This window comes from Lonchura striata, chromosome 5 (assembly GCF_050655825.1).
Source record: "Lonchura striata isolate lonStrDom1 chromosome 5, ASM5065582v1, whole genome shotgun sequence".
NCBI lineage: Eukaryota > Metazoa > Chordata > Aves > Passeriformes > Estrildidae > Lonchura > Lonchura striata.
In genome coordinates, this window is record NC_140707.1 from 5,993,860 (window position 1) to 6,064,493 (window position 70,634).

Sequence of the window (70,634 nt, forward strand, 5' to 3'; positions counted from 1 at the left end):
GATGGTGCTGCACTCAGCTGGTGTCCAGTCCCTGGTGCTGTCCCCAGGGATCTGTGTTGGGCCCAGCCCTGTTTAACATCTTCACCGATGATCTGGGGGAGGGGATCGAGCCCACCATCCCCAGATTTGCAGGTGACACCAAACTGGGTGTGAGTGTGGATCTGCTGGAGGGCAGGACAAGAAGACACAGCCTCCAGCTGCACCAGGGGAGGTTTAGGCTGGACAAGAGGAAGAAGTTCTTCACAGAAAGGGTGAGTGGACATTGGAATGGGCAGGCCAGGGGGGAGGTGGCAGAGTCACTGTCCCTCTCCAGTGGCACTCAGTGGTATGGTCTGAGTGACAAGGCGGTATTAGGACATTGCCTGGACTTGATGATCCCAAAGGTATTTTCCAGCCTGTTTGATTCTGTCATTCTATGATAATTGGGACACTCTGGGGCCATTGTGACAGTGCAGGGCCTCGTGGATCTAAGAGGACCATGGTGACACTGTGCAGCCCCATAGAACCAGGGCTCCATTGTGGTGCTCAGGGGCCAAATGGAACCAGGGAGTCCCCGTGACACTGGGTCCTGGTGGAACCACAGAGGCCATGGTGACACTGCGGGGCCTCGTGTGACCGAGGGGTTTCACCACTGTGACACTGCCAAACCAAGGAGAGCATTGGGAGAGTCCAGGGCCCAGGGGAACCAAGGGGCTGTTCTGACACTGCGGGGCCTCCTGGAACCAAGGGGACATTGTGACACTGCAGGACCTTGTGTAACCAAGGGTCCACTGTGACACTCTGGGGCCTCAGGGAATCTGGAAGGCCGTTGTGACACTGTGTGGGCTCGTGGAAACAAGGAGTCCATTGTGACACTGAGGGGACTTGTGGAAGCACAGAGAGCATTGTGACAGTGTGGGACCTCATGTGATCATGGGGCCTTTGTGACACCCTCGGTGCGGTGGTGTATCTTTAATTTGATATTTGTTTAATATCTGTTTCCCCCCGCCCATCCCTAATCTCCTCCTCTCCCCAGTGTCAGTCTTCCCTAGCTCTCCCCTAACCCCCTCATCTCCAAGTTGCCAATCCTCCCTTTCCCTGCCCCTTTCCCTGGAACCTTCCCTGTCATTCATCCTAGCCCCCTCCTCAGCTTCCAGAGCATTCCCTGTCTATTTAGTGAGACTCAACACTCTATTGATCCATTTGTACTATTCCACTCCCTTGCTTCCTCTGCTAAGATTGTGATGGGTTAATTCTGCCCTAAACTCCTCCCCTACTATTCCCTTATTGGTTACTGTTCCTACACCCGTCCTCCTGAATTCTTGTATAAAACCTTTGCCCCCCTCTCAAGGGGGTCTTGGGGCTCGCTGAATAAAACCATCCTGTTCACCCCCAAGTCTCGTGTCGCCTTCGTTTGTCCCCGCGCGCCACGAACTGAGACTGCAGAGCTTGCAGGGGGAAGCGGCCGCCCGTTCTCTTCCCTCACCGCCCAGCCCGGCACGGCTCGGAGTGCCGCGGCGAGAGGAGCGCATGCCGCGCCACAACACCTCGGGCCCCATGGAACCAAGGAGCCACCGTGAAACTGCAGCACCAAGGAGAACATTGGGACAGTGTGAAGCCCCATGGAACCAAGGAGTCCATTGTCACATTTTGGGGCCCATGGAACCAAGGAGACCAGTGTGACAGTGCAGGGCCCGGTGTAACCAAGGGGACATTGTGACACTGAGGGGCCTCATGCAACCAAAGATGACACCAAGCTGGATTTGAGTGTTGATCTGCTGGAGGGTAGGAGGGCTCTGCACAGGGCCCTGCACAGGCTGGATCCAGGGCCCAAATCCAACAAGGTGAGGTTTAACAAGTCCAAGTGATGGGTCCTGCACTTTGGCCACAACAACCCCTGCAGCGCTACAGGCTGGGGACAGAGGGGCTGGACAGCAGCCAGGCAGAAAGGGACCTGCAGGGACTGATGGACAGGAGGCTGGACATGAGCCAGCAGTGTGCCCAGGGGCCAAGAAGGCCAATGGCTCCTGGCCTGGATCAGGAATGGTGTGGCCAGCAGGAGCAGAGCTGCTGTGCCAGCACTGATCTGCCCCAGCTCTGCACACAGATATTTCTGCTGCAGCTCCAGAGAAGGCAACAAAAGGGCATCTCTGCAGAAAACTGTGCTGGGAGATCCTTTAGTATCTTGAAACCCACCAAGAGCGCAACCCCTCATTGAAACAGTCTGTGGCCACAGGGAAGAGTGAGAGAAACAAAATGAGAAATGGCTCAAAAAATTTCATTTATTGTGGACAAGATGAAAAAACTAAAACAAAGAATAAGAATCTGCAAAATGAAGCCAACAAGAAATATCAAAACAACTTTTATTACACGTGCTTTGAAAAAAATGTCTAGCAGTTTAATGTTTCTGAAATGGCAAAGTCATCAGTCTCCACACTGCAGCCTTGAGCTCCTGGTTCCTAAAGCTATAGATGAGGGGGTTCAGGGTTGGAGGCACCACCGAGTACAGAACTGAAAGGGCCAGATCCAGGGATGGGGAGGACATGGAGGGAGGCTTCAGGTAGGCAAACATTACAGTGCTGATAAACAGGGAGAGCACAGCCAGGTGAGGGAGGCAGGTGGAAAAGGCTTTGTGCCGTCCCTGCTCAGAGGGGATCCTCAGCACAGCCCTGAAGATCTGCACATAGGAGAAAACAATGAACACAAAACATCCGACTCCTAAAGACATACTAACAGCAAGAAGCCCAAGTTCCCTGAGTTTAGAATATGAGCAGGAGAGCTTGAGGATCTGTGGGATTTCACAGAAGAACTGGCCCAGGGAATTGCCATGGCACAGGGACAGGGAAAATGTATTGGCTGTGTGCAGCAGTGAATAGAGAAAGGCACTGGCCCAGGCAGCTGCTGCCATGTGGGCACAAGCTCTGCTGCCCAGGAGGGTCCCGTTATGCAGGGGTTTGCAGATGGACACGTAGCGGTCGTAGCACATGATGGTCAGGAGAGAAAACTCTGTGGTAGTGCAAAACACAAAAAAAAAGAGCTGGGCAGCACATCCTGTGTAGGAGATGGTGCTGGTGTCCCAGAGGGAATTGTGCATGGCTTTGGGGACAGTGGTGCAGATGGAGCCCAGGTCACTGAGGGCCAGGTTGAGCAGGAAGAAGAACATGGGCGTGTGCAGGTGGTGGCCGCAGGCTACGGCGCTGATGATGAGGCCGTTGCCCAGGAGGGCAGCCAGGGAGATGCCCAGGAAGAGGCAGAAGTGCAGGAGCTGCAGCTGCCGCGTGTCTGCCAGTGCCAGCAGGAGGAAGTGGCTGATGGAGCTGCTGTTGGACATTTGCTGTGGCTGCACATGGGCACCTGTTCATGGAGAAAGGACAGTGAAGAGTTAGAGGAGATGCCTGTAATTAAAGTTAACGCCATTTCCCATACACCCTCCTCTGTAACACAGATGTATACACTTCTGTATTTGAGAGTTTTGTGGTTTTCTTTTTATGCTGCCTCCATGTTTCTCCTGGTATTCCTGGATATCAGAAACCCTCAGCATATCTCCATCTCATTGATGAATACAGTGAGTTTTCTGAGGAAAGATAATGAGTGGAGACTGAGAGGATAAGATTATTCATTCTGTTTGGAGCTTCTCTTGGCTTTCATTTTTCTCACATGAAGGATGGTCACACTCCCATGTTTCTCTTACAAAACCTCAGGTACAGGTAAGAGCAGATGGATCCACCCCAGCACCGCTCCACATTTGTAGCCAAGGACTGACCTTGCTCATTTCACCAACCCAGCAGCATTTTCAGTGTCACAACACCTCTACCTTTCCCCATAAATCTCATAAATCAGAGATTCTCTAGGACAGCTTTGCACTCTGCATTGAAGCTCCCAGCTTGGACTGAAATCTCAGGGACACTTCCAAGTGTCCCTCTGATGGCACTGGATGAAGGGAGGTGCAGCTCCTTCCCTGGCTGCACTGCCAGCATTGCCCAGAGCCGGGCACTGGGGACAGCTGTGTCACCCTGAGCCAGCTGTGCCCCTGCCAGAGCCCCCAGTGCCGGGCAGCTGCTCCCAGCCCTGTGCTCTGCAGAGGGAACTGGGCCCGGGGCTGCAGAGCTGCCCCACGGCTCTGCTGCAGCTCTGCCTGCACAGGAGGGGCTGCACGCCTTGGAGCCCCAGCCCTGAGGGCAGAGGCTTGGCTGGGGCACAGGAGGGAGGGGGCTTGTGCAGAGGGAGGGGCTGCACTGGAGGGGATCCTCTGGACATCTCTAAACTCGCCCTGCCACAGCATTTCTGGGATTTGTTTTCTCTCCTTCCCTGATCTTCTCTCTGCTTCCGGGAGATTTTCCTCCTGCAGCTGTTTCCCTGTGCCTGATCTCTCCCTACCAGCATTCCCACACCCCAAATCTCTGTGCACTCTCCTTGGCCTGACAGAACCCTGCCTGTTTGCAGGGCACAGGCTGGGGCAGGTTCTGTTTGCAGCTTGGAGAAAGGACAGCGCAGACTGAGCCTGATGGCTCCAGCAAAGGTGATGCTGCTGCTGTACATGGGCAGAGGGGCTGAAAGCACAATAGGGATCTCCTGTGAACCTACTGATCACTAAAAGTAACAGTTCAGACATCTCATGCACTTGTCAATATTCATAATCAACCTTTAATATTTACCCTTCTTTCCCTGCCACTCTTCAATAGTAGACAGCTGACTACAAATTCTTAGGAAATTTCCACATTTTTATCAAAATCCTTGTCTTGGAAATATTATATGACTAATCAGAAGCCCTCAGTATGTCAGAGCTTCATGAGCATTTCACCTCCCCTGCACCAGAAATACTCTGTACTCACAGGATCTGTGGGCATTGGGATGTTCCAGCTTTAGGAGATCTCTCCAGGAGCTGCAGCTGCATTGTCCTGCAGCCAGAGGTTCCTGTGCCAAGGGCTGGCAGTGATTCTGCCCCAGGCACTTCTCAGCCCCTTCCCAGCCCTGACTGATTGAAGCTCTCTGTGCCTCTGTGCTGTGCTCAGGCTGGCTGCAGGCAGTGCCCCAGCCCTGCTGGGCTGGAAGAAGAGCTGCTCAGCAAGAGAAATGTGCTTTTGAAACTCTGCTTGGTTACCAGGATCACCCTCTGTGCCAGGAGCCCGGCCCAGCTCAGCTGCACAGACACAGCACAAGGACTTTAATGACCCTCTCAGGGGCTGCTGTTGTTTTCATTAGTCTCATTCCCAGAGAGTGTGCTCAAAAAACTTCTCAAGAACTCAAAGTGTGATTGAAACACTGAAGTTTCTTGGACTTTTAATGGGTCCCACTGAGGGAAACGACTGAGAAAGTGTCCCCAAGTAGAGCATAATGCTGGAGCAGAGATGACAGCAAGGGACAAACAAGGGGAAGGTGGCTCTGGTGCTGAGCAAACCTGGATGTGTTTCAGGAATGCAAAGGGCCCAGGCCTGAGCCCCAGCCCCTGGCAAGGCAGATCCTGTCCCTCCCTCATTGCTCAGGGCTCTTCCCGGGATGGGCACTGGCACGTGGGGATGTGCAGTGCCAAGGGCAGGACCATGGGGCGGCCCCTGCCAGGCTGCTGAGCAGGGACAAGGAGGCACTGAGGCCCCAGGGCTGCAAGGGTCACTTGTCCCCTCGTGGCCTCAGGCCCAGGGCCAGCAGCCATGGCCAAAGGGCTGCACAGGTTGGCTCTGTCAGGGCCTTGCAGCTGCTGCACATCCCTGAGCCCTCTGCAGCCCAGGCTGTCCCACGGTGTCCCTGCCCTGCGCCTCTGTCCCTGCAGGCTGTCGTCACCCCCGGCTGCCCCACCTCGCTGGCCCTTCCTTTGCTGGCAGCTCTGCCTCCTGCTGCCCCTGCCTGGCCACACAAAGCCTTGGGCTGCTCCAGGCTCCTGCTGGGGACGTGTTGCACCACAGCCCTGCCCTGGGAGGGAAATTCCTCTCCTCTTGTGTCCAGTCTGGACTTCCCCAGCTGCCCTTGGCATTAATTCTTTCTTTTTCTGGCTGCTGTCTTCTATGTCAGAAGGCTCCGCCATCTCTGAAATCACCCTTCAGTCCCTCCCAGGGCTCTCCTCTGCTCTCCTCAGTCTCCACCCCACTGAGCACAGAGATCCTGTGTCCATATAGAGTTGTCAAGTGCCCAAGGCCATGAGCACCCAGACAAGAGGGAGAGTTCTTTTCCACAGGAAGGAAACCACAGAGCCCCAGGGCTTTGAAGGCAGATGAGAAGCTGCCACCAGAAGCCAAGACAAGTCTGACCTGTCTGTACCTGCAGCTTCTGTCTGCAAGCAGCCTTTGGATAGATGGGGAGTTTCGGGGATGGAATTCCATTTCAGCTGTGGGTTCCTGGGCTTGAATGACAGCTCTCATGGGAAGGAAAGGGTGGAGTCCCAGTGTTTCAAAGGCTGATTAGAGGCAGCCCAAGGAGGGCAAGGCAGCCAGACCTGCCAGCCAGATCAGGGAAGAATCCTAGGGCAGACAGAATTTGGGAGGCCAAACCCCACTTTTGTTTATGGACATCTGGATGAGAAGGACAGTTCTTTTCCATAGGAAGGAGAGTACAGAGCTCCAGTGTTTCAAAGGCAGATGAGAGCTGGCCCAAGGGAACCTGGACAGTCCTGGCAGGTTTTGTCTGGGAGCAATCCTTGCATATAAGGAATTTTGGAGGCAGATTCTCAATCTTGGCCATGGGTGCCAGGATGTAAATGATGGTTTTTTTTACATGGCAAGGAAAGCACAGTCCCCAGTATTTTGAAGGCAGATGAGAGGTGGCTCCCAAGAGGTCATGGTCAGCCAGAGATGTGAGCCCTGGCAAGTTTCATATGGGAATAATCCTTGGATATAATCAAATTTGGAGGAGTCATCCCAATTTTGGCCATGAACCCCTGGAGAGAAGGACAATTCTTTCCCACAGGAAGGAAAGCATGGAACTCCAGGGTTTCAGGAGCTGATGAGAAACAACCCTCAACATGCAAAGGTCACCTGGACCAGTCAGGTGGCCCCCAGGAGGCTCAGCCAGCCAGACCTGTTCCATGCTCTTGTATTCTTGGTGCCCTGCAGCATCACAATTGCTCCTTGGTTCCTTGAGGCCCTGTAGGATCACAACAGAGCTTTGTAGATCTTTGTTCCCATGAGGCCCAGTGATATCACAATGGTGTCCTTGGCTCCACAGTGGCACAATGGCCCCTTGCTTCCATGAGGCCTTGCAGTGTCAAAATGGTTTCCTTGTTTCCATGGGGCAATGCCCATTGGTTCCATGAGGTCACGGAGTCTCAAAATGGTCCCTTGGTTCTGTTGGGTTCCCCAGGATCACAATGGCCCCTTGGTTCCACCAGGCCTGGATGTGTTACAGTGGCCCCTTGCTTCCATGGGGACCCGCAATGTCACAATGTCCGCTTGATCCATGAGACCTGGCAGTGTCACAGTGGTTGCCTTGGTTCTGTGAGGCCCTGTGGTGTCACAATGGCCCCTGGGTTCCATGGGGACTCGGAGTGTCAGAATGGTCTCATTGGTTCCATGGAGCCCCACAGTGTCACAATGGTCTCTTTTGGTTCCGCAGTGTCACACTGGCACCTTGGTTCCCTGAAGCCCTGCAGTACGGAATGGATCCTTGGTTCCATTGGGCTCCTCACTGTTACACGAGTCCTCAGTGCCACGGAGCCCTGCAGTGTCACAGAGCTCTCCTGGGTTCCATGGTGCCACACAGGGTCACCATGGCCCCTCAGTTCTACAAGGCCCCACAGTGTCACAAGGGCCCCTTGCTCCCATGAGGCTGGGCCATGTCACAATGGTCTCATTGGTTCCAGGGACCCTGCCAATGGTCTCATTGGTTCTGCAGTGGCCCTTGAAGTGTCACCATAGTCTCAGCAGGTTCCCCCACTGGTTCACAATGGCCTCCTTGGTACCATGATGTCCTGTGGTGTAACAATGATGTCATTGGTTCCACAGTCAGAATGGCCCCGTGGTCTCATGGACACCCACAGCCACTTATGGAGTCCCACAGTGTAACTGTGATCCCCTTGATTCCATGAGGCCATGCCATGCTACAATGACCCCTTGGTTATACAAGGCCCTGCAGTGTCACAATGGCCCTTGGCTCCAGTGGGTCCGGAAGTGTCATAATGGTCTCCATGGTTCCATGAGGCCCCACAGTGTAGCAATGGACTTTTGGTTCCACAAGCTTTCGTACTGCCAACAGCAGTCTCCTTTGTTCCAGTGTCACAAGGGACCCTTGCTTCTGTGAGGTTCAGTAGCGTAACATGGGCACCCTGATTCCATGAGGTTGTGTAGTGTCACAATGATCTCCTTGGTTCTGCAGTGTCACAATGGACCCTTGGTTCCATGAGGTGCCTGGCCCCTCACAGCCCCTCACGGCCCCTCACAGCCCCTCACAGCCCCTCACAGCCCCTCACAGCCCCAGGCGTGGGGCTCCTCCCCAAGGAGAAGGGGTCGGGCCCTGCTGTTCTCCTTTAATTTCAGTCCCTTCCCAGTGCCGAGCAAAGAACGGCTGGAATGGAGCCTTTCCCAGCCTTTCGCTCTGGGCTGGCTGCGGGCTGAAGCTCTGTGCCGGCGCTGGCCGAGCACCAGCAGCCCTGCAGCCCCGGCCTTTGCTGTGCCGTGTCCGTCCCTGTCCCGACCCCGCCCGGCTCTGGCAGCAGCAGCAGCCGCAGCGCAGCGGGCGCCGGCCCGGCCCGGCCGGGGCTCCCAGGCAGGAGCAGCAGCAGCGCCGGCCCCTTCCCGCCTGCTCCTGCCTCGGCTGCCGAGGGCTTTTCCAGATGGACTCTGGAGCAGAGCAACAAGCACCCGCACACAGCCCTGGCTCCTCAGGGCCCGCCTGTGCTGCCCCGAGCCAGCCCTCAGGGGAAGGAAGGATCGGGTTCCAGCGCTGTTTTCAGCGCTGTTTTACTCACCCTGAGCTGACAGCAGGAGGCTGCTGCTGCCTTCGCCTTGGGAATTGCAGATCACGGCTGCTCTTGCCCTGCTACTTACCACCTGAATTTTATCCATAAAACTGCAAGTGCCTCTTTCAGTTGGTGCTACCCACAGTGCTTTCATGACAGCAAAGTCAGTATTTTTGTTGCAGGCATAAAGATCAGCAGATACTGGAATGCCCACCAGTTCCTGAGCACTAAGGTGAGGGGAATGAAAGGCTACAAAGGCCACATTTGCAATGCTCAAACACAGCTCTGTTGCTGGTGCTGATTAAATAGAACCAACTGACAGAGACCATCACAGAAATTGCATCTGAAGTGTGCAATTAAATTTAAAAATCCACCAGGAAAGACAGAAACCAGAACTTCTTGACTCACTTCATTGATTCTTCCCAGAAGCAGGAAATGTCAATGCCCAGAGGTGTTTTCCCTGCTGGTGAGCACAGTGAGAGCCCAGCCTGTGCCCAGTCCCAGCGGGAGCCTGAGCCCAGCCCAGGGAGCTCAGCGCACGCGGGGCCAGGCCCAGAGCCCCGGGCACGGCCGCCCATTGCGGGGCAGCGGCGCAGACGGAATGTCCTGCGGCCCAAACCTCCTGCTCCTGCCACACAGCGCCAGCCTTCTCCCCTCCTCCTCCTCTCCCAGCACGGCACAAATTCCAGCTCAGAGGAGGCTTCCCCAGAGAGGGCTCCGGCTCCTGTCTCAGCCCGAGTGTCCCTGCAGAGGAACAGGGCATCTTTCAGGCACTTCCACAAGCTCAGGGTTCCCATTTCATGGCGAATCTGGGATGGAAATGTGCTTGTTAATAAAGCCAAAAGCCATGGGAATGGACTAGAATTATTAGAAGAAAAACACCTTTCTTCCAGGGAAGGTTCACCAAGTCATTGCCTGAGGGCTTCTTGGTCTCTGACCACTCTGCTTGTCAGAGAGCCGAGTCCTCAGAAGCCGGATAGCGTAATGAAATCTTCCTCTATGAAGGCGGGACGACTCACAGGCGGCTTTAATTCCAGGAGGGTTTATTGAGGAACAGCAATTCAGGGAGCGAAGGGAAAACAACCTCTCCGGGAGGGAGCTCGCTCTGAGAGCCCCGAACAGGGGGCGGAATGGGGATTATAACTGGGACAAGAGAGGCAGGGTCCAGGCATGAAGCGTTCAGTGAAGGAAGGCTTCGGGGGCAGAGTCAGGGTCGAGTGACAGGGTTATAACCAATGAGGGTAAGGGGAAGGAGCGGCTTCAGGGAAGGAACCAATGGGGGTATAAAGAACAAAGAACTTTCTAGAACCAAGGGATGACAGACATACTGATTAACAAGGGGAAGGGATGACAAAATGATTGACAACAGGGGAGGCGGGGAACTACACACCTGTCACCTCCCAGGGTATTTCGGGGGGACAGTTTCCCAAGTCCCCTCCCACATCTCCCCCGTTTTTGTTAATTAAATAAATATTTGCCAAAGTCTTGGTAAGCGTCTTTTTGAAGATGGTTAAGGCAACTGAAATGAGAAGGATAATTATGAAAATCCAAAAGAGTCCTTTTAAAATGGAGGCTGCCCACCCGGGAATGCCCCACTGCATCAATAGTTTGTGGACGGGGTCCACAGCCGAAGTTTCCGTTTTGATGTCCTGTACTTCGGTCCGGATCCGCTGGATGTTGGCTTGGATGGAAGTGCTCCGTGATGTTAAATTGAAGCAACACAATCCTTCGAAGTCCTCGCAGCTGTGGCCATGGGCGAGCAGCAGGAAATCAATAGCCGCTCTGTTTTGTAATGTGGCTTGCCTGGTGGTTTGCTGGTCTGCCAGAAGATCGGAGAGGGCGGCAGACGAGGCGTTGGCATGCTTACTTATCCAACACTCCAGGTGAGAAAGCTCACCGAGGGCCTTAGCTGCTGCATACCATGGTAAAAAGATGGATACAGCGACCCTCTTTGTTTTTCCCCAATCGTAAATTTCGGAGTCACAATTTTCGTCGAATTGAGCATATGATCTTTTGGTGCGTGCCAATTGTCTTTCTTTTTTCCAATCTAGAATTTGAGTTCTGTTTGGAGTGAGGGTAGCAAGCTTGCCAAGGCTGCATGGGCCTCCCTGGAGCCGAGATGGAATTCCCGACCATACTCTGTCCCCACAGATAAGAAACATCCCCCTGGGCAATGTCTTGGGACGAGTGGATGAAACCGAAATCACCTGGCTAGTATAATTGCACCAGGTTTGGCTGTTATATTTTTTACTGATAGGTGTTACATCTTTCCGGTATGTGTCTTTGGCCAAGTCAATTCCGTGCCAATTTTGACTTGGCCTCCTATAATAGAATTTGACACAATATCTAGCTGTGGAGGACCCCAGTAAGTCCAATTCTTGGGGTTCCTCTTTGCTGTTGGGCAAAATTTTGGTCCACTCATCCCAAGTATCGACCGGGTTAGGCCTCCTACCCGTGGTTCGGAGCAGGTCGGAATTGGATACCGGCCAATCATCAGCTACCAAGGGGACCCCCACCAGGCAAGTGGACAGGGGATTGTCCACGTTGCCCATGGCCAGACATAGGTTATCCTGCTGCAAGGACTTTGCCAGCGTGATCCAGACGTTTTCTTTCGGCTGTGGTACCACCCAGCCATCTGCTACATGCAGCCACAGGAGGATGGAAAGCGTGGCTGCAACCAGCTGGGCGCAGTGGGACATCTTCTGTTGTTCCTTTTGGGTGAATGATGTTCTGGCAGCCATCCTAGTACTAAAATTAAACAAAACAATATTACCAACATACATTTGGTTCCCTCCCCTCCCCCAGCTCCCCCTTTTGGGTTAAAATAAAAATAAATTTCAGGACGGAGGGGTAAAGGGATGACGGGTTAGGTATGAGGGTAGAGGGAACGGCACAGGAGGGGATGGGGTGGCGGAAGTTGTTAAGTCCTGCAGAGGTAGGTATGTCCTTGTGATGAGGACCCGGGAGACGATGTTGGGTGGTCTTCCGGTCCTCTTCTTTTTTCTCCGTCGCCACGCCACTGCATTATCTGGTGGCGATCGTGATGGGGTCGCTGGGTTGCTCCTCGCTGGGAGGTCCGTGGTAGTGCTCTCCAGGTACGGTTTGACGTATTTTCCAGGAATCCATTTGGGACCCTGGGCTGTGGAAACACAAGCGTACCCTCTCCCCCACGTTATCAGAGGGTACGGCCCTGAGATGATTTTTGATTCTGGGTCTCTGATGAGGACTGGCGGACGCTCTTTCAAAACTGCCCTGGTGTTATTGCAAAAGTGTCTGAGTGCAGGGGGATTCGGCTCCCGGTCAGAACAATTTAAGAAATTAAGAACATAAAGTGCCTTGCATAATCTTTCAACTGGTGTCATGGCCAGAGCCGAATCGTGTTGTTGTTCTAGCAGCCTTTTTAACTCTTTGTGGGAGCGTTCCACTATTGCCTGTCCTGTAGGGTTATGGGGAATGCCGGTGGAATGGGCAATTCCCCATTGTTGTAGAAATTGTGCGAATCTTGTCGAGGTGAATCCAGGCCCATTGTCCGTTTTGATGGCTTTTGGGACTCCTAATGTGGCAAATGCCATGAATAGATGTTTGATGATATCTTTTGTTTTCTCACCAGTGTGGAGTGACGCGAACACGGCCCCAGAAAATGTGTCTATGGACACATGCAGGTATTTCAGGCGGCCAAAAGGATTATAGTGAGTGATGTCTCTTTGCCACAGCTCCAATGCTGCCAACCCTCGGGGGTTTATCCCCGTTGGCAGCGGTGGAAGGCCGAAGGACTGACAGCTTGGGCATGTGGCTAGTATGGCTTTGGCTTGTTCTTTTGATATTTTAAATTGTCGGGCAAGGGCAGGTGCATTTTGATGGAAAAACGCATGGCTGAGCCTTGCCTGTGCAAAGATGTCTGGTAAGGTTAATGAAAGTGCAGGTGCAGAGTAATGAGATGTCATTGCAAGGAGGTCGGCCATCCGGTTCCCCTCTGCAATAGCTCCTGGCAGGTCTGTGTGAGCCCGGACGTGCATAATATAATAGAGTTGCTCTCGGTGGGAGATCAGCCAGATTAATTCCGTGAGCAAATCGAATAACTGTTTGTTTTGAACTTCTTTGAGCAGGGCGTGTTCTGCCCGTTCTGCTACCCCGGCAACATAAGCCGAATCTGTTACCAGATTGAAAGGTTGCTGAAATTTTTTGAATGCTCTCACGACCGCAGCAAGTTCTGCGATCTGAGGGGAACCCTCAACCAGTTGGATGTCAGACTCCCACTTCTGACTCTCCGGGTCCTTCCAAGTGATCACCGATTTGTGGGATTTTCCCGACCCATCGGTGAACACCGTGAGAGCACCTTTAATAGGTGTTTTATTTTTGAATGACTTTGGGGCCAAATATAACGTGTCTTTGAATATTTTATGTTTAGGGTAATGAATGGAAATCTGTCCAGGGTAACTGTCTAAAGCAATTTGCAAACTTTCGTTTGTCTGAAGCAGGGATTCCAATTGTTCCAAATTAAGAGGTAGGTAAATGCACGCCGTGTCACACCCTGCGAGGGTCCGGAGGCGTTGTCTGGCCTTTATTATTATCCTAGCCATTAACTCTGCAGGAGTTGAAATAGTTTTCGCTGGCTGGTGTGGGAGAAACAGCCACTCAATGATAAGGAGTGGGTCCTTCCGCCCAGCGTCCCATTGAAAAAGCAGACCATGGAAGTTTGGGCACTTACCCAGTATGGCAAGGGTGATGGGAAGGAGCCGATCCACACGGTGGGCCTGACGGGATCGTATGGCCTCAGCGACTCTCTCCAGGGCTCCTTTGGCGGCAGGTGTTAGCTCGCGAGGGGAAGCTAGGTCGCCATCTCCTCGTAGCAGGTTGAAGAGCGGCGCCAGCTCCTCCGTGGTGAGTCCCAGGAGAGGTCGGATCCACGTGATGGTACCGCAGATCTGCTGGAGATCCCGCAGGGTCCGTGGGTCGTCTTTGACGGTGACAGATTGGGGCGCGACAGTCCTTCCCGTAATGTGAAAGCCCAAATACTTCCATGGCGCTGACAGCTGGATCTTTTCTTCAGCAATTTCAAACCCTGCAGCTTTAATGGCCTTAACAGTCTTGGAAAGTGTGATCTGCAGATAAGCTTGTGTTTCAGCGCAGATCAAGACATCATCCATATAATGCAGGATGATCGCTTCAGGGAACAGCTTCCTGATCGGCGAAAGCACCTGGGCCACAAAAGTTTGGCAGAGCACCGGGGAATTTTTCATTCCCTGGGGCAAAGTGGTCCATTGGTACCTCTTATAAGGCTCCGCCCTATTGATGGAAGGGACGGAGAACGCGAATCTGGGGGCATCTCCGGGATACAATGGGATGTTGAAAAAGCAGTCCTTGATGTCAATGACTGCGAGCTGCCAATCCCGGGGAAGCATGGAGGGTGAGGGAAGGCCAGGCTGCAGGGGGCCCATGTCCTCGATTACCTCATTGACCCTGCGCAGGTCTTGGAGCAGGCGCCATTTGTCTTTGCCAGGTTTTTTAATAACAAAGACAGGAGTGTTCCAGGGGCTGGTGGAGGGTATTAAATGCCCCAGGCGGACCTGCTCCTCTACTAATTCATGGAGCGCTTTTAATTTCTCCTCCACAAGGGGCCACTGGTCCACCCACACTGGAACATCGGTCTTCCAATTCAGCGGTGGGGAGGTGCGCTCCGCAGTGGCCCATACTAAAAATCCCATGCAGGGCTAGGGATATCGAGGCGGGCACCCCATTGGGACAAAACGTCCCTGCCTAATAACATGATGTTAGATGAAACAACAAAAGGCCGAATGGTGGCAACCTGTCCCTCAGGGCCCTCCACACTTACCAGGTGTTTGCTGCGCATGGAGTTGACAGCTCCTCCCACTCCGGAGATTGTGCCACAAGGGGGCACCAACTCCCAGTCGCGGGGCCACTTTGACCGGGGAATGATGGTGACGTCTGCCCCGGTGTCCGCCATCAGGTCCAGTTTGATGGACTTTCCCTGAAGCGATAAAACAGTCTCAATCATTGGTCTGGATTTGCAAACATTTTGTGTGAGGAAGACAAAATTGTCTTCCCCGGAGTCATGTCCAGCGAAATAGTCCTGTACTGGTGGATCGGTGAGGTCGGCCACGTCGAGGAGGTACATGGCAGCGAAGGGGAGCCCCTTGGTGATGGTGCAAGGTGGTTGATGGCAGACGACCGAGACGGTGACCTCGGACCCCGGCTGAAAACACACCACTTCAGGAACGACGGTAACACGGTCTGGTGTGAGCCTGCAATCTCCGAGTATTAACACTGTCACCTCACAATTGCGGTAAGGGGGTTCCAGGAACCCAGCGGGAACTCTCACCAGGTCCTCATCCTGGAGAGTCACAGTGATGGAGCTTTTGAGGACCCGGTGAGTGTCTGAATCTAAGTTGCGGGTTCTACGGAAGAGGCGGAGCCCGTCGTCGTGGCTCCGCCAACCCTCCGGAACTGTCCGCTGGGCCACCGGTCCTCCCGGATGGTGGGGAGGCCTGGGCGCTGTGAGGGGCCACTTGTTGTCCTCGCGCGGCCCCTCCCCGCGCTCCGTGACCCGTTTCCCGCCTGCTGATGGTAGGGCATCGGGTTCCTGGGTATTGGTCTTGGGGAGGGTGTGTACGAGTAGTGTGGTTGCTCCGGGGGCCAGTATGGGCAGTTGGCTTGTATGTGGCCCATCTGGCCACACCCGAAGCACTGGATGGTGTTAATCATCAACATCGCCTCCCCAATCCCCTTACTTACTGCAAGGGCGACAGTGGTCTCGGTGGAGGCGGCTTTCGTGCAGGCCTCCACCATCTGTGCTATGGTGGGTTCGGGGTCCTGAGGTAAAGTCCTTAATATCTTCTTTGTCTCGGCTGTCGCGTTGGTCATGGCCATCTTTCTCAGGAGCTCTTCCCTCGCTGCAGGATGGTCTATCTGCCGGTCGATGGCCTCCCTCAGCCGGTCCACGAATTTTATGAAAGATTCCTCTGGGCCCTGGGTAATAGCTGAAAAGTTCTGGAGGGGGGTTTTCCCATCGGGGATTTTTAACAGTGCCGCTCGGCCAGCCTCCTTGATGTCATCTAGGACCTCCGTGGGTAACAGTATTTGGTCCTCTGGCTGGCTGAACTCCCCCTCCCCTGCCAGGGCTTCTATGGCTTCCTCTCCCTCTCCAATTGCCTCCGCTAAATTGTGTTTTTTCAGAAGAGGCTTGAGGAGCTTTCTCCATTGAATGTCCCACAATAAAAGCTCGGTGGGAGTGAGCAGGGACTTGGCAATATATTTAACGTCATGCTGGACCAATGTATGGCCCGAGAAAGCGAGGTCCAATACATTCTTAAAGAAAGGAGAGTCTCGACCATAGTCTTTGGCAGCCTTCCTCAGTTCTTTAATCTCCACATATGGGAGTTGCTCCCAGTGTGGCCGCTGCCCCCTGGTCCTCACCACAGGTGCTGCGAACGGCCCCAGATCTCTTGCGAATTCCAAATCCCCATCCTTAATTGCCTCTGCCCTGATCCGGGCCCACCCACCTCCCGGCCGAGGTGTGGGCCGGGGGCTGTCGCTGTCCTCATCCTCATCGGAGGATGAGGCAGGACGAGCAAGGGCTCGGACCTTCCCCTTGGCCGGTGGGCTTCGGTGGCATGAAGCCCGGCAGGCCAAGATGGCCTGCTTCCGGCCAGGCCGACTTCCGGTTCCGGTGGAGTGGGAACCAGAAGAGGCCTGAGGGGAGGCGTGGCCAGGCTCACCCACCGGGGTGTGGCCTTCCGGCAGGGGGTTCCCTCCCACCGGGGCGTGGCCTTCCTGCAGGCCGGTCCCTCCCACCGGGGGCCCACCCAGGGGTGTGGCCATGGGGGCTGGAGGGGCGGGTCCCGACGACGTAACAATCGACGCGGTGGTAGGGGCGGGACCCGACGCAGGGGCGGCACTCGACGGAGGTGGAGCCTGAGGGGGACTGGCAGGGGCCCGAAGGGAGTGAGGAGGTGGAGAGGAGGCGCCATTTTGTCCCTCGGTGGCGGGCTGCTCGGCCATGTGGCCGGCGCCATTTTGTGAGGTGTGGTGACAGAGATCAGGAATCGAATAACATGGTTTTAAACTGGGTACAGGGGTTTGAGGGCTTTGGGGAGAGGAAAGACTCGCACTGGGATGGCCAGTCCCAGGACGAGGAGAGGACAGAGTGGGGCGGGGAGCAGCAGGGAGACGGTGGCAGCCCTGTGCCTGGTTATGGCAGGGTCTGCTGCCCGACCCACCCTTAGGGGAAACCGAGTTAGGAGTGGGGGGGGCGGAATGAGGGTTAGGAGAACCGGGGACCCAACTCTCACCGTTTTGTTTAAATAAAGTGTAAATAGAATGAAAAAGTGGAAAAAAATACCCCACAGAAAAATTCCCCTTTACTTGTAATGCGTATAACAGTTTCCCAACATTTCCCCAGAAAATAAGAGAAGAAAAATCATCCCTGGAGGTGTCAGGGAAGTTATCGAAAATAAGATTAACAAAAGCCTTAAGGTCCCTCTTTTTAAAAGAAATGTTCCCCAAAACAAGGGAGGATTTAACGTGGAGGTAAAAATCCCGCCGGGCAGGAGACAGGCGATTGCCCATTCTCACTGCAGAAAAAAGGAAATCCCCAAAGAGACAAAGAGAGAAACGAAAAGGAAAAGAGACAGGGTCGGGTGCCAGACAGGGCACCAGGAACTCACAAAGAAGACCGCTGTCAAAACGAAAAGCCTCTGAGGGGGAGAGGAAGCGCTGCAGGTCTCGTCCCGTTCGGAGTCTGCTCCCAAACTCGAAGTCGAACCAGGACGAGGTGTCTGCAGCCCGCGAGGTAGGCGATCTTCTTCAACGAAGAGCAGCCGCTCGTGGAACTGGCGGCGAATGGCGCTTTTAGTCCTCGGGCAGCCGGATCGCAGAGCCGATGGAGCCGAGGAGACGCTCTGCAACTGACTCCTGAGAGGGGTCAGTCTGTTCGGGCGCCAGTTGAGGGCTTCTTGGTCTCTGACCACTCTGCTTGTCAGAGAGCCGAGTCCTCAGAAGCCGGATAGCGTAATGAAATCTTCCTCTATGAAGGCGGGACGACTCACAGGCGGCTTTAATTCCAGGAGGGTTTATTGAGGAACAGCAATTCAGGGAGCGAAGGGAAAACAACCTCTCCGGGAGGGAGCTCGCTCTGAGAGCCCCGAACAGGGGGCGGAATGGGGATTATAACTGGGACAAGAGAGGCAGGGTCCAGGCATGAAGCGTTCAGTGAAGGAAGGCTTCGGGGGCAGAGTCAGGGTCGAGTGACAGGGTTATAACCAATGAGGGTAAGGGGAAGGAGCGGCTTCAGGGAAGGAACCAATGGGGGTATAAAGAACAAAGAACTTTCTAGAACCAAGGGATGACAGACATACTGATTAACAAGGGGAAGGGATGACAAAATGATTGACAACAGGGGAGGCGGGGAACTACACACCTGTCACCTCCCAGGGTATTTCGGGGGGACAGTTTCCCAAGTCCCCTCCCACAATTGCCTGCATTTCTCCTTTTCAGATTCTTTCAGTCGGCTACTCTGAGAGGTCCAGCTTGTTCTAGTGCTTGTCAGGAACTGATTGTACTCTTGATTTATGCATCAATGCACCAGATGTGGAATCATCTACACTGAAACTCCCTCTATCAGAGCATTTTCACATTCCAGATAATTTTCAAGATGTCCACTGACAGGCTGGAATTATTATTATTACACAAGTCTCCACTTTGGGCTGTACGCTCTGGAGATTATTTCTCTGAATTCAGCCAGGTTTGTATTTCCTAACAATTCATGGTAACACCTCCTGTTTTCTTAGCCTTGAACAGTAACAATGAAAACCTTACCCCCAGCACAACTCCCCAGTCCACCAGTTAAAGAAAGGACAAGCTGTCAACTTCTCCAAACCTTTGTCCTGCTCTGCTGCAAGAATCCTGCAGCACACAGGGTGTGGAAAGCCAAGAGAAGCTGTAGTTGGTGGCACATCCTGTGACAGGAGCTCGACCTCATTTTCCAGGAAGGGTTCTTGAGAAGAGCAAAGAGGACTGTGGAGAAGATTCCTGAAAAACTAAAACAGCTTTCCAGAAGTGAAATGAAAATGAAAAGAAACAATCTGAAATGTTTTCCCCTATTTATGTCTATGCTCCCCTTTTCCATCTTGTTCTCCATCTCATAAATTCCAAATGCATGTCACCTCTAAGACTGGTGACTTAGCAAGTTTTAGACACTCTAACATACCATGAGCTACACACAGTTTGCCTTCCCCTGTGCCTGCTGGAAAGCAGTGCTGGAGCCATAAGAGCAGTGCTTGGGTCGGGCACGAATCCTGCAGCCAGGGAATGTGCCCCGCCGGTGTGTGACCCTCAACAGGACAATGCACAGCAGCTTTGCTGTGCCGGGTCTCCATGGAGCCATCCCAGGAGCAGCTGCTGAGCTCAGAAGCCATCGCAGCCAACACCCAGCTCCAAAGGCCCTTGGCAGGGTGGGCTCCTGGCCTGGCTCTGTGTGCCAGGAGCCGGCAGCGCTGAGTGCAGGGAGCCCAGGGAGGGCACAGAAACGCTGGGTGAGAAATGCTGGCGCACAGCGAGATGGGCGAGTGCAGCCGGCCAGGGCAGAGGAGCAGCGCACACAGGGGGCACAGCCCCAGGACAGATGGGCAGGGCTGGGCAGGGCTGGGCAGGGACAGAGGCACCCAGGCCTTTGTCCCTAGGCTCAGGCAGCACCTCTGGAAGCCCCACAGAAGGAACTTTCCTTGGTGGGGCTGCACTTTGGTTCTCCCTTGCCCCTCCCTAAGGAGGATGGCAGGGGTTGCAGGTTTATGGCATTTGTCCTTGCTGCCCCTCACATCCCCCTGCCACACAAACAGCCCCGAGCCACCCGTGAGGGACAGGCCCTGCTGTGCCTGTCTGGGCTCAGGGCTTGGCCTTTCTGCTTCCCCCAGCCAGCCCAGGCCTTGCTCAGCATTGCAGTTCCCTGCTCTGAGCCTTGGGCTCCCTGCAATCCTGGCCTCAAGGATCTGCTCTCTCCAGTCCCTGGTAGCCTTTGGCAGTCCCTGTCTTCAGTGGGGCCCAGTGATGCTCCAAGGGACTTGGAGTTTTGCTTCTGACTCCTTGAGCAGCTTCCTCAGCCTTCTCTCAATGACTGAGGATCCTGGGCTCAGCCCCAAATCCACCATAGGGATCATTAAAATACAGAAAGCCCTCAGGGGAGATTTGTCTTCATTCAATGGTCTGCAAATCCCCAGGGCTTGTGCAGCTGATTGGAGCCAGTTTGGAGTTCTTGTAAGGAGGAAGATTTCCAAGTGCACCTCCTGAATTTTTTTCTTTTATAAAGGCAATATTTTTTTGTTTTCCAGTTCAGAGAAGAGCTTATAGAAGCATGCCCCAGGTGATCTTGATGCTCAGTGTCTCATTAGGAGGTCTGGGCTTGCAGAAGAATGAGCCCCTTGAGGACTGACCCTGTTTGGACAAGCTGCTCCTCACCCCCAGCCTCACCATGTCTGACATCGCCCACCTGGCACTGACATCCCTGTGCCCTGCAGCAGAACCTTGTCGCTGAGCTCTGCAGCTCCATGTCCCAGCCCATTGCACCGTGTCCCACCTGCTCTCCTCAGGGCTCTGCCTGCACACAGGCCCAGGAGAAGTTTTTCTCTGGGGAAGGAAAGAATGGAAAAGCCTGAGCAGGTTTCCTAAACAACAAACCCCACTCAGGAACCACCTGCTCAGTACAGGCTGCCTGGAATGGTGTCACCTTTCTACAAGAGACAGTGTGACCAGAAATGATCTCTGGAAGCATTCTCTGAGTCTCCTAGCTGAATTGTCTGTTCCTGACATTTCCCTGAATCTCTGATGCAGATGGAAGCTGCTGGTGCCATCCTCACCTTTTTTAACCTCTCTTTGGAATGCAAACAGATTTTCCCAGATATGTTAAGCACTATTTGCTCAATGTTTCTATAAATCTTTTCTGTCACCAATGGAATGAAAGCGCCATTTTGGCACTGAGTGGGTGTCATGGAAGCAAGGAGTCAATTGTGACCCTGGGGTCCCATGGAACCAAGGGGCCATGGTGACACAGCAGGGCCATGTGGATCCAGCAGTCCATTGTGACACTGTGGATCCAAGGAGACCACAGGGACACCCCCAGAATCTCATGGAACCAAGGAGTCCATGGTGACCCAGCGGGGCTGCATGGAGCCAAGGGTCCATGGTGACACTGCCCATCCAAGGAGGCCATTTGGACACTGTGGAAGCTCATGGAGTGAGGTGGCCATTGTGGCACTGAAGAACTTCATGACACCAAATATCCATGGGGACACAGCAGGGCATCATGGAACCCAGGAACCGCTATTGGCAGTGCAGAAACTCCTGGAACCAGGGGTTGTTGTGACACTGCAGAACCAACACAGCTGCTGCACCTTGTCCCCTGCCCTGCACAGCTCCTTGGGAGGCACGGCAGGAGCAGCACCCTGGGAGCCTCGGGAATGCCCCTCTGGGATCCATGGCACACCCTCCCAGGGGCTGGAATTCCAGTTCCCAGCCAGGAAAAGATGTTCCTGCCCTTGAAGGCAAAGCTCATATGGAAGAGCCAAAAGCCAAGTGGAGCAAGATCCTACAGTGACATTTCACTGCCAGCCATCATAACTTCACCCATGGTTGTTGTAGCTCGTGGATTGGGAATTAAATCATGGCAGGGCCATTGGTGGGGGCTGCCCTGGGTCAAGGGAGGCAATGAGAGAGAAACAGAGCAGGCAATGGAAGGCAGGAGAGAAAGGAGGTGTTTTGGTTTGGAAACACAGGTGTCTGCTAAGAAAGGCATGGGCCTCCCCTGAAATGGAAAAATGAAGACTCTTTCTTTAAGAATTGTTATAAATTTGAAATTAAGGGCGGCTGTCAGGTAAAAATATGGAAGCAGGAATAACAGTTTTTTACTAGGGAAAAAAAAATAAAAGAAACAATGAAGTGAACTAAAACAACACTGACAGGGTCAGAATACAACCTGACACTCTGTTGGACAGGGTGTTGGCTGCAGTCCAATTGGAATTGTAGCTGCAGCCCTCCAGGAGTGTCAGGTGTGGTTCTGTTGGAGAAGTGATCCTGTAGAAAAGGGAGTCTTCTTCTGAAGAGGCAGTGGAAGAGGCAGCTGTTCCTCTGAGAAATCCAGCCCAGAAAAAGCTGTGTTGGTGGGCCAGAATCTCAAGACTAGATGCAGGTAGGAATGCTTGGCTCCTCCCTCTGGGCAGAACATCTCACAATGGGATGTTACAGTTCTTATCAGTCATGCAGTGACATTCAATAGCCCATTATCAGCAGATGTCTCCCCTGAGGGAGGATTGATTGTGGAAGAGATAAGGAAAAACTGCCCACTTAACACAGGACAACTGCCATACAGATGGCAAATAGAACACATCTTGCTTTTCAGTCTGGGGCAGGAGGACACAAACAAAATCAGCTGAGAAGGCGGCACTCTGAAAAGCAAACCAGAACTGACAGAAAATGAATGGGACAGAAATCAATAGTTCTGGAAGTTTCATTTGCTATCAAAATAAATCACACCCACTCAGCCCCGCACAATCCTGATCCCACAACCTCAAATTTGGATCTCACTTCTCCTGATCTCCTTGCAACCCCATATCAACCTGGAGGCTGTGGAATTGAGTAATTTTGGCATGGGACTGAGGTGGGAACCAGCCATTTTGAGGTGGGATTCACCTATTTTGGGGTAAGATTTTGGGGTTTCGAGTGGGATTGAGTCATTTTGAGGTGAGAGACAAATCCACCTTGGCTTTTGGAGTGCAAAGATATGGAAAATACTACCAGATATCCCCCAAGAACCAACAGATCCTCCAGAATATGTTCCCAAAGGATAAATTCCACCTCAAATACCTCTAAAATGGTGGGACTTTTAACATCTCTGGTCAATACTATTTTTAGTAATTTTTCAGGTGTTTTTAAGTGATAAAGACAAATCAGAAGAAAATTAGGGCCAAACCAAAACCAGAGACTCCTTGAGCATCCTCTGGGCACTGAACAAAACAAACTCAGCAGATATTAAACTTAACCCTACAGATAATGCCTTGAGGAAGATTTGCTCTTTCCGCAAGTCTCTTGTGATTGAAACGCAAACAAATCCCAAACATTAATAAACCAAAAACAGAAGCAATTCTATGGCAATTCCAAATTTTATCAGTTCAAGCACAGCTCCAGCTCAGATGCTGGCAGGTTCCAAAAAAAGAAACACAGAAATTTGTCCCAATACAGATTATTAAAAGGAAGTTAAAGGTCAGTGTAGCTGTCACAAAGGTGACAGGGACCAAGAAAATAATGCTTCTTCTCCAAGACTGTGAATTCAGGAGATATTTGTAAAATAACTTGAGCTGGGCTTCTTGTAGGACTTTAGTAGCCTTGTGTTCCTCACCAGGTCATGAATGATCCATGTCAGCCTCACTGGTGTCATCTGCTCCCTTTCTTTCAGTGATTTTAACAAACTTAAGAGAGAGATGGAAAGAAAGAGAAAAGGGGAGAGAGCCAAGGAGTGACAGGGACAGAGATCTCCCCTGAGACAGGGCAAGTGTGACATTGTCCCCTGTGTGCGTGGCCTTCCCAGGGTGGGGGTTTTACACCTGAGCCAGTTTGGGTAAGGGGGGTGGTGTTCACCCCCCACCCCGTGCTGGGATTGCCTCACTGTTTCAGGTTACAATGTCAGATGTAACCAAAAGTGTTTTCAGTCCCCATCTCCATAAACTGTTATCAACAGGTGGGGCAGTGTTCTTTATCTCTTCCATGGCTCAGCCCTGATAACACCCTCCAGGGGCCATCTTCTCTTAATGGGCCATTGAGTGTCACTGCAGGACTGATAAAATTACATCATCCCATTGTGGGATGCTCCGCCCAGGGGGAGGAACCAAGCATTCCTGCCTGGATATAATCTCACCATTTGCAACATTGCGAACACCTTGCCTACTGCATTCCCAGAGGAGAAGAGCTCCATAAGCACCACTGGACCTTCAGAGGAAGACCAGACCCTTCTACAGGATCACCGCTTTGACAAAATCACGTTCATCACTCCAGCCGGACTGCAGCCACCATTTCATCAGACTACTGCCACCACCCTGAGCAACGGGTTGTCAGCTTATATCCTGACTCTGTCAGATTAAGCCAGTGTTTCTGTATCATTGTCTTCATTTTAATTTTATTATTCAATTATTATGGCTTAGACTCTCCCCCTGGTTTGCTTTGAAGCCAGTACAAAACTCACTGTGCTCATCCCTTGTTTTCCTCCCAAAACAAGATTTCCCGTACCCAAACATTCGCCAGATGGAGGACAAGGTTACAAGGAAGAGGAAGATGCCCTGGGACACCGAGGCAGGTGAGGAGGAAGTCAGTGCCCCTTTCTCCCTCTCTCCTGCTCCATCTCCCAGCCCAGCACAGCCCCCGGCTGCAGGACAGCCCCGCTGCCGGTGCCCTCCTGCCAGGGATGCACTGGGGGGATCTCCTTGCCCTTCCCTCTGGCACAGAGGCAAATCCCATCCTCTCCTTGTCCTTCCTACCCCAGAGAAGGAGCTGCGGATGGAGACCAGGAAAGACAAATCCCTGCAGCAGAACCTCATGGAAGAAGCCATTTTGAGCAACTCCATAGTGCAGGAATCCAACAGGGAGGAAAATCCCTGGAGATCTTACAGGAGGACGGGCTGCAAGCCCAGTGCAGGATGCTCTGAGGAGGAAAGACCCACTCTGGGCCAGGAAGGTGGGCAGAGCTTCAGCCAGAGCTCGGAGCTGGTGGTCCCTGAGCAGCTTCCTGATGGGGAGAAGCCCTACAAGTGCTTGGAGTGTGGGAAGAGCTTCAGGCAGAGCAACAATCTGAAACGACACCTGATGATCCACACCGTGGAATGGGCCTACGAGTGTGGGGAGTGTGGGAAGGGATTCAGCTGCAACTCCCACCTTGTCAGGTACTTACACATCCACACTGGGGAGAGGCCCTACAAGTGTGGGGAATGTGGGAAGGGCTTCAGCTGGAGCTCCCACCTGATCATCCACCAACGCATACACACTGGGGAGAGGCCCTACAAGTGTCCCAAGTGTCATAAGAGTTTTCAGACCAGCTCCAATCTCCTTGTACACCATCGGATTAACACAGAGGAGAGGCCCTTCCGCTGCCCTGACTGCAGGAAGGGCTTCAAGCACAACTCCCACCTCATCAGGCACCAGCGCATCCACACCGGGGAGAGGCCCTACATGTGCCCCACTTGTGGGAAGATATTTCAAAGCAGCTCAAATCTCCTCCTGCATGAGCAGATTCACATGGAGGAGAGGCATTTCCTCTGCCCCAACTCTGGCAAGGGCTTCAAGCACAAGTGCAACCTTGTCAGCCACCAGCGCATCCACACTGGGGAGAGGCCCTACGAGTGTCCCCAGTGTGGGAAGAGCTTCACCCAGAGATCTCACTTGACCAAACACCAACAGAGCCACCAGTAAGGGAGGCCCTGAAAATGCCCCAGCTGCAGGAAGAGCTTTGTGCACTGCTCCAGCTTCATCCCCCATTGGAGGACCCTGTTGGGAAGAGCCCTGGTGATCCATGTTCCCTGTGATCCATGCTGGGAAGACACCTGTGCCTTTTCCTGCCCCTGCCAATGACCTGATATGGGATTGAAGGACATGAGGGTCTGGCCATGGCCCTGTCACTACATTCACTCCCACCTCAGGTCATTGCCAGGGTCTGGAAAGGGACTCTCTCTCTCTCTTTCCCTGAGGAGAAGGGTGTCCTTTCCATGCAGGAGGAAATACGTGGCCAGGAAGATGCAATTGATGGTGATGTAGTTTTCCCTGTAACTAGTTTTTCTTATCCCTTCTGTTGTCAATATTTTTTTCTGTTTCTGTTTGTTCCTTATCTTTTTGCTGTTCCCAGTAAATTGTTCTTATCCCAGCGAGGGATCTTTCCCTTTTTTCCTTCAATGGAAGTTGGGAGGGCAATGAGTGCTAGTAGGGTTTTAGCAGGAGCAGGAAATTGAGAAATGCCATTCCTGAATCCCGGCCTGTGGAAACTGAGCATCCCAGCTGGTGCCAGCCCTGGTGGCCATGGCAGCAGCCTTGGGAGCGCGTCCCTGGCTGGGGCTGAGGGAACCTCTTCACTCTGGTGCCCAGGGACAGGAGTGGAGGGAGCGGCTGCAGCTGAGTCGAGGCAGGCTGAGGTTGGATCTCAGGAAAAGGTTTTTGCCCAGAGGCTGCTGGGGCACTGCCCAGGCTCCCCAGAGAAGGGTCACAGCTCCAGGGCTCTCTGAGCTCCAGCAGAGTTTGGACAGCGCTGCCAGGCCCAGGCTGGCAGTGTTGGGGTGTCCTGTGCAGGGCCAGCAGTTGGACTCGAGGATCCTGATGGGTCCCTCCCAGCTCAGCCAATTCTGTGGTTCTGGGATCCCATGAGCCTGGGGATGGGAGTGCCAATGGTTGCCATGGCAACAGGCTCCAGGCCTGAGCTGGTGTCCATGGCAACCACCCCTGGCATGGGGTCTCCATGGAGCTGCCCAGGGACTGACCATAGCAACAGGGGCTGGGGATGGTTGCCATGGGAACTGACCATAGCAACAGGGGCTGGGGATGGTTGCCATGGAAACTGACCATAGCAACAGGGGATGGGGATGGTTGCCATGGAAACTGACCATAGCAATGGCCATATTGGGATTTCACCTCCAATGTTGACTGCTGTGAAAGACTGGAGGAGATTGTTGGCTGGAAACATTTCATGTGTGAGGGAGGAAGGGGCAGGTCCAGCCTTGCCCTGCCCTGGAACCCCAGCACTGCCCTGCCCTGGAACCCCAATCCCCCCAGAGCCTCTATCCCAGCCCAGCAGTGTCTGCCAGTCCCTGGCACAGCACAGGCAATGCTCCACAGCCACCTCTGGAGCCCCAGCCCTGCTCCTGAGTGACCAAATGACCCCAGGTCCCACCTGGGGAAGGGCCCAGGAAGACCAAGGGGTATTTAAGGCTGACCACAAGGCAAGCACACATCTTGACCCTACCTCCTCTTGGAATTTCCATCTGGACATTGCTACCAGGAGTTGGTAGCTGAGTGTGTGCTTCTCTGTATCTTATTGTTCTCTCTTTTTGTATCTACCTCTTCTATTTCTGTACTCTTGCCAATATTGATTAACTTAAAATTCAACAGCCTTAGAGTTTGTGAAGTTGAATGGGCCAAGTCAATGCTTTGAGAAGTTTTTTTTGTTGATTGAATGCCATATTAAAACGTTTGCCAAAGTTTCACTGATTTTCTAAATTTCCCAGTAAAGGCTGCTTTGTTGCTTAGAGCTCCTGAGAAACTCTTGATAGTATTGCTCTAGTGCATCCAACTCAGAGTGTTGCAGATGATAGATAGATATGATTGTTCATAAATAATACAGCTAGGATGAGAAAAGTTCTCCCAGCTAGCCGGATGTCACTTCTGTCCTTGGATGAATCCTGGAGTGAAATGGACTGTTCCATCTCACCCCCCAGAAGATGTGTGGCTCATCCCACACCTCTGTACCTGCCCCTAAAACATCAGCGTCTGTAACCCTATTGGCCCATGCCTTATCCCAGCCCACCTAGGAGCCCCTGAAAAGGGGGCTCCGAGAAGCCATGCGGCCACTTGGAACCTCTTCCCGCTCTTGGAACCTCTCCCCTCTCTTAGAACTTCCTCCCCTCTTAGAACCTCTCCCTCCCCCCCTGGGGCTTCCCCTCTCCTAAACCCTCCTTTTGTCTCTCCCCTCCCCTGCCCTCTTAAACCCGGCCACGTGCTACACCTGAGAGCACGAGGCTCGGACCTTCCTACACCCCCAATAAACCTTTTTCCCCAAGAACAACCTTCAGAGATCTCTGCCTCCCTCCACCCACACCGTGCTGGAGTGTGGTCATCCCGCATTTAGGTCCCTGGGCTATTTGGTTTTTGAGTTGAAAAGACTAAAGTGGTTTCAGTGGTATAATATACACACGGCTTGTCAGGTTGAGATCAAAGCAGCTTTAGCTATAAGAGAATAGATGTCTGCACTTGGCAAACTCTTATTTTTCCTCCACGTATGCTGTACATTCATCAAAGAGCATCTTCACAAGACATACTTTCAGCTGTCACCCACTCCTAAAACTATTGCAGCTGCCTTCCTTTCTTCCTCAAAAAGTAGAATGGGGCTTTTTTCAGCCCCAGCCATCCTTCTCACTGTGCAGAGATAGGGACTGTGCAGTGCCATACAAGTTCCTCAGCCTGGGGACAGGTGCTCATTCTCTCCTGCCTCCAATGGTGTGAGTAACAAACTTGCAAGCAGGAGACACTAACAGAAGCAGGTGTCTCTCACTTTTTTTTTTTTTTTCTCTCTTTTTTTTTGTTGTCACTTTCCAGTATTCTGTGAGCAGTAAAAATCCTTAAATATTTGCAGGGGAAACTAAATTTTTTGTTCTTGTTTTTGCTTAACTAAAAATCTGGGGGTTTGCCAAGATGCAGATCAAACCAACAGCAATCACTGTCAGTGGGATTTTTTTCCATGTTGAAAAAGTTTAACAATTAAATTCCGTCATTTACTCTGACATGTTGAGATATCAGTCACTATTGCATGGGCCATGCACTTATTCTGGATTATATCTCCCCGTTATATAACCAAGTATTCCTTCAGTACAATGGTCTTTTTGCCAAAAGACTTGATGTTCCATAGAAGATGCAATTACTGTACAGAGTTTGTGCATAAAAAGAAAAATCCTCAATCTCTGACATATGTATAGAGCTGACAAAGGAAAGAAATTCAGTATCAGAGCTGGGTAAAATGGCTCATGGTTCAAGTGGTTGTTTTTAATGCTTTTAATAAAAAAATCCTCTGCTGTTGTTTTTAAGTACACGTAGTCAAATCTGGAAAGTTGAGCATAAGAACATAATGTAGCCACAGTAGGATAATGGACTGAAGAAAATAACCACTGAAAAGACTGAATAAAAAATAAACACTCCCCACTTTGTCCCCCAATTTTTCTGGAATTGTTTAAAGCTAAAAACTACAAAACCAAAATTTACAGAGCTATTTTTTCTGAAGTGTGGACTATACAGTAGTGATAATGAAAATGAGAACAAACCTCCTGGGATGGTTGTGCTACTTTGCCCTGCCAGATACAGAAACATTTCTATACTTTAAGTATTTTATGTTGTTTTAAATTTTATTTCATTTCTAGGGAATAACAGTACCTCAGGTCATTTTGATGTCAGATTGTATTTCACATAATTTCTGTATGAGGTGCATTTCTTTTCTTTGGATACTTCAGGAAAACATTATGAGGAGCCTGAAAATTGATTATATGAGCTGTGGTCAGGATGCAGCCTTACAGAAAAATTATGAGCACTAAACTTTCCTTGCCAGCAACAATTAAAATATGCAAACCAACATTTTAAAGAGTTTGAGTTGAATGGTGATGACTTTAAATGGCTTTTTAAAGATGGTGACAAAAGTACTTATGGGTATTTTCCCCTATACTCATACAATTCTGTGTCTTTAATGCACTGTAATCATAATAAATATTTCCAGAACTGAAGAAACAGAGCCTGAGAGCTTGTCCATCCTAGGAGTTTCTATTGTTCTCATAATTTTTTCTCTACAATTATCTCTTCTCTTGGAAACACTGTGACATAACCATGCTGCCATAATAAGCATAAGCAGTAGAAATCAAATTCAGAGCTACACAACTTATTTTACAAGGAGAACAGATAATGAAATGGTAAGTAGTGTCAATATACATTAATGGAAAAAATTGCCTAAGCCCTGCATGGCTCTGAAAGAGCAAGCTTTCCAGTTATTTTCGAATATTCTGATCCACATGGAAAATGCAGAGAAGTCCTATTTTGCAGGGCTGATTTGCTTCGTATGTGAGCCATAGCAAGGTCAGAATCCTTGGAAGGACACTGCTTCTTACCTCAAGATTTCTGTGAGCTTCTGCCTTGCTTCTGGCTTGGAAGACCTTGAAAGACAAAAAAAGAAGAGGAAACAAGTGCACTTTTAACCAGGGGTGACTCAAGAGATTAAATCGCTGCCCACTGGCCATGCTTCACAGAGCACAAAGCGAAGATTGACTGCCCATGACGACATTTGAACCTTGTGTCATTGCTGTGAATCCTCCTGGGTGTACCTTGCTCCTTAGACTGAAGGCACTGTCATTGAGCAAGCTGGGGGTTAAAGCAGCCTTTTTATTTTGGATAGTAATTCACTAATACTTGGGGACTGAGAGGATTTGGGTTGAAGTACTTATTACAGCCTATTTCTGCCTTGGTGGAAGGAGGTGAGAAGTACAGAGCACCTGAAGCAAGGAAGAATTGAGATATGCCAAAGAACCAAAAATCTTGATTGGCCACCTAGAGCAAATCTTTGTGGGCTTTAGGAAACTGTGGGGTGGCTGCTCTCACCTGCTTCATGACTGGCCTTTCTTTTCCTGCATATTATTTTCATTTCTACTGTTTGTAGTGTTTTTTCTTGCACTTTGCTCCTTACTATGAATTAGTATGCTGCTCAAAGCTAAATATCAGCCAAATTGATAAAGATAGGTTATTTATATCTTCTCAGGATTTAAATGCCACAGAAAAAGTTGGGGGACTTGAGCAGATCAAGCAATGTTTTACCCTGCAGCCCCATGTAAGTGACTAACTGCTTTAATGGCAGGTACATTGACAGCTTTAGTTTGGATATGGAGGGAAAATAGATTGTTTATTTGAAGACACTGCTACTTTACTCAAATTTGCTACACTACAGCTCAAGGGTTAGAGCACACCTAGACAGTGTGACCATGCTGTAACTATCACTGTGTTCATTTGTAGTTTTTTACTCAGAAGTTGAAGCTTCTTCTTCTTCCTTTAATTAGCTGCATCTATCAGGACCTGTTTTGTTTTCTGCTATAAATGGTGGGTCAAATAAAAAGAAGGACAGATTTCAGGCAATTTGAGAAATTTTTCTCCTTTTATTATTTCTTCACACATATATATGTAGATATTGCTGAAGGGCAGCTATTACTGAAGGGTAGCTCAATCTTTTAGGACTAAATTGTTCCCTAGGAGTTGTAAAAGTGACTGTGTAAAGAAAACTTTAGCAATCTTTCCAAAGATTGCTAAAAAAGTTCAGGAGTACTCTGCTGCAAAATTTCAGGCATTTCAGGGCATTTTCACTTCAAACTTCAAGCATTTCTATGGAAATGCTCAAGAGACAGCATACTTAATATATCCAACATCTCTGTTTGCAAAGAGTCTATTTCAGATAGAGGTATAGGAAGGACATTCTCAAAGATACAGAGGGTTACGTACAAAGAATGACACATTTCAGGCAATTTGAGAAACTTAACTTCTTTTATTAGTTTCTCAAACATAGATATTCAAGTATTATTTAAAAGCAGACAAGCAACTGGGGGAATTCTCTAAACTAAGGGTAATTCTCTAAACTAAGGGTTTAAACTAATCTAGTCTAAACTCTATTTCTCTACACTAAGGGTAGTTTTGCAAAATAGTTATATACTGCCAACACTAAAGGGCCTCTGGAATGAATGCTAAGAAACAAGTCTAATTAAAACTACAACTCACTAAATAACTACATTAAGTCCCTAATAGGCTAGGTTGCTGTCTTCGAGGTATTCCAAGCAACCTCCATCAGCTTCACTGTTCTTCTGCGAGGATGTGCAGGTGGAGCCAGTTTCTGCCTCCTTGACTTAGGCAACAGCACTGTTGCAAATGGAAGGTGAAGGGCAAGGCCACTCACGGAAGTGTCTGCACAACGAAACCATGTGCTGCACCATCTTCCTTTCACAGGAGCAGGAAAGCAGCTTCAGGATTGCCACGGACAAATACAACAATCACAAAGAGTCGACGTCGCAGCAATCGGCTGTGAACTTCTCCATCAGAGCTTTGTGCAGGGAATTCTTCTCAGTGTTGGAGAGCATCATCCAGAGGCGAAAGTGCAGCTGAGCATAAGCCTCCATTGCCTTTCTGTGGGCATCCGGATCTCGGGCCAGGTACTCAAAGAGGTTGAGTGGCTCAACCTTTTGCATTGCTGGCGGCAAGCTGATCTCTGCAGGAAGCTTCTCGTTGCCTAGAACAAAATGGTCCAGGTGTTTCCATTTCAGGCAGAGCTGCATGTATGCCATGATGTCCCACAGCCGCAGTGGAAATTCCTTCCTGCGCCAGTAGACCGGTGGTAAGATGTTTAACACATGCATGACCAGAGTCTTCCAGTTAGAGGTGGAAAAACCTGTGCCGCTCAGCATGCATGTGAAGAGCTGCAGGTATTTCAGGTGCAACCTCTTACATGGTATCTGCCTGGCAATGTGCTGGAAGAATTTTGCCTCCGCCACAGCGAATGTCTCAGGCCATGCTGTTCCTGTGAGGATGTTGGCCTTGGTGGGCTGACTGCTCACAAGGTTACCGGAGTTGCCTTTCTGGGCCTCTAAGGGCTGGTTGACCACAAAGATGTCAGAGTCCCCTTGGCACACCCCAAAAAGCATCTCCACCGACAGGGTCCTCTTGCCTCTGCTCAGCTGGAATTGGCAGGACCGGCTGCAGGGCTGAAACACCAAGTGCCATGAGTATGACTGAGGCACATGCAGCCACGAGCATCTCACCATCTGGAAGAACCAGCGGGAGGTTTTCTCCACATCCAGGTAGGAGCCGGTGCAGAGTGTCTCCAGGAGGCTGCGCTGCTGCTTCCGCCGCAGCTCGTCCTGCGAGTGGTGCAGGAGGCACAACAGCTTCTCGCCCAGCTGCTCGCTCTCATACGTGCACACCAGCTCCACACGGACGCTGAAGGTCCTTGCTGCCGTCTGCCCTGCACTGCTTGGCTCTAGGTGGAAGGTGTGCCCTGGCGGGGGATTCAGTGGGACCAGGACACGGTACACCCCATCCCACTCATGGGGGCTCCAGCCCTCAAAGGCACTGCCCACCCCAATGGCTACTCGAGGCACCGGATCAAAGCTATTGCTCACACTGTACACAAAGACACGTGTGAAGCTCTCCATCAGCTCAGCTGTCACTGAGCAGCCTCTCTCCAGGTCCTCCACAGGCCACTCTATACCATCCACTAAAAGGATGTCCTTCTCATTCCCAGCATCTTGGGTGTCTTCTCTGTTTTCAATTCCACCACTGGCATTTTCTTCCCTGCCACCATCACTGCCACCTTTTTCACTGGCAGCCACATTACCTTGTTCTTCTTCTTGTCTATCATTATTCTTGTTTCCCTCCACATTCACATCAGCCTGTTATTCATCCTTGTTTCTGTCATTGCCATCTTCTGCTATCACATCCTTATTTACTTCCTCAAGTGCAGGAAAACCACTATGGGCAATTTCATTCCCACATTGATTGCTATCTTCCTGCCCAGTCCAGTCTTTACTTCTTTGGTCATTGGCACATCTGCTTTCCTGCACCTTCACATCCATGTATTCTTCTGTTCCATCTACATTGTCTTCACCTTCATTTACATCAGTGTTTTTGCCTGCCTTTATAGTAACACTATTGTTTTTTTCTTCATTTCCTTCTCCTTCTTCCTTTCCAGTGTCCTTGTCTTGGTCCACCTGTACATCCTTGTTTTTTTCTTCATTTGCCTCTCTAGATCTTCTTTATTTCCAGCAACATTGCCAGGTTCTTCTTCATTTCCTTCAGTGATAGTGTCTCCTGGCATATCCCCATCACTCTGTCCTTCTTTCTTTAAGTGATAGCCATTGTCGACATCGCTGTCTTCCTTCACATCATAATTGCCACTGTTGACATCGCTGTCCTCCTTCATCTTCACATCATAATTGTCTTCAGTGGCATCATCCTTGTTGCCATCATCTGCAGCCACAGGACTGCCTTCTCTGTCATCTTCAGTGCCGCTGTTTTCTGCCTCCAGAGTCATATCTCTGTCTTCTTCACCTTCCTCTGGATCAGCGGTGTCTTCTTCCTGTTCAGTTATTCTCTCATCTCCCAAGGTCTTGCAGGAGCTCTGGTCCTTGCTGCTGCTGCTGCTGGCCTCACAGCTCCTTCTCCTGCAGCCCAGCCACAGGCCCAAGAGGAGCAGGATGCCAGCAAGAACCCAGAATGGCCACTGCTGCAGGGCACCAAAGAGCATGGCTCCCCAGCCCTCATCCTGCTGCTGCAGGGGCCCCTGCTCCAGCTCCTGCATCAGCCGGGCCATCTCACGGTCCAGCAGCTCCTGACGCTCCCGCATTCTCTGGTGCGTGGCCTCATCCAGCCCATCCCCAGCTGGCTGGGGGTACTGGATCAGGCTTTGCACAAGCACAAACAGCAGTGACAGTAAAGCCATGGTCTGCAGGAGGACACACAGGAGGGGCTCAGTGGGGCCGGAATGGAGACAGTGAGGGGCAGGAGCAGCAGGGATGTGGTGGCAGGAAGGAAAGGGCCCCCGGCAGCTGGCAAGGCTGCACCGCTGCCCCGCGCGCCCCGCGCCCCCAGCAAGGCGCTGCGCCCGGCGCTGGGCCCTGGAGACGGGGCAGCCCCGGGGACCGGCGCTCCTGTCCCAGCCCTCCTCCAGCCCCCTCTCCCCTCTGCTGTGTACTCACCGCTTGCCGAGGCTCTACTGGGGCAGCGGCACCGGCCTGGGGCCTTTTATAGTTGCCCCCATTGTGACACGGCCCCTGTGCTGTCACAGAGCCCAGAGCGCATCACAGGCCAGCCCCGCCCGCCGTCCCAGCCCGGTCATGGAACTCATCATGGCCCCGATGCAGAGAAGAAAGGAACTGAAGTCTTTTTTTGTGTTTCAGGCTCTCTTATGTAGTTTGTCTCACAGCCACACAGCACTCCCCCTACCCCAGACTGGATGTGAGACTTCAAAAGGTGATGCATGTCATCTGCATCCTGTTCTGTTCAGCGCTTGAGACAAAACACCTCAACACCTCTTTCTGCTGCTGCTGGAAGGGGCAGATGAGATGGCTTGAGCTATGCTTGTAGGAAGCTACCAAAACAGTAATAGCCTCTTCAGCTGCACACTCACTAGGCAGAGGAATTTACCTCAAGGCACATGTTGGACCTGAAGGCACATCTGGAAGTGAAAAAGCATCTTGAGAAAAAATATCTGCATTTAGTCTCAGAGGAAGAATTTGAGCCACCTCAGAGCATTTCTGTTTTGTTCTATAATTTTGGGGTTGGCGGCTTTTTTTTTTTTTTCTTTTTTTTGAGGGCATAATAATTGTAATAAACACTACCAAATGTGAATTTCCCCTCTCCCTTCTTTGATGGAAGACAAGCAATGAAAAAGTGGCAATTGCTCTTTCTCTGCATCTTACTCCAACATTTGCAGTTATTAAAATTTGTATCTTCTTTTCACTAGTCCATCAGTTTGAGGTGATGTCTGCAAATGAATAATAATTTTTCTTACCACTGTATCCTCAGCTTTAAGAGGATTCTCTCCCTTTCATATTCAGATCTTTCATTTTCTGCTTTATGCATCCTTTAAAGACCAGAAGCCTTTTCCCTCTGCTTTTTAATTTACTTAGGAAAAGCACATTACTTAAACAGTTACATTTGGTTGGTTGAAGGTTGCCCATGATATTTATTTAGCTGGAGGTTTATCTGGCTGTCAGAATAACTCACTGGAGAGATCACAATTTTATAACAATGCTGGTCAACCAATGTGACCTTCAACAGGACCACCTGTGGTGAACCTTGTGAGCCCGCCTGTGGCACTCATCCCTGCCTTTTCTGGCATGATTTTATATGCTACTGCACCTCAGGCACACAGTATGTAACTTCTGTCAAGCCTTCAAGACACTAGAAGTGTGATTCTGGAAATGCTGATAAATATAAAATATACGACTCAGAGATAGCCATGTTACCTCTTCTTCTAAGGTTTCCAGGCCTGTAAACGAGGGGGGACAGGAACAACCAGACAATCAATTTATGGAACACTGAAAAGGTCAAGATATTGTAATATGCTGTATTGCACTGAATCTATGGGATATTAAAATTCAGATGGTTCATTCCTAGAAAATATTTGCAGTTGCACAAATAGAGAAGCACAGATTTCCACCATGGTGGCAATTACACAAACAAATGGATCTACTCCAATTACAGTTCGAGACAAACATCCTTGTGTGAGCTTCTTTGGAGCTTTTATATTTGGAGTACTGAGTTGTTCCACTCAAGCAGAGGAACTTAACCTGATACCAGGGATGGAAGGCTTCTTCCCTTCTTCTTTCTCATAAACAAAATGATGAGAAAACATTAACAGTCAGATCAACCTCTGCTAACCTTTTAACTTCAGCTGTTGATATGATTAAGTCAGGACCCTCTGTTAGACTATTTTTACCTCTTATTTTCTTTCTCTCCTTTCTGATCCTTAATTTGCACTTGACATTTCAATTGATTTGTTGGGCTAAGGAATTTTGCCACTATTAGCTTTACTTTGACAAACCTCTCTTATTTTAGCATAGAGGGTCCCAGAAATTTAGCTAGGAGCCATTTTGACATAAGGGAAAGATCAGGTTTCTGGTCTATGTGACCCTGTACATTTTACAGGCTTTTGAGGAAAAACTCCTTTTCTACAGGATGCAATTTCTAAACCTCTGGACATTGCTAGTCTAATCGACCCTAAGTGGTGACCAACATTTTTTAAATCCTTATCAAAATCTGGACCTGCAGCTCAACTGAGGCTGCAGCAGGAACACATGGAGCAGAAAGGGTATTATATGTATCTCGCAGAAAATCGTCTTCTCAGTACATCCCTCCTCTCAGTGCTTGCTTATATTAAGCACTGAAAGTCACAGTTCTCTATACACAGCAGAACCTGACTATTTAGAAAGGAAATAATTTAGCCAGCTAACCCAGACAGAGAATTGAGGCATTACTTCAGGAGAAATGAGGAAGGTGATGTCTGTCATTAGTCTTCAGTTACAAGAAGAAATAAATCCTGTCCCAAATTAAAGCAAGAGTTGCAGACCTCTTGCATTGCGACTACAAACAAAGTTGAAAGAGTATTCTGGCAAGAGCTTCTGAATTTAAATACAGAAATGACACAGGTCACGTGAGAACCAAAGAATGGAAACATTAATAAAGGAAGCAAAACCCTGTCCCTGTCACTCCAAGATGTCTTCTGATATCCATGGCAGAATGGTGAATTTGACAGAAACATTTATGTCTGCCAGGCAGATATCCAGTTATAGGAAAAATTTCTGTTTGTCTATGAAAACGCAGTTTTCAGTAAAAAAGATGAAAACTAATTTTGAATGTATATAAACAATACAAAATCATTCTTCAGGATATCTTTATGTATCAGGAGGCACATCTTTTATAACACTTTTATTCCTATATTTGTGAATAACTGTTTTGCAGAGCTATTTTAACTCAAATAATTAAGCTTTCCTTCTGTTTTATGTTTAAAAGTTTGGGCGTTGGGGTTTTTTGGCATTTGGAAGCAAGTCAACTGGAGAGCATTTTCTGTGCCATCTGAGGTCAAAAGTAACAGCATGGAGTCAGAGAAGGCCATTCAGCAGGCAATTTGTGTCCTCAGTTGGGTATCCCTTCTGTAGAATGCAGCTGGTATAAACTATACAGGGTCTGGGGCTACAGAAACAGGAGAAATTAAGAAAGTGAATTTTCTAGGAAAGCTTGAAGTATAGAAAACTTTGAGCATGCTGTTAAAGAAGTTGTGAGTTTGGTTCAGGGGACTGCAGAGTTGATCCCTTCTTCAGTCATATTTCAATTGTTAATACAAGAGGAAATAGATCTTTTGATCACTTTTTCCTGTTAACAATCTGTTTTTAAACACTTCTTATAGATTGCTTTGCACTCATAGTATGATAAAAAACACAATTCTTGAAAAATTCAGCTACATGTGAAAATTAGATTTGGAAAAAATGGTGCTTCTTTACAAGTGTTGAAGTAGTTCTCTCTTCTTTGAGTAACTCCAGCTTTAGAGCAGGTATTTGAAAGTTACTAGTGAATCATACCTATGTCCTTCACCATTCTAAACAGACATCTGCACTTTGAGCCACTTTGGAAGCCTCAGCTGTTATGTGCAGTGCCTTCTCCATAAATAGCCAAAAGTTAGGGTGCTGGAGACTCCATCTTCACTGAGAAAATCCATTCTAAAACTTGCTGAAACTATTACTATCTAATCCCCAGCTTCTAAAGGTGTTTCTTTTTATCCCCATTCATTCTTTGTACCCAGCCTGAGCTCTGGGGGTGCCAGGGGTTCTGGAGGTCCCATTTGTATTCCTAAAGCTGCCATAACCCCCTGGAGGAACTCTCCTGCAAAATTAGTTCTGCTCTCTGAGTCTATGGCTTCCACAGTCCCTTTTATTGGAATGATGTCTTTTAGAAATGCCTTAGTAAGTGATCCAGTGGTTGCTGAGCAGTCAGAATTGCTTTTGCCCCCCTGTTAGGTGAGATGGTGTCACCAGAAGATATTGAACCCTTCCTGCTCAGGGCATTTCAGTGCCAGGCTCTTACAAGCACACACAGCTGTGCTGGTTGAGCTGACCATGGGGGTAACCTGCGCTTTGTCTGATTCCCTTTCCTCAATAACAGCGTGTCTTGGAACTCTTTTCCCTTCTGCTGCCCTTGAAGAGCCATCCAGAAACACATTTTCTGCCTCAGGCCAGGCAATGTCTCCTGAATCTCCCCCAGGCTGGGTCTGGAGCTGTGTCACTTGAATGCAGTGCTGGGTTTCTTCCCAGCCCCTCTGTGGGCTGTTCAAACAGGAGGCTGGGTTAAACCCTTCCCCTGTCCTCAGTTCTGAATCCTCCTGTGCCACTGAACAAGTTTCACACTGTAATAACCGAGCACTGCTCATCCATTGCGAGGCTCTTTTGGTTATCAAAGCTTGAACTTGATGGCAGACTGGAACAGTTGGAGATCCTGTTGTCATCAGGTTTTGGTCCTGGGTCCCCGCTGAAGCTGTGGCTGCACAATTCTGCAGGCAATGAGGCCACTCTGGCCACTGGGTGAAACATTTTGGCCCAAGAATTCCTTTGGCATGGCCCTGTTTAACATTCACCTACAATTCCAATTTCTTTTCTGAGTCTGGAAGAGCCAGAGCTGAGGCATCAATATTTTTGGTTGTTCATTTTCTCAAGTTTTGCTCTCTTTCTCCTGTCTATACCACAGCATGGAGGCTGTCTGAGGTTAAAAAGTCCTACAGTGTTCTGGCTGGAACAGAGAATCCTCAATCCAGGCTGTGTAATTCCCTATTTATCCTCAAAATTGTCTCAGCTCCTTTTTGGTACTGGGAAATGTTACTTCTGAGATTGCCCAGTGCCTCTCTGGGTCAATTCACCAGGAATCTTCAGTCCCAGTATTTCCCAAATATTTAACCTTTTTCTCCACCATTTACCATTTGTTTTTTTTTTTTCCCCAACACTCAAAAGATATTTTTAGCCAGGAAATTCAGCCATTTCACTGGGGCTTTGTCTAGCACTTGTTCTTGTCCTCCTCATTGGAGCCATCTGATTCCCTGACTGGCAGGATAGGAGTGCTGTAGGGAGACATCCCTGGCTCCAAAAGCCCTGCCTTTAGCAGGGACTCCATACCAGGCTGTGAGCCCTTCCTTCCCTCCCCTGGAACAGGGTGTTGCTTTTAGACACCACTTGTCCTGGTTGCTTCCAAGTAATTTGGAGAGGCTCCACATCAAATTTTCCCCCTGGGGCTGCCCACACCTCTGGGTTCCCTTCAGCACAGGCCTTCCCAGACATTTGACACAAAGGTACAGCAGCAATAGCCTCTGTATCACCTTTTACAATATTACAATGCCACCATCAAATTCATTCCTAGTCAATTACAATCAGAGTAGGAAGAAAAAGAAATTAGTTTATTTCAAACCTACCCCCCACAGCTCCTAACAGTGATTGAACAAGTGATACCAGCTCAACTTTCCCATTTATTCCCTTAACAATGAAAACATTCCTTTACAATTTTCCCCCCTTAGGTGTAAGATTCCGAGTGGATGGAGAGGCCCCTGTGTCCATCAGGAGAGGCCTCCTCTGGATGCAGACGCAGCCTGAATGTTCTGCAGGGCTCCAGTGTGGTGGGTCCCCGGTGGGATGGGAGCTCAGAGAGCCCTGACAATCCATGTCCATGCAGGGGTGGACTTGCTCCTGCTGAGGGTGCTGCTGTCTGTGCTTGCAGTGTCCTTGTGGGCTGCAGCTGGAGCCCTGACTCCTTCCCAGGGGCTGTTTGGGTGGGCTCTGCCCTGGCCAGGAGGGCAATGCCTCTGCCAGGTGCTTGTGGCCGACCCCGTCATCCCCTGGGTGCTGGGGCCCCCTTGGGCCCTGGGGTTGATCCCTCAGGGCTGTGGGAACTCTGCCATGGCCTTTGCCTTCAGCTTGGCCTTTTGCTCATCCCTTCTTGCCTTCAGCTGCTGTGCCCTTGTGCCCAAGTGCTGCAGGGCTTCTTGTGCCACTCCTGCAGCCCCGGTCACTGCCTGTGGGTGCTCATCCTCTGAGAGCTGCTGAGCTTTCTGCAAAACCTTTCCTTTCTGCAGGGACCCAAACCAAATCCTGAACAGCAAATCCTGATCCTTCCATGTGCACTCTGCATTTCCCAGCTGTTCCTTTGTTTTCCCCGTTGTGCTCAGGGTCCCTGCCCAGCCCGTGTGGCAGAGCCGGTGCCTGTCCTGCCGCAGTGTCCAAAGGCGGCCCCCCCGGCGGGCAGGGCCGGCAGCTCCCCGGGGCCGGGCAGCGGCCGGGGCGTCCCGCAGCCTCCTGGGGGCCGGGGGCCACTGCCGGCCCTGCCCGGGGCTGGTGGGGTCAGGCAGCGCCCGGCGCTGAGCCCCGGCTGCCCCACAGCCCCGGCCCGGCCCCGCAGCTCCCCACAGGCCCCAGCCCGTGCTCCCGGTGCCGCACCTCTGCGCCCGGTGCTGCCGCTGCCACCGCAGAGAAACCCCTGGCATCCTGACCTCCTGCTTTTCCTCTCCTGGAAACCGGAGATGGAAGGATCTGGATCAGCTGGCAAATGTGAGGATAAGACCCTGTTGAAAAACATCTCAGTCCTCTGTATTTTTCTCTTTCTCCTCTTTTCCATCATCCTTTTTCTTACCACAGATTCCTCCTGCTGCTTCTTGCTGTAATGATTGTGTCATCAATTAATAAAATTTTCTGAAACCGATGTCTTCTCCTGTCACTTCCTTACATAAAAAAGTTGCCTGGCCCTATCTCTGAGCAGCTTCAGAGCATCTGTTTGTAAAGACACTTTCCTGTGGTTCCTTCCATGGGGTCCCCCGTTTGTGGGACATCCCCCCTGGAGCAGGGTGTCCCCTCTGTGCTGCAGCCCCAGGGCTGAATGTTGGTGCTTTATTTTTTTTTAGGGGCTGAATCTTTATGTTTTGGAGGAATTTTTTGCTGAATCTTGATGTTTGGGGAGGTTTTGATCTGTGTCTTAAAAGTTTGGAGGATTTTTATGCTGAACCTTGGTGTTTTGGAGGTTCTTATAGACACACGATGCCCAATGACTTTGTGAGATGAAGTGGGGACAGGAGGAACTCCCAGTCCAAGATGCTCTGTTCTTTTTTTTTCCCCCAGACCAGGATTTTTCATTCCCGGGGAGGAATGAAAATGGAGGAAATGGAGGAGGAGGAAAAGCCCTGGAGATCCCGCACAAGGAGTGGCAGCAAACCCAGCCCAGGGAGCTACAGGGAGGAAAGAGCCCCCCTGAGCCAGGAAGGCGGGCAGAGATCCAGCCAGAGCTCAGAGCTCGTGGAGAAACCTCGTGGCAGGGAGAAGCCCCACAAGTGCTTGGAATGTGGGAAGGGTTTCAGCCGGAGCTTGGATCTGATCCAGCACCAGGTGATCCACACTGGGGAACGGCCCTACGAGTGTGAGGAATGTGGGAAGCGTTTCCGCTGGAGCTCCAACCTGAGACATCACCAGAGGATCCACACCGGGGAGAGGCACTTTGAGTGTGGGGAGTGTGGGAGGAGCTTCAGCAAGAACTCCATTCTGATCCAACATCAGAGGATCCACACTGGGGAAAAGCCCTTTGAGTGTGGGAAATGTGGGATGAGCTTCAGCCAGAAGGGCCACCTGATGCAACACCAGAGGATGCACACTGGGGAAAAGCCCTATGAGTGTGGGGAATGTGGGAAGAGCTTCAGGCAGAGCTCTGGCCTGAGGAGACACGAGAGGATCCACACTGGAGAAAAGCCCTACGAGTGTGGGGTGTGTGGGATGAGTTTCAGCCTCAACTCCCAGCTTACGGAACACAAAAAGATCCATACTGGGGAAAAGCCCTACAAGTGTGGGGAATGTGGGAAGAGTTTCAGAGAAAGCTCAGCCCTGATTCGGCACCAGGTGATCCACACTGGGGAACGGCCCTACACCTGCTTGGAATGTGGGAAGAGCTATGGGTGGCACTCAGACCTGAGAAAGCACCAACGCATCCACAGCGGGGAGAAGCCCTACGAGTGTTCCCAGTGTGGGAAGAGGTTTCGGATCAGCTCCAGTCTCCTCGTACATCAGCGGAGTCACACAGAGGAGAGGCCCTACCGCTGCCCCGACTGTGGGAAGGGCTTCAAGCACAACTCCAATCTCACTGTGCACCAGCGCATCCACACCAGGGAGAGGCCCTACGAGTGTGGGAAGTGTGGGAAGAGCTTCTCACAGAGATCAGCCTTGATCAAACACCAAAGGAGGCGCCACTAAGGGGGGAAGCCCTGTGAGTTCCCCAAGGGTGGGAAGAGCTTCTTATGCTCCTCCCAGATCCATTCCCTATGGGAGGATCCTTGTTGGATGATCCTCAGTGACCTTCATTGGGCAGTCTTGGTGATCTATGGGCCTGGTTATCTGTGTTGGGAAGACACTTGGCTGGGAGGCTCCACATCTTCCTCGTTCCCTGTGGGCACCTAGATAAACCCAGTGGCAGGAACATCCATTGGGGCACAGACCAACAATGGGAATTCCTTGGGGAGAGCACATTTAATGACTTCCAACTCCATAAAATCTTTTGCATTCAATCCTATATTCTGGTGGCATCAAGGAATACTGAATGGTCTTGGAGGTATGTCCTAGGTTGACTATATGATGCTTGTATCTCCAGTTGTCTGTTCTGTTTATAGTGAATTATAATTTTTGCACCTTTAAGACTTGTTCCGAGAGCAAAGGAGGGAGAGAAGGGCAGAGTTTGTTTTCAGAAACTGCACTCACTCCTCCACATTCCTGCTCCTGGGCCAGGTTGTTTGCAGATGGACAGACAGAGGTACAGATCTCTCCTTTGCTGTTAATTAGTTTTAGCTAGCTGTGGCAGAGAAGTTCCCTGGACTGTGGCTGCTTTTCCCTTTTCTTTGGACCTGTTTAAACCTGCTCTGGCCTGAACACCCAGAAGAGCACCGGCAGCTCACACCTGTGGCCCAGCGGGCCAGGCCTGGACTGTGGCATTTCCAGCACCGGAGGGACTGATAAGAGACTGAGTGAGCTGAGCTACAACCCACGGAGGGACTTCCTGAGTTTGTCTCTCTTTTAGAGCAGCAAGAGGTTTTATTGTTTAATATTGTTTAGGTTTTATTCTTTAAAAAACAGTTTTTTCCACTGTTCTCCAAGGAGATACTTTTCCCAAACTGGCTGGGGGAGGAGCCAATTGAATCTGCTTTCCAGAGGAATCCCTTTGGAGGTTCTCTCCCAAATTTGCTCTGAACCAGGACAAGGTCTTTTCCAACTTCAGGGATTCAACGATTTTGATTTCCTATTGCCCAAGGGTGTCTTCTGCAGCCAGATGGTGGAAAAACTGGGGAAAAGACCAAGATTTTGGAGACAGTGGGGTAGAAACTCCACCAAAAAGGTTCTTCCCTCCACCCAAGCACGTGGATCCTCAGCCGGCATGGACATGGAAGTCTTTTTCTTTTGGCCTTGATTTTGTTTTCATTTCTCTTTATCCCTTTAAAATATCCAATATTGAAGTAAAAATAGACATTGAACTAAGTTAGTGGATGTGGTCACGGTAGGACATAGACATGGTGGGACACGTGTAAGAATGTGCCCTCTGTTGACAGAGTAAACAAGTTAACCTTTTGTTCCCTTAAAAAGGACAAAAGGCCAGGTGTTTCTCTCCTCAATTTGGTTGAAAGACACCTCATAGGACCTTGGGGACTTCACCTCAAACTTAAGGGTAGCTAATTGGACAGGAGCCAAAAAGTCCCACCTAAGCAATTCCCTAGAAAAGAAGAGAACAAAATAAGTTAATTGCTTTTGTGAAGTGTTTTAGTAAGAGCAAGAACCTTTTGCCCTGACTTGGCTTTTCTCTGTAAAAAGCTTTTTTATTTTTGACTTTTATTAAAACTTTTTATTTCCAACACTGTCACATGAGCCATCCTGCTTGTTTTATGCCACCTGAGGTAGCTGAGCTATCAGGGGTATAATGCTTATCTCTGAGAGCTTATAAGACCAGGCTCAAAAAGAGAAAAAGCATTAGACATGGAGAGTGACATGGGCACGCATGGACATGGAGGGGGACAGGGCCATCCCTAGGGACATGGGGAGACACAGGCATGGATGGAGACATGGGGGGCAGTGACAGGGATGGAAACATGGTGGGGAGACAGCCATGGGTGAGGACATGGTGGGACATGGCCAGTGACAAGTGGGGACATGGCCATGGCCGGTGCCATGGGAGGAACTTGCAGGGGATGAGTGGGATGCTGGGTTTGAAGGAGTTGAGGGTTCCTGGGCAGGACTTGGACCTTGCTGAGGCCTTTGGGGAGCCCAGGCCGAGCAGCTCCGGCTGCACTGGGAGACCCTGGTGGAGGTTCTGGGGCAGCTGCTCAAGGACCCCTGACCTGGAGCCCCAGCTGGGCACTGGGCTCCTGGAAGGGGATGAACGTCCTTGTCCCTAGGAGGGAAATCCCAACACCCCCAGGGTGTCGGGGACAGCTGAGGGGTCACAACAGGGAGGGGAAAGCCCACCAGAGCTGTTCTCCTAAGCTACATCCTAAAAGTCCCAAAACTCAGGGATTCCTCCCAGGAAAAAGCTGCCAGGAGCTGCCTGAATTGAGGGAAAGGGGGGATGTGATCCCCAAACTGAACAGGAGGGGCCTGGATCCCCAAATCCAAGCCCAGGGGTGAGAGGTAGAGCTGGAGGCACAATGGGGAAGGGGTGGGAGAGCAGGGGAAAAGAGGATTCTGACCAGGAGAGGAATGGGACCCTCAGATTGAGTTGGGAGGGGTCTTTGGTTTGGGGGAACAATGGGAGTGGGGAGGGAAGGGTGGGGATGGGGTCAAAAATGGGTGGTTCCATGGGGATCCCTTAGTGTCCCCATCGCTTGATCCCTGGAGTGATTTCCGTGAGGCTCTGGGAGGGGGGAATGGATCTGCACTGGGTGGGTCCCCAAGCCCCCTGCCCATACCTGGGGGGCTCATGGGAGGTTCCCTCTATCCAAACGCTGGTGCTGCAGCCATGGGGGAGAGGTGGGTAGGAAAGGGGGATCTGGGGTGGTCAGGGAGGAGGAGCAGTAGGAAGAGGAGAGAGAGATGAGGAGGAGGTTAGGGAAAAGAAGGAACAGGAACAGGAGGAGGAAGAGGAGGAACCGCAGCAGATCCACACGGTTTGCCTGCCCTTCTGCTGAGTCTGCAGCTCCCCTGGTCAGGGCAGCATTTACTCCCCCAGATCCTGCAGGTAAGTGGGGAGGGGGAGCTCACCCCAAATCCATTGGGGGATTTCTGGGAGTTTTTTTTGCAGGGAAAGGGATATTTGGATCTTGCATTGCACCAAAGGTGAGACGCAGATGCCCCTTTGGAGACTTGTGAAGGGTTCCTGTAGCGATCTCTGTACTGGCTGGGGCAGTGGTAACAGTTTGAGGGGGACATTGGTTTTGGGGTTCCAATTGGCATCGGAGTGGGGAGAGCAGCAATGGCCAATCCTGGAGCTGGGGGATCCCAGCAGCCTGGAGGAGTGGGGGACTCTGGAGATGAGCAGAGTCTGGGCCCATCCAACTGTGAACAGGGTGGTGACTTCTCGAGCTGGACTTGGGCAGCAGGACCAAGGTGCTCACCCTTTGTTTTTCCCAAGCCAGGATTTGTCCATCCCAACCTTTGTGCAGGTGGAGCTGGTGGAGGCTGTGAGGAAAAGGAAGATAGCATGGAACACTGAGGCAGGTGAGGAGGAAGTCACTGCCCCTTTCCCCCTCTCCTCTGCTCCACCTATCAGCCCAACATTGCCCCTGGCTGCAGGACAGCGCTGCTGCCAACGCTGTCCTGCCAGGGATGAATTGGTGGGATCTCCTTCCCCTTCCCTCTGGCATGGAGGCAAGTCCCATCCTCTCCTTGTCCACCCTCCTTCCTCTTCTCATTCTATCCTTCTTCCTTCCACATTCCTTCCTCTTCTTTCCTTACCCCAGGTACTGAGCTGCAGACAGAGACCTGGGAGGACAAATCGCTGCTCAGAACCTCTGTTTTGAGGCTGTTTTGAGCAGCTCCACAGCATGGGAACCCAATGGGGAGGAAAAGCCCTGGAGATCCCATACAAGGAGGGGCTGCAAACCCAGCCCCAGGAGTTGTGAGGAGGTAAGAGCCCCTCTGTGCCTAGAAGGCAGCCAGAGATCCATTTGGCACTCAGAGATGGTGGAGATGACTCATGGTGGGCAGAAGCTCCACAAGCGCTTGGAATGTGGGAAGGGCTTCAGCTGGAGCTCCGGAGATCAGACCTGATCTGGCACCAGGTGATCCAGATGGGGAATCAATCAGCCCTACAAGTGTGGGGAGTGTGGGAAGGGCTTTGGGTGGATCTCCAAGTTCATCAGCACCACAAGATTCACACCAGGGAGAGGCCCTATGAGTGTCCCAAGTGTAGGAAGTGGTTTCTGAGAAGCTCCAATCTCATCGTAATGAGCCAAGGGTCAGCTGGAAAAGTATTTAGGATAATTGAAAACTGTGGATGAGTCAAGGGGACAGCTGGGAATATAACTGAGATAGTAGAAGATTTCATATTTTAGTTAAGATTTTAAAATTAGTTAAGAAGCCAAGTTAGCTAGCAAAAATCACATGCCTTAGTTAAAGAGTAGCAAATATATTAGAAAAGTAAAGCTAGGAGTGACAGGGATAGATGTAGGAATTGTGAAGGAGCAGAGACCATAGAAATATCTTGCCTTAAGAATAATCAGCAGTTAGGAGATGCTACCGTGATCAGCAGATCAAAAAGTCCTGCAAACTGGCCATGGGTGAAGAGTTTACCTTGAGGAAGACAGCTTTCTTCCTCCCTTACACCCACTCCCTTATTTCAAAATCCCAAAGACCCAGTTAAGGAAACACGATTGCACAGCCGTAATGGATATTCAGCTGATTATAATACAAAGTGGGCAGGTAATGATTATGTATTATGTGTCCTTAGAAACAGCTTGGATATGTAAAACCTTTCCTGTATAAATAGAAAGCAGGAGTCTGCAACTCCTTGCACATGTATTTGGAAATGATTCCACATGTGTCCAGCACTGCAATAAAATACCCTTCTTTCCAGCTTTAATTAGTTGAGGAGCCGTCTGTCCATGCTTCAGTGCATCAGTGGATTCACACACAGGAGAGGCCCTTCTGCTGCCCTGAGTGCGGGAAGGGCTTCAAGCACAGCTCCAGCCTCGTCACCCACAGGCACATCCACACCGGGGAGAGGCCCAGTGAGTGTCCCGTGTGTGGGGAGAGATTCTCCAGAAGCTCTCGCTTGACCCAACACCGAAGGAGGCACCATTAAGGGAAGCCCTGCGAGCACCCCCAGTCCCAGTGTCACCCCCTTTCCTGCCCACAGAGCTCCTGAGCCAGCGGCGGCCGCAGCCGCTCCCCGTGGCCTTGCACAGGACCCCCTGTGATGGGGCAGGGAGGATTCGGGGAGGATTTGGGAGGATTTGGGGAGGATTCGGGGAGGATTCGGGGAGGATTTGGGGAGGATTCGGGGAGGATTTGGGGAGGATTTGGGGAGGATTCGGGGAGGATTTGGGGAGGATTTGGGGAGGATTTGGGGAGGATTTGGGAGGATTGGGGAGGGTTTGGGGAGGGTTTGGGAGGATTTGGGAGGATTTGGGGAGAGTTTGGGAGGATTTGGGGAGGATTTGGGAGGATTCGGGGAGGATTTTGGAGGATTTTGGAGGATTTGGGAGGATTGGGGAGGATTTGGGAGGATTGGGGAGGATTTGGGGAGGATTTGGGGAGGATTTGGGAGGATTTGGGAGGATTCAGGAGGATTTGGGAGGATTCAGGAGGATTTGGGCCGTGGCGGGGCGGGTCCGGCCGGGACCGCTGGTCGCTGCGGGTCTGCCCAGCAACTGGTGAGTCATCAGCCGCGCTGTCTCTGATTGGCTGAGGGAAGGCGGGAGTAGGAAAAGGATCGGGAGAGATCCCGCCCCGAGCACCAGCACTGGCAAAACAGTCCCAGCCCGGGCACAGGGAGTGAATTTATTACCATCTGAATCACAGCAGGAGAAGGGAAAGAAATCTCTCCAACACCTTCCCCCCACCCAACAGGGATCACCCAGACCAGGGGTTATCAATGATGGAGAGTCGGGGGCATGTGAGTTGGGATCAGAAGCCAATTTTATTGAGTGTACCAGGTGTTTATATAGTTTCACTTGTATGGTGCTTATATAGGGCTCTGGTTTTGGTAACAATTTCCCATTGGTTACACTTCTTTATGACATCACATGACCTGGTAACATTATTTTATCACTATGTCTCACAATATGTTTCTTGGTCACTTCTTGCCCAGGGAGACTTTCTCTGTCTGTCTCTGCCATGGTTTCTGCTCAATCAGGCAGAAGAAGAAGATATCAGGCCCCTTTATCAGTTCCACTGTACTCTCTGGTTTGTTCCCCATACCTCCCCCTATCTGTTCAAACAAAAATACATTCTTAAGTGATTTGTCTATTAATTTTTTCACACAATATAAAATACAAGGAATAAGCATAACAATACATAATATAATCCTAATACATATAAGCCTATTTTAATTAAATTTCTTATCCATCCACCAAGTCTCCAATCCCCCAGAAGCTGATCTAGCCCTGTAAGCCCTGATACCACTGGATAATCATAACCATTTTCCCAAGGGCATAAGTCTGCTAGAGGTTAAACAGGTGCTGATGTGGTGGCGAGGTCCTGTTCACAAGGGTTCTCCTCCAATGTTGATGTTCAAGGTGAATCTTCAAGTGATGCAGTCAAAGAATCTCAAAACGCCTTCACATTGTTTGCTGGAATCCACTTGGAACCATTCTCTGTGGACATGCAAGCAAAACCTCTACCCCAACCTGGTCAGAGAGAAAGCCAGGTAAACTTTCCTAGGAATTGTTCTGGGGAGTTTTGAGAAGGCTGAGAGAAAGAATTAAAGCAATCTTGCAGCTGGTGTTTTGAACAGTTGTTTTCTTATAAGATGTTTACTAAAGGGTGTTTCCTTAATTAGCCAATCATGTGAGGTGTGTTGATTAAAGGACCAGTCAGGTGTTGGAGCAGTGTATAAAAAGAAATGGGTTCCTAATAAAATTAGTATTAGTCTCCTGGAGAGAGTTAGATTTTATGTGTCGCCTGACTCTTGTTCCTGACTCAGTGGTGACACCAGGTGACATCAGGTGACCTAAGGATAAAGCCCCAATATCTTACCAGATCCTGGATCCTTCACTAAGGCAAGGGATTTTTCCTTTTGTTGCAATTATGAATTACAATTAAAATGTCAAACAATCAAGGGTTGGGGTCCATCAAAGATCATTTCAAGAAGTTGAACACATAAAAGGCTTTCTGCAGTCTCTCGGAAGGGTTGTCCTCTCTGGCCCCCCCTTTCTATTTTACCAGGAGACGCTTGAGGGAGCCATGAGCCCATTCAGTGACAGATTGGCCTTTTGAGGAATGAGGAATACCTGTTTTGTGCATAATTCCCCATAGGCAAAAAAGGTAGCAACTCAGCAGGAAGTATAAGCTGGGCCATTGCCTTTACTTCAGGTGGTATACCCAGAGTTACAAAAGCAGCAGTGAAGTTCTAGAGACATCTTTAGCCGTTTTCCCTAAACGGGCTGATGCAATGTCTTGGTTTGAAAAGACAGGAGTCTGTGTAGGAAGGCAAGACCCTCCTGTGAAATGGAAAAGGTAAACCCCCCTCCATCCGAATTACCACAATTTAAAATTAAAAGGCTCTCAAGCAAAGATATGGGAATGGGAATAACAGTTCTTTACTAGGAAAAAAATTAAATTAAAAAAAATGCAGTTAGTACAAACAAAACTAGTGATGGAGTCAGAAACCTGACACCCTGAGGAGTCAGGGTGTTGGTAATAGTCCAGTTAAAATGGTGGCTGCTCCTCCTGGAGTGGCAGATGAAATGCTGCTGAAGTGGTGATCTCTAGAATGGTGGAGCTTTCTCTGAAGGTCTGGTAGTAGTTGGGCCTGGTCTTCCTCTGGGAATCCAGCACAGAAGAAGCTGCTACTCGGGGAATCCAGCGAAGTGGCTGCCAGTGTCTCAAAAAGTGCTGATTTTATGCAGGTAGGAATGCTTGGCTCCTCCCTCTGGGTGGAGCATCTCACAATGGGATGATGTAACTTTATCAGTCATGCAGTGAGTCATTCAATGGTCCATGAACAGAAGATATCTCTCCGGAGGGAGACATTGTTCTTGGAAGAGATAAGAAAACTGCCCAAGCTCCAACAGATGGCAAATAGAATACATGCTTATCTTATAAGCCAGGACACCCCACATTCCCATTGTCCCCATTGTCCCCAATGTCTCCCCTTGTCCCGATGTCCCCAATATCCCCACACACCCCGATGTCGCCATATCCCCAATGTCCCCCTGATGTCCCCAGTGTCCCCACACCCCATGACTACCCTGTCCTGCCCCGCAATGTCTCTGACATCCCCCCACATCCCCGATGTCCCCAGTGTCCCCGATGTCCCCACACCCCTGACGCCCTGTCCCACCCCTCAGTGTCCCTGTTAGTGTCCACGCAGACGCCGCAGACGCGGGCGCTGCTGGGGGCGCCGGGGCGGCTGCACTGCGCCTTCGCGCCCCCGGCCGAGCCCTTCACGCTGCAGTGGCTGCGGCACCGCCATGGCGCCACGCGGCGCCTTCTGGCCTTCGACTTGGCCGCTGCCCGCCGCACTGAGGCCGCGCCGGGGGTGCTGCTGTTCCTGGGGGGCCACGGGAGCCCCCCCGGCACCGCGCAGGTGAGGGGAGGGGAGGGGCTGCGGAGCCCTGCGGGGACAGCGGGGGGCGCCACCGAGCGGGGGGGGTGTCGGGTCGTCCTGGCCGCCAGGGGGCGCTGCTGGGAGTGGGCGGCCTCAGTCCTCCTGGCCACTGGGAGGCGCCAATGGACAGCCTTGGTCCTCCCGGCCACCAGGGGGCGCTGCAGGCATGGAACTGCTTTGGTCCTCCCAGCCGCTAGGGGGCGCCACTGGCAGTGGGTGGTTTTGGCCCTCCCGGCCACCAGGGGGCGCTACTGGCACGGGACAGCCTCGGTCCTCCTGGCCACTAGGGGGCGCTGTGGGCATAGAATGGTTTTTTGGAAGGTTTTGGGAGCATTTTTTGTGGCTTTTTGGGAGGTCCTGGGGGGTTTGGTGGGTGATTTTTGGAGGGTTTGTGGGGCATTTTTTGGGTTTTTTTGGGGAGTTTTTTGGGTGATTTCTGGGGGCTTTTTTTGTGTGTTTCTTGGAGGGTTTAGCGGGTGATTTTTGTGGGTTTTGGGAGCATTTTTGGTGTTTTTTTTTGGGGGGGTTCTGGGGGTTTTTGGGCACAGAACGGCCACGATCCTCCCAGCCGCCTGGGGGCACCATTGAGGCTGAACGTTTCCTCGGTCCTCCCAGCCGCCAGGGGGCGCCAGGGAGGTGTCGCTGCAGCTGTCCCAGTCCCTCCCAGTCCCTCCCAGTCCATCCCAGTCCCTCCCAATATGTCCCAGTATGTCCCAGTCCCTCCCAGTCCCTCCCAGTATGTCCCAGTATGTCCCAGTCCCTCCCAGTATCCCCAGCTCACTGTCCCGTGTCCCAGCCCCTCCCCAGGTGTCCCTGCTGCCATCCCGGCTGTCCCTGGGGCTCCCGGCCGAGCTGCGCTGCGACGCCGTCGGCTTCTTCCTGCTGGACGTGGAGATCCGCTGGGAACACCGCGCCCACGGACACCCCAGGCCACGCTTGGGGGACACTGAGGGGGACACCGAGGGGGTCACTTTGGTGACCACCCTGGGGCCCGGCTGGGACGTGCCACACCGGGTCACTGTGGTGGTGGCGGGTGAGGGACACATGGGGACATCAGGGATGGGGTTTGGGGACAACTGGGGACATCAGGGATGGAGCTTGGGAAACCTGGGGACATCAGGGACAGGGTTTGGCCACAGCTGGGGACATCAGGAACGGAGTTTGGGACACTTGAGAACATCAGGGATGGGGTTGGGGACACCTGGGGACATCAGGGATGGGGTTGGGGACACCTGGGGACATCAGGGATGGGGTGTGGATGGTCTTGGGACAGCAGGACTGGAGCTGGGGACACCTGGGATGGGGTTTGGGACATTGAGGATAGAGTTGGGGACACCAGGACGGAGTTGGGTACATCAAGAGTGGGGTTGGGGACAGCTGGGGACATCGGGAATGGGGTTTGGAGGGTCTTGGGACAGCAGAGATGCCTGGGGACACTGTGGACAGGGTTGGGGACATCAGGAATGGGGTTGGGGACAGCTGGGATACGGCTGGGGACAGCTGGGACGGGGTTGGGGACACCGGGGATGGGGTTTGGGACACTGGGGACAGGACTGGGATCTCCTAAGGGACATCAGGAGCAGAGCTGGGGACATCGGGGGGTGGCCGGTGCCACCAGGACGGGCTCGGTGCCACCCGGGGGTGTCGGTGCCACCCGGGCGTGTCGGTGACGTGTCCCCAATGTCCCCACAGGTGCCACCAGGCCCAGCATGGAGGACATGGCGGGGATGGGCCTGGTGGACATTTGGGGAGGTCTGGGGAGGTTTGGGGACATCTGGGGAGGTTTGGAGACATTTAGGGAGTTTGGGGATATTTGGGGACATTTTGAGAGTTTGGGGACATTTGGGGAGGTTTGGGGACATTTGGGGAGTTGGGACATTGGGGACACCGATGGGGTTGGTGGCACTGGAGGAGTTTGTTCCAGTTTGGATTTTAAGGTTCTTTTTTAAAGCATTGATTAAAAAACCCAAAGCACGAATTTAAAGTCATTAAAGAACCAATTACCCAGCTCCAATTGTTCACTGGATTTTTTTTAAAAAGCAATTTTTAAAAAGTTCCGTTTCCCATTTTATCGATTTTTCATCAAATCTTCGCTTTTGTCACGGGAGAGAGAAGGGCAAAAAAAGGAGAAAAAAATGGGGAAAAAAAGGAAAAAAAAGGAGATTTCCTTTCCCATTGTTCCTTCATCTCCACACATCCTAATCAATAGCAGAGAGTTAGCAATGATCAATAGTAGGGAGTTATCAATAATCAATAGTGAGTTATCAATAATCAATAGCGGATTATCAATAATCAATAGCAGTGAGTTGTCAATAATCAATAGCAGATTATCAATAATCAATAGCAGGGAGTTATCAATTATCAATAGCAGGGAGTTATCAATTATCAATAGCAGGGAGTTATCAATAATCAATAGCAGATTATCAATAATCAATAGCAGTGAGTTATCAATAATCAATAGCAGTGAGTTACCAATAATCGATAGCAGATTATCAATAATCAATAGCAGGGTGTTATCAATAATCAATAGCAGGGAGTTATCAATAATCAATAGCAGTGCATCATTCAATCGGCATTTTTCACAATATTACAAAGAAATCAATCCAATATTATTTATTGATTATTGATTATTGATAATTAATTATTAATTATTAACCATTACAAATAAATTTATCCGATATCAACTATTGATTATTAATTAATCAATATTGCAGAGAAATAAATTCAGTAGTAATTATTAATTCTTTATTATTACCAGCATTGCAAAGAAATAGACTCAATATCAACTATTGATTATTAATTAATCAACACTAAAAATAAGTTGATCTATTATTAATTATTAAGGATTAATTAATCAATATTACAGATAAGTCTATCCAATATTAATTATTAATTATTGATTATTAAGAATCAATATTACACATAAATTAATCCTATGTTATTAGTTATTTATTATTAATCAATATTACAAGGAAATCGATCCTATATTATTATTATTAATATTACAAAGTAACAAATCCAATAGTGTTAATCAATGTTAAAAATAAAATAATCCAATATAAATTATAAATTATTAATCAGTATCACAAAGGAATCAATCTATGTTATTAGATATTAGTAATTATTAATTATTAATCACTCAATATTACAGAAACTTTTATCCACTCTTCATTATTATTTATTATTAATCAATGCTACAGAGGAATCAATCCAATGTCAATTATTTATTATTAATTAATCAATATCACAAATTAATAGTTCCAGTATTAGTTATTAATTATTGATTATTGATCAGTATCACACAGGAATCGATCCAAAGCTCGTTCCCGTGTAACGTTTCCCGCTCGCCGCGAGTTCTGAAAGCGCTGATCGCGGGTCTGTAAAATCACAAACTAATCACTAATTACAAAAGTTAATTAATAATAAACTAATTATTACACAAGTAGGTTAGTAATAAATAACTAAACAAGTTAATTAGTAATGAAATAATAATTATAATAGCGATAAAATCGGAGCAATAAAAACGTGGACAATGAGGGTCAGGACAACATGAGATTATAAAAAATGAAGAATTTTGGACACCCAGGAGTTCTTGGGCACTGTGAAAACACCGATCAGTTGTTCTTGAAATGTTAAAAGTTTATTAATAATAAAATAGTTATTCAAAATATAAAATAAAAAAATTAAAATAATAAAAATAATAAAATTAAAATACAAAATAAAATCAGAGTTATCAAAATCTGGACAATGACATTTAGGCCACCACAAGGCGATAAAAAGAAAATCATTTTGGATGCCCGGATGTTTTTGGGCACCGTGAAAAATGCCAGTCTGGTTCTTTAAAATATTTTAAAAATTCCTGATTCAAACAAGTTAATTAGTAATAGAATAGTTATAAAAATAGCAATAAATAGGAGTAATAAAAATTTGGACAATGAGGGTCAAAGCACCACGAGATGATAAAAAATGAAGAATTTTGGACATCCAGGAGTTCTTGGGCACTGTGAAAAGCACCACTCGCTGGTTTTTGAAATTTAAAAATTTACAAATTCAAAAAGTTAATTAGTAACAAAATAGTTATAAAAATAGCAATGAAGTCGGAGCAATAAGAATCTGGACAATGAGGGTCAGGACGATGACAAGACAATAAAAAGTGAAGAATTTTGGACATCTGGATGTTTTTGGGCACTGTGGAAAACACCAGTCAGTCGGTTTTTAAAATTGTAAAGGTTTATTAGTAATAAAACAGTTATTAAAAACCAGCAATTAAATCAGAGCAATAACAATGTGGACAATGAGGTCAGGACAGTGACAAGACAATAAAAAGCGAGGGATTACGGACGTCCGGATGTTTTGGGCACTGAGCTGCCAAAACCACGCCTTGAACAAGGAATAACCCTAAAAGCAGCAGCCTGTTGCATATTCATCGATCTCATGCATGATGCATCAATCCTGTCCAGCCACAGAGCCCGGAGCAGTGGCAGCCTCTTCTCAATCCCGCGGCGCCCGCAGGGCTGAGCGGGGCACGGAGAGTGAATTTCCTTTAATCAGGGAGCCCTTGTGGCAGCACATTGCTCTGCCTCCCAGCATTTTCCACAGAGGAGCACAGAGGGAAACGAAAGAGAAAACAATTTCTGTTTCTGCTCCTTGTTTTAGTATGTGGAACGTGTTTGCAGAATTGTTTAACAATTTGTTACCCAAATTGTTGTGGGGTGGCTGCTGGGTTGGGTTCTGGTGAGGATCGTTTGAGCCTGGGGCCAATCCCACCCACCTGGGGTGGAATCTCAGAGAGGGTCACGAGTTGTGAGGAGTTAGATTTGGGAGTTAGAAAAAGCAGTTTGTAGTTTTAGTGTCTCCTTTAAACAGTATATTAATCTATATTAGTATAGTTCTAATAAAGAAACCATTCATCCTTCTGAGCTGGAGTCAGGCATCGTCATTTCTTCCCCCCGGCTCGCCTGCATTTACAATAAGCTGTAAATTCTTTTTCTCTGGAAGATTTCGGTGTCCTGCGGCTGCCGTCCCAGTGCAAGTACCTCATTCCTTTCTTCCCACGCACAGAGTTTCTATTTTAACCACAAAAGCTCCATTTTAACCACAAATCTACATTTACCCTACCATTAAAATGTTAATACAGCACTACTAATCAATGTAACATAATATAAATCCTATTCAATATAATACTTGCAAAAGCCAACCATAAAATATGCATTTTTCACAGAGGACATCCTGAGGCTGCTGCAGGGACAGCGATGTCACGGCTGTGACGTTGTCGGGGACGGTGACATCATCAGGGACATCGCTGCTGTCACTTCTCCCCCCTCCCCAAACCACACTGGATTTGAGATGAATTCGGGGAATTTTCTGGGAATTTTCATTGCAATTGTCCCAAATGCTGATGGGAATTCCTGGGGTGACGTCACTGGGGACACTTGGGGACATTCTGAGGACGCTCTGGGGACACTGATGGGGGTGGCGGTGGGTCAGGGGCTGAATGAGCCCCTCGGTGCCTTGCAGCAGAGCCGGGTTATAAATGACAATAGAATAATCAGCTTTTGAAATTCTGTATTGCCTTCTGCACGTTGTTATTGAGCACGAGGATTTTGCTGTGGTACTTGGTATTGATATTGATTACTGATAATTCCTTGCAGCTGCTCGCTGGTACAATAAAATCAATCCGTTTATGTGTGCAGCATATAACAAATTTACTGCTAGAGTAATAAACAGATATTATATCATAGGCCTTAATATATTAAAAATAGATAAACATTAAATAGATCAATAATAAATACTGGAATAGAGACTATGTAATGTTAAAATGCTTTTGTGTGACTGACTCAGGTGTAAAACAATTCCGGTGTTTCCCACATCTGTGGACCAGCCTCACCAGGTGATACCAGTGACACAAAGCTCAGAAGAATTTATGAATTTATCAGGGGGTCTGAAACAACAGGGTGGAACCATGAGAAGAAATCAAAAACATCGACTTAATCTACAGAATGTCCTGCAGACAAGTCAGAGGTGAGACCCAAACACGAGTTCCTGGGAGACCCAAACCTCCCAGGAGTGTTTGAATAATGTCAAAACTCAGGAGTGTGTTCCTGGCCCTGCAGTGGAACCGGATCCGGAGAACGAAGGGTTAAGTTGAGGGCGAGTTCTTTGGCCGAGCCCCAAAACCCTTTTTTATCCCTGATTAAACTTTGTTTAGTAATCCCTTAGTGAACTTTGTTTTTCACACCCGGCTGGGATTTGGGGGGGCCGGGGGGGTCCCTGGACAGCCCCCGCTGCTGAGCACTGACCCCCCCTCACTGAGCACCGGGACCCCCCAAAAACCGCACCCGCACCCCTTCAGTGCCCCCGACCCCCCCGAGCACCGGGCCCGGACCCCCTTTGTGCCCCCCACCCATCACGGGGGTTCCGCCCCCTCCCCTTTGACCCCCCAGAGCCGCGGGACCCCCGGGAACAGCGCCGGGAACGGGGGGGCCCAGGGATGTGAGAATTGGATTCGTAAAGGATTCCCAAATCCTGGCAGAAAGCTCACACTGCCTTGGACTTGTCCATGCAAACTCTGAGATTTTATTGTGCCAGCGAGCAGCTGCAAGGAATTATCAATAATCAATATCAGTATGAGCACCCGAGCAAAATGCTGGGGGTCAATAGGAACCTGCAAAAGGCAACAGAGAAATGCCAAACCAAACAGAAAAAGCAGAAAAATGCAAAAGGCAACAGGGGAATGCAAAAGCCTTCTGAGTGCTCTCAGAATGTCCCCAGGTGAGGCTGGTAATGTCATCCCAGAAACTCCCATCAGCATGTGGGACAATGCCCATGAAAATTCCCAGAAAATTCTCCGAATTGGTCTCAAATCCCGCGCGAGGAGGGGACTGGTGACGCCAGCGCTGTCCACCAGGATGTCACTGTCCCTGATGCCATCAGAGCGGTGCCATCGCTGCAGCAGCCTGGGGAGATTCTCCATGGCTTTTTGGCACCGCTGGGCCAGGGCGCGCCTGCTGGGCCACCGGGGCCGCCGGAGCCACCACAGGGACTCAAGAGGAGGTCGTGGATGTCCCCAAGTGTCCCCAGCAGGTGATCCTTGCCCAGGCAGGCACTGGCATCCCACGGCTGCTCAAACTCGGCCACTTTGGCCACCAAGGCCTCAGGGACATCGGGGGACGCCTTCTTTGTCCCCTCCAGGATGGCCTCGATGTCCCCGAGCTGGCGCTGCAGCTCCTCGGGGAACCACCTGCCTCCTTCACACTCTTCCACCAAGCGCTCCAGCGGCCCCAGGGCCACCTGTGCCCAATGTCCCCTTCTGGTGGCCACCATGGCTTGGCTGCTGGCCACCACGGCCTCTCCCACGGCCTCGTTGGTGGCCGCAGCCACCTGGGCCTTGTGCGTGGCCCTGCCGAGGCCCTCTTTTCCCTGCCCAGGGCCACCTTCAGCTGCTGGGCTGTGGCCACCAGGCTGCTCCCAGCTGTCCTCCTGCGGGTGGCCACGTTCTGCAGGTCCCCGGCCCGGATGGCAGCGATGGCCGCGTCCCAGCGGGCGTCGCGGAGCTCGGTGGCATCCCAGGCCAGCAGGGCCCGGCTGTCCTCGAGCCTGACCACCAACTCCTGCCAGGCCCAGGCCGCAGCTCTCACATCGGCCCAGGTGGCCCCTGGGGTGGCCCCAAGTGTGGCCAGAGCCTGGCCCAGGGAGGGGACACCACGGTGGCCCAGGGAGGTGACATCGCCCTGCCCCAGGGTCTCATGGAGACTCCAGGTGAAATTCCTCAGGTTCCCGTGCAGGGACTCTGGGGACATGAGCTGCTGCTCGTCCCTCTGTAACCCGGTCACGGTGGCTGCCACCTCACCCAGGGTGGCCACCACATTCACCAGTGACTCCAGCTGGTACGGGGACACCTGGGGAGGGGACAGGGGAGGTGTCAGGGACCTGGTGGCACTTTTGGCCTCCTGCAGTGGCCCCTGTGTCCTCCCAGGGTCCCCTTTGTCCCCTCCCTGGAGGGCTCTGCTGTCCCCTCTGTCCCTTTGTCACCCCCTCATCCCCTCTGTCACACCCCTGCCAGCCCCCACTGTCCGCTCTTCTTGCCCAGGGAGACTTAAACTGTGTCTGTGTCTCCCACAGTTTCTGCTCAGTCAGGCCTCAGATATCGGGCCCCTTTATCAGCTCCATTGCTTTTCTCTCTTTTTTATTCCCCATACTGGGGCACCAGGGCTCTGCCCAACGGGGGTCACTGGGGATCATCCAGCCCGGATCCTCCCATGGGGAATGGAGCTGCAACAGTGCACCAAGCTCTTCCCTCACTCCAAGCTCTTCCCTCACTCGGGGCACTCACAGGGCTTCCCTTAGTGGTGCCTCCGTTCGTGTCTGGTCAAGGCTGATCTGTGTATGAAGCTCTTCCCACACTTCCCACACTCGTAGGGCCTCTCTCCGGTGTGGATGCGCCGGTGCTTGGTGAGGCTGAAGTTGTGCTTGAATCCCTTCCCGCAGTCGGGGCAGCGGTAGGGCCTCTCCTCTGTGTGACCCCGCTCATGTTTGAGGACACTGGAGCTGGTCTGAAACCTCTTCCCACACTGGGGACACGCGTAGGGCCTCTCCCCAGTGTGGATGCGCTGGTGTTTTCTCAGGTCTGAGCTCCACCCATAGCTCTTCCCACATTCCAAGCACTCATAGGGCCGTTCCCCGGTGTGGATCACCTGGTGCTCGACCAGGCCACACCTGTCTATGAAGCTCTTCCCACACTTCCCACACTCGTAGGGCCTCTCCCCGGTGTGGATGCGCCGGTGCACAGTGAGATTGGAGTTTTGCTTGAAGCTCTTCCCACAGTCGGGGCAGTGGAAGGGCCTCTCCCCGGTGTGAATCCTCTCATGTATGAGGAGATTGGCAGTGGTCCGAAACCTCCTCCCACATTCCCCACACTCGTAGGGCCTCTCCCCAGTGTGGATCCTCTGGTGCTGGATCAGGCTGGAGCTCCAGCTGAAACCCTTCCCACATTCCAAGCACTTGTGGGGCTTCTCCCTGCCATGAGGCTTCTCCACCAGCTCCGAGCTCTGGGTGGATCTCCGCCCGCCTTCCTGGCTAAGGGGGGCTCTTTCCTCCCCACAGCTCCCTGGGCTGGGTTTGCAGCTCCTCCTCCTGCAGCATCTCCGGGGCTTTTCCTCCTCCTCCATTCAGCCGCGCCCTGGCAATGAAAAATCCTGGTTTGGGGAAAAAAACAAGAGGAGAGCACCTTGGACTGGAGGTTCCTCCTTGCCCAAGTTCATCTCAGGAAGGCATTGGGAATCTTGTGTCTGTAAGAACCTCCAAAACACCAAGATTCAGCCCAAAAATCCCACAAACTTCAAGACACAAATCAGAAACTCCCCAAAGATCACAAGTCAGCAAAAACCTCCTCCAAAAGATAGATTCAGCTGCCACATAAAACCAAAGCACCAACATTTAGCCCAAGAAAGCTCAGAAACACCAAGATTCACCCCCTGAAAATCATGGATCCCCCTCCACAGTCACCTGCTGCATGTGGGGGGAGCACCACTCCTGGGGCTGGGGGGAGGCTGCAGACACAGGGAGGGGTGGAACCTTCTGCTGCTTCCTCTTTCTGCTCCTCCTCCTCCTCCTGTGTCTCTGCTCTTCCTCACACTCCTCTTCCTCCTGCTATTCCTCCTTCTCCTGCACAATCCCACCCTCTCCTGCCACGTCCATAGTATTACCATTTCGTTCCTCAAGCCTGCTTCTCCTTCCCTTCTCCTCCTGCCCCCAGGCCCAGCACCCACTGCCGGCTCCCTCTTCCCCCCAGCCCCACAGCATCCCAGCGCAGGGGCAGGGATGGAGCTGGGGCAGGTCGGGCTGGGGCAGCGCTGGGCTCTCGGCCGCTCCCGCCCGCACTCGGTCCCCACTGCAGCCGCTCCCGCCAGGACAGCGCGGGGGGGCCCGGCCTTGGCACTGCCCCACTCCCACCTCCCCAAATTCCCCTCGCGGGGCCATGGGGCCGAGGGGGGGCGCAGGTGGGGTCCAGGTGGGGAATGCTGAGATAATTTCAAGAGTGGGTCCCCAAGAAGAAGAATTGGAATTTGTGGTAGACACAGGGGCAGAATGAACCTTTCTGTTAAATATTCCAAAAGGTTATAGTATAAGCAAAGATACCGTAATAGTAACAGGAGCAAAAGGAGAGAGTTTCACAGTACCCGTTATTATAAATGTGGTAATAGAGGGAGAAACTAAATTTTGGATGAGGGATGTTTTCTTGGTCCCAGGGGCAGGTAGCAATTTATTGGGACAAGATTTACAGGTGAAATTAGGAATAGGGGTTGTTCCAAAAGAATGGAAGATGACAGCTAGACTTTTAAAACTAGGCCAGGAGGATGGAAGAAGAATTAACAAGGAAGTTTGGGCTGGGGAGGGAAATAGGGGAAGATTAAATATTGACCCCATAAAGATTACAACTGAGGAAAAAAAATTGTCCCATATGTGTACGGCAGTATCCTGTATCTTTAGAAGGACAGGAATGTTTAAAGCCAGTAATAGAAGGACTAACAAAGGATGGGACATTAGAACCTTGTATGTCTCCCCATAATACCCCAATACTCCCAGTAAAGAAGCCTGACGGGAGCTATAGACTGGTACAAGACTTAAGGGAGGTTAACAAAGGAACTCAGACCCGCTATCCAGTGGTACCAAATCCTTATACTCTTTTCAGTAAAGTTCCTCCCCAGCATCAGTGGTTTAGTGTAGTGGACCTTAAAGATGCCTTTTGGGCTTGCCCATTAGCCCAGGAGAGCAAGTTATCTTTGCTTTTGAATGGAAGGACCCACTAACTGGAGAAAACAGCAATTAAGATGGACAAAACTACCACAGGGGCTTACAGAATCCCCAAACTTATTTGGACAAGCTTTAGAAACAATACTACAAACTTTCCCCACTCCCCCTGAAATATAAATTATCCAATATGTGGATAATCTTTTACTTTCTGGGGAAGCTGAAGCTGAAGTTAGAGAGGCTACTATAAAGCTTTTGAATTTTCTTGGGGAAAAAGGATTAAGGGTATCAAAAGGGAAGCTGCAATTTGTAGAATCAGAGGTAAAATATCTTGGACACTTGCTTAGTAAGGGTAGTTGGAAGCTCAACCCAGACTGAAACACAGGGATTCTATCCCTTCCCCCTCCCTCTTCAAAGGGGGAAATCAGAAAGATACTCAGATTATTGGGATATTATAGATTGTGGATTGAAGGAAATACACAGGCAGTAAAATTTTTGAATAAAAAAAAATTGACAGAGGGAGATGATATAAAATGGATCAAAAAGGATAATGAAAAACTAAGAAACAAGAAGTTAAAACTAGCCCCAATATCAACTTTAAGCTCACCTTCACTAGCAAAACCCTTTCATCTGTATGTAAATGAAGAAAAGGGGGTAGCTCATAGGGTTTTGTTTCAAGAGTGGGGAGGAGTAAAGAGACCCGTGGCTTATTTATCAAAGATGTGGGATCCAGTAAATCAAGGCTGGCCAGTGTGCATTCAAGCTATAGCAGCTACTGCAATCCTAGTAGAGGAAAGTCATAAACTGACTTCTAGAGGTAAATTAATTGTGTGCACACCTCATGCAGTACTAAATTTCTTCCAATTTGCTTTGTGATTTTTATCTTGAAATACATAACTTACTGTACTCTAGGATTGAAAAACTAGTTTACAGCTGTGACATAGCAAAACCTGCTATTAATTTGAGTCAATGCAGGCTGTTCAATCAAGTGTTCTCAGTGTGTAAAGTTAAACTAAAGGTAACACCAGCTGCTTGGTAGGTCAATGAGAAACATTTTTCCTTCCAACCAGTCCTTTTTCATGTACCCAAATGTGTTTTGCTTTCTTAGTTTTTTTGTTTTGTTTGTTTGCTGTTTTTTCTGGAAGTGCTAACTACTTGCAGTGTATCTAGAAGAGCAAATAAAATTGTGCATACAAAACACTTGTAAAAAAATAGGGCTCATTTTTTCCCACAATGGGAGGTGGCTACATATAGAAAAGGGAAACTACAAAGCTAGATGAAGAAAAAGGTTCAGTATCTTCTAATGTAAACAATTTGTTACTTCCAGCATCACAGTGGGTGTGTGACACACACATATGAAAAAGATGGTGAGGGAGATCTCTGTTTACTACAGTTTCCTATTTCTTGAATGAGTTAGAGAGCTATGAAGCAATTGTGATTCCTTGTGTGGATTACCCAGGCCTGCAGGGAGGGCTTGGCCATGGTTCCCTCTGTGCTGCAGGCAGCCCTGCAGCGTGGCAGCAGTGGCTTGCCTCTGGTGAGTTTGCAGGCAGGGTGCTCCAGCACTGCAGTGCTCAGGGGCAGTTTCCTATTTTGACACCAAAGCTTAAATTCAAGAGTGCCTCTTCCCATCCAGTTATTGTTTGTACTGTAAGAACCTCTTCAGAGAGTGTCTCCTGGCAGTCAAAAAGAGAGTATTGCAGAGATAAATTCCTTACTTGCTGTCTCCCCCACTGTATCCACATTTTGTCTATTCCCTCTTCAAATTATAGATTTGTAAGACTCATGCTCTGTGTCCTCAGATGCCCTTCCCAAATCAAACCTTGGCTTCTTTGCAAATTATATTGCACTAACAAGCATTGCCTTAAATTTTTTATTGCAGGCAAGATCACTTCAGAAGTAAGTTTTTGTTTACCTTGTTCCTACAACCCTTTCAAGCTTGTGAATGGAAAATTGTGACAGAAAAATAAGTCTTTAGTTTTAGCACTGTCAGCTGTGGGTAGCTGGTAGCCCTTGGTGGAGGGTGCCGTGAATTAAAGGCCTGCAGAACACACATAACAAAAGTAATTAAATTTGTAAGGAAGTTGAAAAAGGAGGGAGAGGTGATTGGCAGACTCACCTCTCCAGGATGTAGGACTAATGTTAGAAAGTGGACTGATATTGGAATGTGGATGTTGAAATGTGAAGAGAGAAAAAAAGGGCGAAACAGAGAGAAAGGGAGAAGAGAGAAGAAGAGAGAAAAAGAGAAAGAGAGAGAAAGGGAAAGAGAAAGAGAAAGAGAAAGAGAAAGAGAAAGAGAAAGAGAAAGAGAAAGAGAAAGAGAAAGAGAAAGAGAAAGAGAAAGAGAAAGAGAAAGAGAAAGAGAAAGAGAAAGAGAAAGAGAAGAAAGAGAAAGAGAAAGAGGGAGAGTGAAATACACCCCAAAGTCCCCATACTGTCGCTATTTGTAAGTTCTCCCCCATTCCTGCTAGACAGAGTGACAACAAGGGGAGGGGAGTGAGGAAGTACAGTCAAAGGCAAAGCTGTGAAAAAGAGGGAGAGCTGGACCACCAATAGAGATAAGATCAAAGCAGAGATAGCTGACTCTCACAATGTGCTTTATTTTTTTAAACAAGACTTCTTTTTTTTCCTTCTGATTTTTGTTGTTAAGGAAAGGAGGCTTTTGTTCTGAAGAATGGGTCTGTAAGACTAAAACAGTTGGATGTTGCCTAAAAAGCAAAAAACCAAGAGATGTGATACATCTTGTGTTAAATTTGGGCAAGTCTTTTTTTATTTAACTAATTATAGCTCACAAGAAGAAGAATTGGCCTCTGCAGCAATTAGCACAGCTGGATACAAGAAGAAGAAGCAGCTACAGAAAAAGTTTTTAGTTAAACCCAGAAAGTTTTGAAGAAAACTAATGGTGAAAGTTAATGCAGTATTGTTTTTCTTTTAACACTGTGTTATAAAGAAGTCTTTTCCAGGTACTACTAAAGCAGCAATCCCAACCATGGAAAAGAGGGTGAATTCATGCCAGCAAAATAAAAGAATTTGTGAAGAAACGTGAGGAATGGACTATCACATCTAAACCGGGTGATACCAAATTGACTTTCAACCAGGACTGGGTGGTAATGGTTTGGGAAGACCCAAATGATCCAAGGCAGGTACAAAGAATAACACCTAACTGAGAAATAAGGCAAAGCTTGCATCACTGGTTCTAAGCCCTGCCTGAATAAGCCCTGAGACGCCTCCGACACCTCCTTGGCAGAGGAACACTGCCACTTCAAACAGGAGGGTCGGGAGTGTTTGAGTCAAAGAGTTCTTATAGTCTGGCCTTAGCCTGTGGCTTGTACAGGCAAAAAGGGAAATGACCATTAATACTATGCTGTATACTTTATTTGATTCATCCCCATATTGGACATGGCAGCTGGGTTATAAGTGAATGTTTAAATTATGAGAATAATTGGCATTGTAGCTCACAAAATCTATGTTCTCGTGGCAAGAAGTATTGAGTACTGAATCAATCCCCTATACAGAAAGACCTCAAAAACTGAAGTAATAAATTGCTTTTGTAGATGGGGATTATCAATGCCTGTGGACTGAGAGATACTTGAGGAATGGTGGAAAACCACAGTTAAAAGGTGTCAAAAACAATTTGCCTGGAAATGAGTAAAAAAGGAGTGACAAGGGAAACAGAGGGCAAGCCTGGATGGAGCACTGTACTCAGCAGCGAGAAGATCACACGTACCTGCTGTGGGCAGCAGCCCCACAGGCAGGGGAGGTGGGGGTATAAGCCAAGCCAGACCTCTGTCATTCCTGTTTCTGTCTCTCATTTGTTGTCTTTTCCCTTCTGAGATAGCAGCAAGATCGTGTCACAAATGCTACAGAAAGTATCACATGGAAAGAAACCAAAGTTCCTTTTTGTCACACACACCCATGTCAACAGCCACTGTTATAACCCATCCAAATTAAGTACCTGCAGGAAAAAGGGGGAAAATTATCACATTACAAAGAATTTAGGAAAAAGTAGTAATACTTGGGGCATGGAATGTCCAAAAGGAGAGAGATGGATTTGTTTTACATTTGATCTTAGAAATATAGTCCAAGATTCGGTAAAGAGACAGTTAGTAAAAAAAAAAGGTAAAACAAGCACAGCAGTCTAGCTCTGTGTTAACCCCAAATTATATCCTGAGTCATATTAAATGACTCCAAGCAGTTATAGAGAAGATAATAAACAAAGCTGCCCAGGAATTGGAATTAATATTGAGTCTGCAAAGCCAAACATCACCTGCAGTGCATTAAAATAGGTTGGCTTTACGCTATTTATTGACTAAAGAATGGGATGTACAGATTGTTGAAAATAGATGGCAATGAGGATGTCATCCTGGAAAAAACAAAGGATATCAGAAAAAAATTAAGACCCAGGTATCAGTCCAAAAATGGGAAAATAACGTTAAAAACTAGCAGGTGGGGTAATGTATTGAGAATGGGATGGTGGAAGAAATTAGGATTCTTCCTTTTATGTGTTGCAAGTGTTTTGATATTTCTTCTTTGTTTAATCCCATGTTTTATTTGATTACCAACAGAGTCCAAAGAATGCAAGAGGACAGGAAATATTCTTTATAAATCATTTGGCTTGAGCAGTAAGAGGTGGGATTGTGAAAAATGCATATTTATGATTGGCTTTTCGCAAACGTTACAATGAATATTATATGTGTCATGTTAGAAAGTTATGCTGTATTAATTCCCTTACATATTGTGTTAAGTGCAGTTTTAGGTTACAACATTATTTTAAAATAGAGATTATGTATGTGGGGGGAGTTTTCTTTTTAGGAATGAGATGCTCCCTTCGAAGAACACCTAAATCTTCCAAAGGAGAGGAATTTATGGCTTCTTATCAGGAGAAGCTAATTTCTTCAGGCCTTGCTCAGACTTGAAGATGCCAGGGGATTAAAGGGAACAGTTGACATACAACAGAGTTTCTTGTTTAGAATAGGATGTATGCATAACCATGAAGGATGTATGAATATGCAACAAGTGTCTTGGTTTAAGGGTGATTCCTTTGTTCACAAGTCAAGCTTTTCTTGACTTAGGGTCCGAGAGCATCTGGACATCCGTAATTCTTTGCTCTTTTTGTCTTGTAATTGTCCTAACTCTAATTGTATTATTATTTTTATAACCATTTTATTACTATTAAACTTTTAAAATTTTAAAAACCAAGTGATTAGAGTTTTTCAAAATTTTCAAAACTAGATGAGATTTAAGGTGACCCTTTAACTCATAAACAATAAATAGATGATTTGAAGGAAAAAAAAAAGCATCAGATTGTGGGGGGGGTGCACAAGTGAGGCTGCTGAAGGCTGCTGTGGAAGAGAAGCTGCATTCCAGGCACCCAGGAGGAGCTTCAGAAATGCAAATTAACACTGCTGGGGCAAACTGGGGACAATGTACCTGGCTCTTCTTGCCTGGGGCAGGAATTGGCTGATTCCCTCTGCCCCACACCCCAAGCTCTGCCTGCTTGCACAGATGGAATCTGCACAGCTGAAGGCAGAGCCCATGCTGAGGATCTCTGACTCTGCAACAGAAATGGCTGAAGCTGCAAAGGGAAACAGCAAATGGAGAATGTTGGGAAAACTTCACTAAAATAAGGGGGGGATCATCCCTCTGCCCACTCCAACATCTGCTGTCACTGTCTGTGCTGTACAGGGTGTATCAGAGCACTGGGAGTTTTGCTAGAACAAGTTCAGGGAAATCAGTTGGAATTCAAGTATATGATGAAGGACTAAGAAAAAAAATGGTCAATTGATGCAGCCCCAGCTTGAGGGAGCGCCCAAACATGGGGAAAAGATGAACGGCCACCAGAACAAATCCTACAACACCATGGACCAGCCCCTGGGAACCAAAATGATTTTGTGAAAAATGCATGTTATATGGCTCTGTGCAGATAGTTACTACATGTATTATGTTATAATGATAACTTGTGCTGTATGAACATTTTAATAGTATGGTAAACGTAGCTTTGTAGATAAAATTAAGCTTTAGTAGTTAAAAGAGAAAATATGCATGTGTGTGTGTGTGTGTGGGGGGGGGGGTTTAAGGAATGAGAACACCTAAATTCGCTCAAGGAACACCTAAATTCTCCAGAGAAGAGCAATTTATGGTTTTCTTACTAGAAGAAGTTAATTTCTTCAGGCCATGCTCAGACTGGAGGATGCCGTGGGGATTAAAAAAAACAGCTGACATACAACAGACAGAGTTACTTGTTTGAAATAGAATGTATGCATAACCATGAAGGATATAAGAATATGCAACAGTGTATTTTTTTAGGGGTGATTCCTTTATTCACAAGGTATTCTTGTTGTGGCTTAAGCACCCAAGAGAGCATCTGTCCATCTGTAAGTCTTTGCTTTTTAATGTCTTGCAATTGTCCTAACCCTAAATTTTTAGTAGTCTAATTGTATTTCTACTTCTATAACCATTTTACTAGTATTAAACTTCTAACATTTTAAAAACCAAGTGATTGGCGTTTCTCACAAATTCATATCAGGAGATAGAGAACCCATTTTTCATTTGAATGGCATCATTACATTACAAGCTGTCCTCAGAATAAGAACCAACCAGACAGCTCCAGCTCCTGACCTTTCTGCCGACCAAGCCACTAAAATGAGGAACACAACATTTCAGCAGGAGATGGGATCAGATTATCTGTGAACAGAAAAAGGAGGAGTTTGTGGAAAACTAAATGGCTCAAACTGCTGTTGGCAAAGAGATGACGAGAAAACTGCTAAAAATTATAAGAAAGGAAATAGGAGAGCAGTTTATGTATTGGTCCAAACATGGAAAGGATGGGAATGGGACACGCTTTCCTGGCTCCCCAGCACAGCAGGGGTTAAAGGAATGCTGCTTCTCCTCTTCTGTGCTGCAGCAACTCTCATCTTTTTACCATGCTCCACACCTTGGCAGTGCAGCTCATCCAGCAGCTGAGCCAGGGCATGCAGGTGGCAGCCAGGCCTCCTGATCCACAAACGGCTACAAAAGGACAGGGAATGAGGGCACCGAGAATAATCCCAAAACCAAAGAGGACCCGGGAAGAACAAAACAAAAGTCAAGGAGTGAATCTGCCTGGAGATAGGGCCGGGCACCTGTAGATAAGGGGAGAAACCATCAGTTCCAATAAATGTTACAAATTGACCCAGACAGCTGCTCAAAGTCCCGCTACATTCCCGAACTTCGAGGAGAAGAACAAAGACTTAACAGAGCCATGAATATCGGCTGTTATACAAAAGGAGGGTGCACATTAACGAGGACAGGCTCCAGGCGCATCGGGAAGTCGGAACCTTCCAAGGAACTCAGCCGGTGGGCAAAGGCAGAGGGAGATGCGGCCGGGAAAATGAGGATAAAAAGGAGGCTGCGGGCTACAGCCACGGCAGAGAGCGCACGGCAAATGCCCCACGGCCTCTGCCCCTGCTCGGCAATAAAGTCACTTTGACAGGACTCCTCGCTCTCCCCCGGGCACACGAACCTCCGGCGACGGGAATTTCCCCGCCCGCTCCCGGCCGCGGGGCAGCCCCTCTGTCCTACCCACAGCAGCCGGGCCGAGCCAGCGCTGCTCCGGCAGCGGCTCCTGCCCGGCCCCGGCGGGAAGGAGACCGCGGGCAGCCGCTCCCGCAGCGCCCTCGGCCCGGGGCCGGCACGGGCCGGACACGGCACCGGCGAGCCGCCGGAGCCCCCTGCCGCCCCCTCCGCCCGCAGCCGGCCCCGAGCCCCCGCAGAGCCCAGCGCGGCTCCCACCTGCGCCGGGGCCGCCTCCGAGCTCCGCCGCCGCCGCCTCACCGCGCTCCGGCCGCTGCCGCCGCTGCCGGGCCCGCGCAGCCGCTCGGCCAATGGCGGCGCTGCGCGGCCACGGCCGCCCTCAGCCCGCCGCCGGGGCCGCGCCGCGCCCCGCTCCCACCAATCAGCGCGCCGCGACCGCGACTGACGGCACCGGCGGCCAATGGCAGCGAGCTCGGGGCGGGCTCTGCGCACGGCCCCGCCTCGCCCCGCGCTCTCGGCGCCCCCGGGCTGCGTGAGGGGAAAGCCGGAGATGAGGAACAGCCCCGGCACGGGCCCGGGCCGAGCCGGGATTGAGCTGCCCACACAAACAAACTTCTCCGCGCCTCCCGCCACGGCTTTCCCGGCCCTGCGCCTCCCGTGCCTCCGCCTCTGCGGGAAGCCCAGGAGCCTCACTTCTCCTGCCCCTCGTTAGCGCATCAGTGCTTCGCTTTGATTTCCCCCGAAAAGGGAAACCTGCCCCAAGCCCTGTGGGTGGGTGGGGCAGGGGAGAGATTTCTGGCAAAAAACTCCAAAGACTCGGAGCAAGAGCAGGAGAAGTCAGTGCAGAGCCTTAAATGCAGCTTTCCCCACGCCTCCCTGCTCCCAGCTGCACCTCCTCCCCCGGCAGGGCAGGAGACAGGGAATGGGGCCATGCTCAGCTCATCCCCCGGGGCTTCTCCCTCTGCTCAGGGACAGGAGTCGTTCCCTGCTGCACCCTGCGCTCTCTCCCGGCCGAGACTTCTCCAGGAACTTCTCGGAGCGGAGTCCATCCCCTGGGCACAGCCCCCTCCGAGTGCTGCAGCGTGGGTCACTGTGCCACGGGCTCAGTCCTGCCAGGACAGGCTGCTCCAGCGGGGCCCCTCTGCCCGCGGGCTCACAGCCTCCTCTCAGGCATCGCCGAGCTCCAGCCCGGCTCCTCCAGGGGCTGCAGGGGATCTCTGCATCCCCATGGACCCGCAGGGGGATCTCTGCATCCCCATGGACCTGCAGGGGATCTCTGCCTCCCCATGGACCTGCAGGGGATCTCTGCAGCCCCATGGACCTGCAGGGGGATCTCCGCAGCCCCATTGTAATATATGTTATGGAATCATTCGTGTTTATGTAAATTATACATCAAGTCAGTTGTGCTTGTAGAAAAAGATTCTTAAAGTTT

General features: G+C 49.9%; 3 protein-coding genes and 1 pseudogene across 4 annotated transcripts; 1 reads left to right on the forward strand and 3 right to left on the reverse strand.

Annotated features, from left to right (window-relative positions):
- Positions 1-10,021: 10,021 nt before the first annotated feature.
- LOC146767174 (uncharacterized) lies at positions 10,022-11,646 on the reverse strand. The gene has a single exon (XM_085581161.1). The coding sequence runs from the start codon at positions 11,644-11,646 to the stop codon at positions 10,246-10,248; it is 1,401 nt and encodes a 466-aa protein (XP_085437287.1). The 3' UTR covers positions 10,022-10,245.
- A 12,661-nt stretch (positions 11,647-24,307) lies between these two features.
- Positions 24,308-56,016, forward strand: LOC146767175 (uncharacterized). Its single transcript, XM_085582344.1, is given in 11 exon segments — positions 24,308-25,320; positions 32,047-32,221; positions 32,665-32,821; positions 33,529-33,786; positions 33,850-34,070; positions 34,605-34,636; positions 41,274-42,460; positions 50,682-50,920; positions 51,749-51,974; positions 52,634-52,723; positions 55,940-56,016. Coding segments are annotated over 11 exon segments (3,567 nt in total). The 5' UTR covers positions 24,308-24,415.
- On the reverse strand, positions 32,845-35,620 carry LOC146767176 (uncharacterized). The gene has a single exon (XM_085581194.1). It carries the CDS (start codon positions 34,119-34,121, stop codon positions 33,318-33,320), a length of 804 nt encoding a protein of 267 aa, XP_085437320.1. The 5' UTR covers positions 34,122-35,620; the 3' UTR covers positions 32,845-33,317.
- LOC146767177 (uncharacterized) lies at positions 53,665-58,740 on the reverse strand (annotated as a pseudogene). Its single transcript, XR_014955915.1, has one exon. The product of XR_014955915.1 is annotated as an uncharacterized LOC146767177 (transcript).
- Between the last annotated feature and the right edge of the window lie 11,894 nt (positions 58,741-70,634).

What these genes read in the sequence shown, in the direction of transcription:
- LOC146767174 (XM_085581161.1), bottom strand. Translation starts at nt 11,646, where the DNA reads ATGTATGTTGGTAATATTGTTTTGTTTAATTTTAGTACTAGGATGGCT.
- LOC146767176 (XM_085581194.1), bottom strand. Translation starts at nt 34,121, where the DNA reads ATGGCTTTACTGTCACTGCTGTTTGTGCTTGTGCAAAGCCTGATCCAG.